This window comes from Balaenoptera borealis, assembly GCF_965194805.1.
Source record: "Balaenoptera borealis genome assembly, chromosome: 6".
NCBI classification, from domain to species: Eukaryota; Metazoa; Chordata; class Mammalia; order Artiodactyla; family Balaenopteridae; genus Balaenoptera; species Balaenoptera borealis.
The window spans coordinates 61,911,878-61,983,713 of record NC_138863.1 but is presented as its reverse complement, the minus strand read 5'-3'; the positions used below and the strand labels follow the sequence as shown (position 1 = coordinate 61,983,713).

Sequence of the window (71,836 nt, the reverse complement as noted above, 5' to 3'; positions counted from 1 at the left end):
GAGAAAAATATTCCTAAATAATTTGTTTTGAGTGTGCCAATCTGATTTGGGGTTAGGCAGTTTGAATTTTTATTCTTATATCAGCACAGTATCATGTCATATCCAAAATGCTTAAAGCGTAATTCATTCTTTGGGCATTTTGTAGCGTGCTAACATTCAGAGGGAGGAATTCGGCCACACCATTTTATAGGAGTATCTGAAAGAAGTGAAGACAGGTATGTATAATCTAGTTACATAAATAGTCAGATAGCACTGAAGGGCTGGCTGATGGAGACCACAAGAACCACTTGTTCTTTTCATTTGTGAGGTGTTTGTTATTCCTTCCTACCATAGGAAAACCATCGTATGTCAATCTGATGTCACTTACCTGATTTTGGAGCTCTCCCCATAAGAAGGTCGTTAAATACCCTAAAACTGATATTGCAGACTAAATTAGTCACACTAGTGAACCTTTAGTTTTCTTTTAAAGGAACAAGCAAGTTCTGAGGAAAAAACTCTGAATAAAAAACCATGATATCACAGATCATATTATAGCTACATCTAAGTATTAGCGAGGTTTGATCATGCAGGATAATCCATATTTATGGATATATACCCTTTATCCATATTCTTCATCCTACTTGCACTCCTTTTTTTTGTTTGTTTTTGTTTTTTTTTTTAAGTTTTTTTAATTTTGATGTGGACTATTTTTAAAGTCTTTATTGAATTTGTTACAATATTGCTTCTGCTTTATGTTTTGTTTTTTTGGCTGTGAGGCATGTGGGATCTTAGCTCCCCGACCAGGGATCAAACCCACACCCCCTGCATTGGGAGGCGAGGTTTTAACCACTGGACTGCCAGGGAAGTTCCCTACTTGCACTCCTTAATCAGTGTAATTTAGGGTGTTGGCATAACCTGACATAGGCATGCGTGTCTGTATGTGGTAGCTAAATATAAAATCTAGTAGCTAAACATAATCTGCAAAGTATTTTTATATTGTTTTATGTAAGTATTTTATATTATTTAACTCACTGGCTTCTCAGTCCTATGAGCAAGCTACTATATTGTCCCCATCAGTTACACAAATTGAATTTGGGATGCTGGGCTTATCCAAGGGTAAATGTTGACTGGGGTAGTGGAATTCAGATGAGGAAATTAAGACTACGAGATGCTAGGTTATGTTTCAGTATGAGAGATCTAGTGAATCTTGAACCCGTGTTCTGTGCTGCTTCACACATAGCTAAACTGTAGAAACTGTTTAATGAATCAGCAAACAAGTATCTATATAGACAGTTCAGTTCCAGACCTTTGCCTTCTTCAGAACGTTACAGTGGTGGGAAAGAATCCAAATATTCAACAATTTGCAAATGTACGAAATGTCCACTCAATGGACTTAAGATGGGAACCCACCAAAATAGTTTCATTTATTCAATCAATATTTACTGAAGGCCTACTATGTATACCTGCTCTTAAAGAACACTGGCACAGTTGAAATGCAGGGTGGTAGGAAGTCCAGGGTGCTAAGGGAGCATGCAGGAGGGGTACCTAACCTGGGCCAGGTGTCCAGGGAAAGCATTCAGAGGGAAGTGGAGTCTAAGCTGAGAAGGTAGAATGAGGGGGAATTAGCTACAAGAAGAGGATGTGGGGAAGAGCATTCTATCAGTAGATACATTCTGAGTCCAGAAAGTAAATAGGTATGGTTGGATTGCAAAATGAAAATGAACCAGTTAGAGCCGAGACAGATGAAGCTATGTTCATAAGGGGGCTGGGAAATGGTGGATCTTACAAGCTGTGTTAAAGTTTGAACTTTATCCTTAAAGTAGTGGGAGGCCATTGAGAGATTTTAAGGAAAATATTGATTGTATATTAGAAAGAGCATTCTAGTAGCCAGGTAGAAAAATATGTTCTCAAACTACAGGTCATGATCCATTGGTCAGATATGAAATCACTGTGGTGAGTCACAAATAGCTGGGTTTTTTTTTTTAATTAAATACATAGAATAGAAAATAGCACACATTGCAAAAGAGTATATGGGAATTATGGTTTTGTGAAACTTTTCGTTCAGAGTGTGTGTGTGTGTGTGTGTGTGTGTGTGTGTGTGTGTGTGTGTCCTAGATCTTGATGTGAAATGTATTTCTTCCTATGGATCTCCATTTTTAAATATATGAAAGTATAGAGAACAGACTGGAGTGGAATACAAAACTCCACTGTTACATAATCCTAGCAGTTCAGTACTGTAGCCTGAAAGAGGTAGTAGCAGAGATGCAGTGGAATAAAGGTGTTATTTTAGAGGTAGAAAGAACAGACAGAAATCGGTGATGAATTAAATGTGGGGAGAGGTAGAGGTCAAGGATGACTCCCAACTGGATAACTGGATGCATGATAGTGGTGATATCCCCTGAAAAAGGAGCACAGAAAGAAAAGCAGATTTGCTGGAGAATATGGTCGTTCACTTATACAGGTTGAATATAGGAAGTATATTGTTTTTTATGTTGTAACAAATAAAAGCAACTTAGTGGCTTAAAGCAGTACAAATTGATTATCTTACAGTTCTGGAGGTCAGAAATCCAAAATGGATCTCACTTGGCGAAAACCAAGGTATCAGCAAGACTCCATTCTTTCTGGAGGCACTAGGAGGGAATCTGTTTCCTTGCCTTTTCCAGCTTCTAGAGCTCTCCTGCATTCCTTGGCTCAGGGCCCCATTCTTCCATGTTCAAAACCAGCACTGTCTGACTGACGTCTTTTCACATTGCCATCTCTCTAGCCCTCTCTCCCCTGTTGTGATTTTTGTGAAATTAGCATTTGTTAAGTAGACCACAAGGGAAAGTGAAATAGAGAAATTTATTACTCACGGGTCCTAGAGAAGGTACATGGCACACCTCAGAGGGGCCACGGGATGGGGGGTGGGGGGTGTCAAGGTGCAGGAGAGAGTGGGCAGCAGGACCCTGGGCGCATGTCTTATTTAGGGTCTACAGTCGAGTGCTTTTGGGGTTCCTAGGCTAAGTCCAAATTGGTGGATTCAAACTAAAAAGAGCAGAGTTTTGGTAACTTCTGTGGAGGTCTTATCTAAGGGGGGTGCACCGGGGAAGGAGCTGGGAAGCAGGAGAGACTGTTTATCACCAGGGGCACTGGGAAAGTCATATCTGGAATTTACACTTGTGACCTGCAGGCTATTGTCTAGTACATGGGCTGTTATCTGGGCATGCACTTGAGGGAGAGGCTAGTGTCATTTCAAGGCCCCTGTAGGCCACTTAGCCACACAAAATGAATGCCAAGGCAGCAATATTATGAAATATTTTAGCTAAATTCTCAACACCCTTCCTCCCTCTTCTACCTTAAAGGCTTGTAATTACTTTGGGTCCATCTGGAGAGTCCAGGGTAATCTTCCCTATCTTAATGTCAGCTGATTAGCAACCTTAATTACATCTGTAGCCCTAATTGTGCCTTGCCATGTAACCTAACATATTTATGGGTGCTGGGGATTAGGACATAGACATCTTTGGGAGGTGGGGGATTATTCTGCTGGCCATAGGAAGTATTGTGTGTTTTTTTGGAATTTATGGTATGGAGCTTGGAAGAGACACTTTGGCTGATGATATACACCTTATTTAGGAGTCATTAGGAGCTTAGACTCAGTGAGATAACACATAACAGAGATATCTCTTTAATTAAAGATAGTAATCAAAGACAAGGCATTGGTAGCTCACAGAGAAAGTATAGTCTGAATAGAAGAGGACTGAAAGTAGAATTATCTTAAATGATAAACAACATTTAAGTGGTAGTCCAGGAAAGAAAAATGCACAAAAGAGAAACTGAGAAGAATAGCCAAGAGGAAAATCGGGAAAGTGAATATAGTAGATACCATTGGTCGCCTGCTTAGCATCATCTCACCCTGCTTCTTTGCTAAGAGACCCCTGATTCTGTTCAGATATTCACTCCCCACACACATAGCCATGGGACTCAGAAAAGATACCCTCAGCCAATCAGTGCATGGCATTTCTCTGGTGACTATTACTGTTCCAAAAGTGGACATGTGACCTCCATTGGCCCAGTCAGATCAAGGACTTTATTTCATGATTGGGAGGAGAGTTTCCTCCATTCCTCTGGTTGGGAACCGGGAAGCATGCTGCACTCCTTACTGCTGGCAGCCATTTTGTGATCATGAGAGGAACTAATCTTAGGATGTTGTGGACAGTAAAGCAAAAAGAACCTAGATTCCTGGTGATGTTCAATCATGGTATCCATTGCTCTGGAGCCAGCCCTCTATTTGAGCTTACTGTTAAGTGAGATAAACTTTCTTATTGTTTAAACCAGTTTGGATTGAGGTTTCTTTTACCTGCTGCCAAAAGCATCCTAACTGACATCTGAGTACAGAAATCCAGAAAAGAGTTTCAAGATCTGGGAAGATCTACTTGGCCAGAAGTTATAGAGAGGACAATTAAGGTAAGAACTAAAAAGTATGATTGGATGGAAACAAAGAGGTGGTTGGTGACATTAGGGAGAGCAGTGTCAGTTGACTGGGGGAGGAAGGAGAGCCATATTTCAGTGAGTTTGAGTGAATTGGAGTTAGGAAAACAAAAATAAGGAGTTTGACATTGAAGGTAAGAAGAAAGATTAAGTGTTGTGGAGGACATAAGGCAAAAGGAGTATTACTTTTTAAATATTTAAGATGAGCATGTTTAGTAGGAAGGATTATAATCATATGTACTGATAGCCTATTGTGTGTTAGACACTGTACCATATGTTAATTCCATATGGTAATGTTATATGTTAATTCCACATGTTAATATTTTTAGTCTTCATAACATCTGCATGGGGGTAGATGTTATTATCCCCACTTACGTGTGAAGAAATTGAGACCTAGGAAAGATTGAGAGTAACTTTCTAAAGATCATAAACCTGAGAATTGGCAAATTCAAATCCAGGTCATTTGTTTTTGATGGTTTTATAACTTCGTCAATCAGTGGTCAGTTCTCATCCACACTGACTGAATGTAGATTTTTGGAAATGGTGACAGATACATAGGTGACAAATGTATAGAGCTTGTTTGGTGAATCTTCATCCTCATTACATTTTCTGGACAGTCACACATGGATACAGTATGGGACATTCCTTATTCCTTCAGCTCAGACAGCTTTGCTGAGCCTGGCGTCAATGAGCATATCTGGAATTCCCATCTCCTTCGTGGCAAATTTCCGAATCGCTATGAGTGCCCAAGGGGTGTGCTTCTCGAAACCCACTCCATGGATGTGCTTGTGAATGGAGATGGTGTATTCTCTGGTCACTACCTTATTGTTGGCAGAACGGCCCTTGTCCTTCTCACCACGCTTCTTTCACAGCCATTCGCAGGGCCTGGGTTAGAAAAGAAGAGCATAAGGTATTCCAAATCCAGATCATTTTACTCTAATGCCCTACCCTTCACTGTACTTTCCTCCCTAAGGTTCCAGTAGAGAGGAGCAGATTGAAGAAAAGGGAATGATTTATTAAGTAAAGACCATCTAATACCTTAGAGAATGTATATAGCATAACCTTAGTGAGTGGCAGTTGGTTCCATCTGGACCACGCTCCAGCAGTCCAAACGTGGAATCAGAATTGCCTCTCTTTTGTGCTCCTCATATAGCCTTCAGTTACCCTTCATTTCTTTATGTAGTTGACCCTTGAACAACACGGATTTGAACTGTGCGGGTCCACTATATGTGAACTTTTCTCAGTAGTAAATACTACAGTACTATACGGTCCGCAGTTGGTTGAATTCACGGATGCCAAACCACAGATGCCGAACGGCGGTTACTGAGAGCCAACTATAAGCTATACTCAGATTGTCGACTGCACGGAGGATCAGCACCGCTAACCCCCATGATGTTCAAGGGTCAGCTGTGTATTAAGCAAGGTGATAACCTACATTCCCTTTAATTGAAGTGTGTTTTTTCCCTTTAACTATACCCTTGGTTAATTACATGTAAGGTATATGTAATTTGGGTATTTTGCCTGGAATATTGATGTTGGACAAGCAGGAGAGGGGGGTGGGGAGCACTTGACCAGAGCTCATGGTGCCAGATGTGGAGGAAAGCCTGGATCCACTGGAAATGTTTTGGAGTTCTGGGCAAGTGTCCTATATTGTGAGGTACTGAGAATTCACAAGAGGCAAGTAAGATGTAGCCTCCAAGGCCACACTAAGGAGGACAAAGGTCGCTCTGATTGGCTTTCCTAATAAACTACCCAGCTGACATGGGATATGTTATAATGCGGGGTGGGGCTGTGTGTGTGCAGAAGTTGGAGAGGCTTGTTAAGTAAAGCACTGGGAGATGAGATGGGCTTGCATAGCCTTGTTCATAATGCACCCTTTTGAACCAGGAGACAGCCTATAGCAGACACTGGTTGATTCCCCCTCCACCCTTTTCAACCTAGGTGATAAATCTAAGCTAATCATGGTACTCCCATCCCACTTGCTACTAGTTTGTTTGTTTGTAACAGCTTTGAAATGTCATTGACATAAAAATTATATTTTTATATATATTTAGGGTGAACAACTTGATACACATATACATTGTGAAATGACCACCACAATCAAGTGAATTAACATATCCATCACCTCTACATAGTGACGTGTGTGTGTGTGTGTGTGTGTGTGTTGAGAAGATTTAATTTAAGATCTATCCTCTTAGCAAATTTCAAGTACAGGCATACCTCAGAGATATTTCGGGTTCAGTTCCAGACCACCACAATAAAGCTAGTATCACATTAAAGCGAGGCACATGAAGTTTTTGGTTTCCCAGTGCATATGAAAGTTATGTTTACACTATATTGTAATCTATTAAATGTGCAAAAACATTATGTCTAAAAAAATAATATGCATACCTTAATTTAAAATACGTTTTTGCTAAAAAATGCTAACCATCGTCTGAGCCTTCAGCAAGTCATAATCTTTTTGCTGGTGGAGTTTGAAATATTGCAGAAATTATCAAAATGTGACACAGAGACACAAAGTGAGCAAATGCTATTGGAAAAATGGCCCCAATAGACTTGACACAGGGTTGCCACAAACCTCCAATTTGTAAAAGAACGCAGTATCTGTGAAATGCAGTAAAAATGAGGTAGGCCTGTGTATAATAATAAGTATGTTAACTATCGTTACCATGCTGTACCTTAGATCTCCAGAACTTATTCATCTTACATAATTGAAACTCTGTACCCTTAGAGCAATATCCCTTTACTACTAGTTATTACTAGACATGGACAGAACTCAGTCAGTCTCAGCTAATAAAACATGAGACAAGAAAGCATAGAGCCCTCATGCGTACCTGCAGCATCTTAGAACTATGGGAAGCTTTATGCTGAAGCCAATGCTAAGGACAGCGGAGGAGAGAAAAGAAGAACCTGGTCCTTGATGACATTTTTATTGACAGTCATCTCTGGTTTAGTGCCTGCCCTACCTCTGAATATCATATGTAAGACAATAAATTTTCTTACTGTTTAAGCCAGTTTGTTTCTGATTTTCTATTACTTTGCAGCTGAGCGCATCCTACTGTATGTATCTGCCACAGCATAGCAAGCATAATGACACCAATAACATCCTCTAAGACTGTAAGCCTAACTGGACTCCTTAGGGTACCGTCAGGTCCCCAAGGGTCATGGCCACTCAAAGTCAAGGAAGAGGAACTGGCGGATCCTTGTGCCAGTTACAGGTGCAGGTATGTGAAAAGTAGAAATATGAAACTGTCTAGAATGGTTATCTCTGGGTTGTGCAAGTGAGGAGGGGAGGTAGGTAAGAAAAGCTTTACTTTTCAATGTATGCATTTTAATTTTTTTATCATAGGCATGTGTCACTTTTATAACTAAAAGCTTTTTATTGTGCTAAAATATACAATTTACCATTTAACCATTTTTAAGCACACAGTTCAGTAACACTTAGCACATTCATATTGTGAAATCATCACCACCGTCCACCTCAAGAACTTTTTCCATTTTCTCAAACCAAAACTTTTTCCATTTTCTCAAACCAAAGCATTAAACTATTGTTTAATGTACCCATTAAACAATAACTCCCCATTTCCCTCTACCCTCAGTCCTTGGCAACCACTGTTCTACTTTCTGTCTATGAATTTGACTACTCTAGGTACCACAAGTAAGTGGAATCCTCCAGTATTTATCCTTTTGTGACTGGATTATTTTACTCAGCATAATGTCTTCAATGTTCATCTATGCCCTAGCATGTTTCAATACCTCATCCCTTCTTGTGGCTAAATAATATTCCATTGTGTATATATATCTCACTTTGTTTATCCATTCATCCATCGATGGACAGTTAGATTGCTTCCACCTTTTGGCTATTGAGAATAATGTTGCTGTGAACATGTGTGTACAGATAACTGTTCAATACTAAAAACTTTTAAATTAAGCCTCTAATGGGGCGGGATGAAATCTGGGGGAAAAATTAATGAAAATGTTAACTATGGTTGTGTATGGGTGATGAGGTTATTTCATTTTTGTTCATTATAAAGTCATAGACTTTCTTTAACAATCATATATTAATTTAAAGGAAGAAATGTACTTTTTTTAAAAAGAAACTTAAAAAGAAAGTCAGGATAAACAACAAGGTGCTACTGTATAGCACAGTGAACTATATCTAATCTCCTGGGATAAACCATAATGGAAAAGAATATTAAAAAAAGAATGTATACATGTGTACAACGGAGTCACTTTGCTATACAGCAGAGACTGGCACAACATTATAAATCAACTATACTTCAATTTTTAAAAAGACTAAAAAAAAAAGTTAAAGTAAAACTGACCTTAGGAACAGAAAAGTTTACACAAGGAAGGGAGGAAATAAAGCAATATTCACGAATTGCCTATTGTACGTGAGGCATTTTAGCAGGCCTTAGTACACTTTTTGGTGTGCTGGAAGCTTCTGATGAGGATCAATACTAATAAGTAAATAAATAGGTCATTAAGTTCAGAAAAGAAATATTGTCTGAGACAGAAATGCTGATCTTCATAGAACCTTAACCAGTTAGTACACTCACAAACTTGCTTACTCTTATGCCCAGTTGGATAAATTAAGTAGAAACAATTGCAAATCATCACCTATAGCCTCCAAAAGACCTTGCTTTTTTAGCATTGATTATGTGTTGGGTTGGGCAAAAAGTTCGTTCAGGTTTTTCCATAACATCTTCCGAACGAACTTTTTGGCCAACCCAATAGTTCCTATTGTTGCATAACTGTATCCAAAAAAAAGTATAATAGTTGGTTAACTTTCCTGAGCTCCTTCCCCCGCCTTTTGAATACTTTAGCTTGCCCCCTCTTCTACTCTGTAACAAGACTTTTGGCGTTTCATGCCCCCAGGTCTCTAAATGTATCTTCGCCTCAAAGAAAAATTATTCTGAATGTCTTTCCATGAAAAGGATTACTTGAAAACAATCATCCTGTTAAGATGATACATTTCACAGTTCCTTGTCTACCACTGGATAGTGTGTTAGGATGAAAATCTCTTTCCCATCATAATAGGCACCAAATTCAGTTTCGTCCTGTTGGCATCTGAAGAACTGAGCCAAAGGTGGGGCAGAATACTTAAATCAGCAGACAACATCGTTATCCTACAGCCACCTTCCCTTAGCTCACATCCCACCGATGAAAGAAAATAAGAGGAAAAATATTAAAAATCCTATGTACGAAATGGATTTAAAAGAATACTTTTGAGAAACTGGTCTCAAAACAAACTTGCAAAACTGAGATCTTTTGCCACCTGTTAAGGCAGGGGTTTGAATACTAATGTAACCGGCTGCTCCTTCATAGGCTAGTTGAGGTCTCCTAGGTGGTTCTGACTATGGGGGACTTATTTCTTCCTTGTCTACTTTTTCTTCTCACCTCCTCATCTGAATCCAGATGAAGAAAAGAAAGTGATGCAAAACGACTTTCCATACTCATTCTGCAGGCACTAGGTGCCTTCCAGATGGCCACCTGAAGATCTTAAGAATATATTGTCTATTCAGATGCACAAAATAAAAACCAGCCAAATATGCATTGGGTGGTTATAGTGTTCCAGGAACCATTCTGTGCTGGGGATACATTGGTTTAAAAAGAAATCCCCGCCCTCATGGAGCTTACATTTTAGTGAGAAGAAAGAAGCAATAAATAAGTAAAACATACAATATGTCAAGTGGTAAAGAAAAAAGAAAGTGTTAGAGGAAAAAAACAGGGTGGAATAGGGAGTTCTATGACTGGGGGAGATTTGCAATTTTAAATAGAGGGATAAAGGAAGGTCATAGAGAAAATAACATTTGAACATTTGAGCAAAGACCAGAATGAGAAGGAACAAATCCTATGGATACGTGAGGGAAGAGCTTTCCAAGCAGAGGAATATTTATTGCAAAGTCCCTGAGATGGGAACATGCCAAGAATGTTTAAGAAACAACAAGAAGGTCAGTGTCATTGGGGCAGAGTGAAGACATTGACACAAACCTGGCTCCCTTTCACCCCTTCTCAGCTGAGTCTGAATGTTCCATCAGAAAATTTTCTCCTTTAGGAATCAAAACTCTCTGTAGATTAAAAAGCCTCTAAATCGCTGAAGAGGAAGCCTTCAAGTCCATGTCAAGGGATGACGAAGCTCTACTGAAATAACAAAATAAAACACATATTAGGCTTAGTTTATACATCCAAGGAGAAAACATTTAAATGGATCAAAATCACTGTTGAACTAAGGGGAAAGAACAGGAGTAGGAGTTGACATACACTGAAATCCACAAACCAGGCACCACTGAACTTGTGAACATGGGTTTTAAGGACATCAAATAAGACAGCCTGCAAAGCTAATGTTAGCTCCCATTTTATTGATGAGAAAATTTAGACTGAGAGCATTTAAATAATAGCTGATAAGTAGAATTGAGATTTGAACTCAAGTCTGACTAAAGTTATTGATTTTCCTCCTGTAACAAGCTGCCTTGAAGACCTCAAGAGGTCCTTGAGTCCATAGCATTCACAACAGGAGAACATTGCCCTGTGAGAAGAGTCATGAAACACTACTAATTAATTATTTCAGATGAATGAAGCCTTATCTGGTCTCATCTGATACCCTAACCCTGCCATTATGGGAGTCCAGAGAGATTAAGTGATTTTCCAAGGCCAAATGATTATTATGTGGCAGAGCTGGGAGGCCTCACTGAGCAGTGCACAGGGCACTGAGACTGAAGGGAGAAGAGTTTCCAGCCTGATTCTCACTAAGTGTGTGCTCTGGGAAGTCCGGAAACTTCTCTGGACTTCAGTTTCTTTGTCTGCAAAGCAGATGATCTCAGGTGATGCTTAAATGAGAATTCAGATGATAAACACACCACATAATTTCCAGGAGATTCATTTTTCACCTCTATAATATAACTATTTCTGTAGTCATGATTCTAAAGCAAGAGACAGACAGACACAGAGAGGGAGAGAGAGAGACAGAGGTCAGAGGTCGCTAACGTGCCCCACCCCCTCCACCACCGCTATTAGGCCAGACTGGGCCCACCCACAGTAAGCAATCCTGGGCAGCCAATGCCAAGACGTTTCTCTGAGTTCCACCTTGGTTCTCCCTGGCAGCCTTGGTGTGAGAGGCTGTATTCGTCAGCTACTGCCACAGAAATGATGCATCACACATTACCTCAAAACTCATGGATTTGCAGTTCAGCTCTATTCCTGTGTCCAAAGCAAATCACATGGCCAAGTCCGATATCAAGGTTGGTGTGTGTGTGTGGCGAGGGGGGGGCGGGGGGGGGGTGATGGGGAGGGGAGAGTATACGGTTCTGATTCAGGGAAGAAAACAAAAGTTTTACCAGTTCAAGTCTTCCCGTGCTTCAACGCATGTCTGTGGTTTATCCCTAGCTATGTAGTTGAGACAATGTGACTATAGCCCCAGTGAAAAGATATTGACTATCATTTAATCTGCATATTTAGGGACTTCCTGAGATTTCAAGTTGTTGCAGTTCTAAAGGATCCCTGACTCATCCAAAGGCAGAGAAAACAAGACCTCAGCCTTGCACCTGAAAGTAAGAAAGAACGAGCTCCAGGTAACTAATTGCTCTGGGAAAACCCAAGGCACTGATTTGCAGCTGACACAGGTGAGAACCTTGGGTGTGAATAAATTCCAGTGAGCTCTTACTTGTTAGTTCTTGACAAGAAAGAAACTGAGCTAAAACAGCAATGATGAATCCCACCTGTTAAGCTTCTGTTTTCTCCCCTGAGTAACTGGCCAAGGATTAGGCCAGATAGGGAAGGAATCTTATCGGGAATAGAAATTTATCAGATTCTCCACAACTAAGTCAGAACCTTCCAGAACCTCTCATGCACAGCAGTCCTAGGCACCTACATCTGAAAACAAGGGCTAAATACCTGTTATTCTAAATAGTTCAAGAGCTTTTACACTGAAAAAAAAATAGATAAAATACAGTGGACCCTCGTACAACAAAGATTTGAACTGTGAGGGTCCACTTAGATGCGGATTTTTTTCCATAGTAAGTACTACAGTACTACATGATTTCAGGTTGGTTGAAAGTGTGGATGCAGCATCTAGGATACCAAGGAACCGTGGATGTTGAGGAACTCTGTACATGGAGGGCCACCTCTAAGTTATACGTGGATTTTCTACTGTGTGAGGGCTGGCTCCCCTAACCCCCGGAGGTTGTTCAAGGCTCAATTGTATCGCTATTCCATACTCTGTTTCACTAAAAAGCATCTCATTTGGGAAATCATCTTTCTTCATCCCACTCTTTTGGGAAAGGACTGATTTTGCCTTAGTTTTTGTTGAGAGAACTGAAAACATAGATACATCTTAGAAGCTGTCAGAATTGCAATCCAGATCTGTTATTTCCCTGGTGTCCAGTTTCGCAGTGAGACACCTTGCCTAATACCAGAGTTCCCGTCCTGAGGCTACCTTTAAGGAGCAGCCCTGTTGGATACTCGTTGGATACTCTGCATCCCCTCCTCTTTCACCAAAGGGACAGAGGTTCTGAGTGTTTCCAGCCACTTCCGGCATCATCTCTCGGCATTTAAAAAAAAAAGGCCCTGCTTTGTGAAATATGGCAGAGTATGAGTGTGAACTGGAAAGGGCCTGCCAGCAGTTTTCCTTCAAGAACTGCTCCCTTGTGGAACCCGTTGTTCCCTCAGAAATTGTAATCTATCGCCACCTGGCGGTCCCTCCGTCGTCGTGTTTGAAATAGCGAGAATTGGGCGTCTTAAGATGTGCCCAAATACAAATTACTCTGTCCTCTTTGATTAATTTCTTTAATATTAGAATATTTTCATCTTCTGAATAGCAAGAGGGAAGGGACCATATGACGATTATCTGAGGAACTCAGCGCTGTTCTTTAGAAGAAAAGGTTGCAATTTCCGGAGTCCTCTTTGGCGGCGTTCTGGCTGGAATTCTCCCTCTCTCGCCACACTTTTAACCCTTTCCCGGAGTGAGTGTGACGTGGTCTGTGGCGGGTAGGGGTGTCGATTTAGCTATGGTTCCCAAAGAAAGTCCAGAATGATTTGGGGAACTATCTTTAAAGTACACAAACACACCGAATAGACCTTCGCTCCCACTTACGAAAAGCCGAGTGTACGGTTAACGCTGCCCACAGCCCTCGTCTCGGGAGACAGACGTTTAAAAGGTGAGCACTGCCATTTTTTTCCCCTCTTTTTTGGTCGTAAACTAGATGCTTAAAATAGACCTTAACGAGCAGGCTGAAATGAATCAACACTGTGGCTCTAAATTACCTTTCCTGAAGGCTAAAAATGCTAAATGCGTAAAAAAAAAAAGATTGACGTTTCATATTTACTCACCTTGACGCGGACCATATTTTACGCATAAAAAATCTCCCCCGCAGCCCATTTGGGTGCCCCTTCCACTCCTTACTCCACCCACTCGCTTTTTTTCCTTTGACGAAAGGCTCAGCTCCAAATCCAAATCCACTTGGAATATCTTTAAACCTCCCGGGGAAAGGGCATTGTGGGCGGAGGGTCGTATTCCCAAGTCCCAGCCATCCTTGACCTAAAGGAAGGTTGTCCTCGGAAGACATAATCGAGTAGCCCGGGCTGCAGGCTGGCAAAACCTCCACGCCCGGCAGAGAGAGACCAGAGGGGTCGCCCTCGCCCCCCCCCCGCCCCCACTTCTTCTGCCTCTGGGCGTCTTGTTCCCATTTCTTCAAAGCGCTAAACCTTAGATCAAATGAAAACGAAACAGCTGAGCGGATACCACTCCCTTCCGGGCCACCCCTCACCACCGGCAGGAGTCCCTAGAGAGGATATCTTTTTTCCACCCCCATTATCCAAAGCATCTTCCCCCGGGAGTCATAAAAGATAAAAAGAAGAGTGAAAAAATACAGACAAAAATATAGATCCCCAAATATTCTGAAGAGCCAAAAGACAACCACAACGACCCTCCTTGCAAATTCTTACCGGAGAGGCAAGAATGGGGCGACCTACTCCACCACCACCGCGCCCCAACAAGGGAAACAAAACCCAGCAGTTACTGCGGGGAGGCGGATGGGGAGAGCGGGGCGGGTTTCCTAAATGCTGGAGACCTAAGCCGGCTAACCGGAGGCTTAAGCGGCCAAACCGTGGGCTCTGTCCTTGGTGCTGAAAGAGCCGTGCCCTACGTCCGAACTCGCTGTGCTGAAACTGTGGAATTCCAGGCCCTCGGTTCCTTACCATCTCCGCTGAGCCCAAGAGTCTGGGTTGGAATGAGAGATAATTGGAAACTAAATCAAAGCCATGAAGTCCCCAACTCTGTTACTCTTCCCGCCTAACTGGAATGTTCATGAGTGCAGGGATAATATAAGTTGCTGGACAGTGTAAGCTCCATGAGAACAGCGCCTGGCACAAAGTAGGTGATTAATAAACATCCGTTTAATTAATTACTCATATTTAATTAAACATTTTAAAATTCAGGACGAGCAAGAGCCTTCATTCCTCCCTTCCCCCTACATAAAGGAGAAAGGGAGGGATGTCCTCGCAGCTGGACGGACTCAGCTTTAATTTGAGACACAATCTTGTAGGAGATTTCTTTCTCCGGCGAGATTATTTTATTGGCTAAAACATTAGGGGTGAGCGTTTTGGACACCGGGGTCAGAAGAGGGAGTGGGTGGAAATTTCTCAGTCTGATGCCACAGGTGAAGGTAAACGAATCTTCCTTTCTGGGGAATCTGGGATCTTAGGTGAAGGCGGAGGAGACTGAAGGTGAGCGGGCGTCTTCCTGGTACGGCACACCCTGAGAGGAGCCGGGATTTGTTGCCTCCTCCCGCCAGCCTCCTTGCCCCAGGGCGTCTTGAATGATCGAGCACTAGCACCGGGCTCCCTGATTGGTGCAACCATTTCTTTTAGGGAGGCTCGAGGAAGGGGCGTGGGTGGAATTCCGAGCCTAGTCTCGTAGTAAACCGCGCATTCCAAGCGTGGCAGAGAAGCTGCGCGGTGCGCGGTTTGAAGGGTTGTTTCCTGCGCGGAGTGGGCACGCCCACCCTGCCCAGTCCTGAGCTCTGGCACCCGCAGCTGCGGTTATCCACGCCCGCCGTTCGGGATGCTTTCCCGTCCTTAAAAAGTGCCCGAGTTCTTACTGTAAGATGGAAGAGAGGGCAACAGTATTTCCTTTAGTATCAAGGGCAACGCGGTTATTTCAAACCTCACAACGAGATCCCTCTTACTAATCGAACTCCATCTTCTCAGGGTGGAATCTTCGATCTCCCTTACGGAATATTCAGTGCGTTGTAAGACTTTCGGCATTCCCACTGTGTCATGGTGAAAGGCACTAAGGCATTCAGAGAGAAGGGACGGGACCCCGGTGGGCCAGCAAGGCCGCAGACGTGTCCATATATAACCCCTGCCTGCTGCACCGCAACAGGGAAAGGAAAAAAAAAAAAAAAATCACTGTGAAAACGAGTAAAGGAATCACTGGTTACACGGTGTCACCCAGACCCAAAGATCAACTTTGTTTTGCCCTCAAGAAAAAGAAACTGAGGTAGAGGAAAGAGGAGAACATAAATTAGAGACGAGGGTGCCTGAGGGATGGCTTGAAAAGGCCAGAGAATAAACAGCCCCGCCAGCCCCTCTAGTTGTTGGCTCTGGCGCACGAGGAAAGACCCGGCCAGCATAGGGCCTCTCGGTCTCTGGCCGCCTAGCGCCATCTGGTGGAAATTTTTCCGTGAACGTCTTTTTACCGTGAGGGGCTTTCCGAACGAGGCAGTTCGTTAAATACGTTTAAATATTGCAAAAGGAGAATCCTTAAAAAGCATGAAATCGAAGGGGGAGTGGAGGGGAGTAGGCCTAGGCAGAGAGGGCCGGTCCGCTCCCCCCACCCCACCCCCAGGACACCTCTATGCTCGGGTTCCCCTTGTGTGTGGAGCGGCACTCGTGCGTGTTATTAACCTTCAGATATGATCAATCAGGAGGACTCCTTTCCCCATCACCAAGGGAACCAAAGCTAGGAGGGAGCGCACAGTGGATTGGAAATCGGACCCTTTTCTCTGCGGAGGCAGTGGGTAGCTGTGCTCAGATGAAGTACTTGGGGAGGCTCTGAGCTGGACGAGGAAACTGAAGTGAAAAGGAGATGGAGTCCTCTAGGGTTTGAGTGTTCCCCCCTTGTCTCTGCCTCCTTTGCTTTCACGACAATCCTGGCTCAGTAGAGAGCCAGCAAGGACACGACCCATAACGCGGTTTCGCTCAAGGAGGCATCTTGGGGTCGTAGAGCTGGAGGAACCGCGGCGAAAGCAATTGAGGCAAAGCCACTGCTCTTGTCTTCTCGAAGATATGGTAGTGGGGGAGAAGAAAGGGAGGGAGAAGCGCTCAGCGAGGCAGAATTCTTCATAGAAATTCTCTCTTGCCTCGCCTTACCCGACACTCTGCCTATTTCAAAAAATAGAGCGTGTTGAGTACGGTCTGGATTACTCATAGGGCTCTTTCTTTTTCTTTCTTTCTTGCTTGCTTTCTTTCTCTTCCTTTTTTTTTTTTTTTTTTCCGGGCGCAAACCCGTGATCTGGATTTGTAATCGCCCTATAAAGCTCCAGAGGCGGTCAGGCACCTGCAAGGAGCCCCACCGCTCTGCCGAGCTGCCCCCGCAAGCAGCGGCCTCGTGATTCCCCTGCTGAGCCGGTCCCCGCCTCCCCACTCCGCCTCCGCCTCCCCCGAAGCCAAGAAGCCGCCTCTTCGGATTGCTCTCTTCTCTTCCTGGAGCTCCCGTGCGGGACGGTGCTAGCGAAAGAGAGGCGGCAGCTGGAGGTGACGCCGGGCAGATTACGCCTGTGGCAGAGCCGGGCCGAGCGGGGCGGATTGCTGGGCGCTACGCAGAAGAGCGCCCGGAGCGCCCGGCTTGCTGTCTCCCAACCTAGGTGGGTAAGCGCGCGGCCGCCCGTACCTTCCCAGTGCCCAGCCGCGACTGTTAGCTGGGTCCTCTTCACCCGCGGTTTCTTGACCAATCCCCACCCCAGTGTCTGCCATCTACCTTCCCGAGCCGAGTGCGTCCCGCCCGCCCCAGTCCTGGCTCTCCGTTCCTGCGCGGCGCAGAGACCTCAGCCTTCGCAATCATCCTATCGCCATCAGCGAGATTCATGCCCCGGGGACGCACAGAGGCTGAGGCTCGCGCAGAAGTGGAACGAGAGCGATTTCCCCCTCCGCTCCCCGGCTGCGTGCGCTGGTCTTGGGCTCCTGGTCAGCAGCAGCCGAAGGCGCGACGCAGAGCGGTAACCTGTTACTTCCCCAGAAGACCCGGCCTCCCCACTGCCTGCTCTGCTGTGCGAGAGCGCGCGCGGAGCTAGATGCGGAGTCCTATGCAGGGTGTGGAGGACGTGGCCGGCGGGCGCTACTCTGCAGGCTCTTAGATGTACCCAGATTCGCCCGCACTCTCTGTCCCCTGGCCTTCGGAAACCATCGCACCAGCGCCGAGCGCGGAGCAGGGGCGCCGCGCACCTATCCTTGTCTGCCGCCTCCCGCGCGCTGGGCGCAAGTTCGTTTCCCCGGTGACATTCCCCTTTCTTGCCTCTCTCACCCTCTCCGGGTCTGTACAGCGAGAAATCCGGGTACCTCAGAGAGTTGTATGGAGAGGAAATACAGAAACAAGAATGGAACCCCGTTCTTGCCTTCGAGATGACTCAAAGCGGGTGGGGCAAGAGGGAGACAAGCGAGGTTCCGACTCGCTGCTTTCTGGCTGTCTGGAGTACAAGGTGACTGTATTTCTTCCCCAGCCAAGTCCGAGGGAGAACGTAAAGACACGGACCCTTTTTTCCCTCTCACCTTGTCTCACCAAAGTCCCCGGTCCCCGGAGCAGTTGGCCTCCTTCTTTCCAGGGAATCAGCCAGACACAACAAGGGGAACCAGACACCGAACCAGACGTGCCCGCCCCGTGCGCCCTCCTCCCCCCCACACCCGCCTGCCCGCCCGCCCGCCGGCTGCTGAGAGCCCAATAGTGCTTGTCGCGGCTAGGCTGGAAAACCGCGCACTGAGCCTCCGTAGCCCTCCTAGCCCAGTACCCCGCACCCGCGCGACCTGCCCTGGCCTTGTGCTCCTCTAGTCTCAGCGCTGGGCTCCAGGTCGCCCCGCCGCGCCGCCAGACTGGAGAGCCGCCCCGGGCTACGTTGCGGGCGCCCGACTCCCCAGCTCGCGCGCACGTCTCTTCCTCCCCCCGTCCCCAGCCCGGCGCACCCCGACCCAGCCCGCTGGCTGCCGTTCCTCTAGCCTCTCTCTCCCGAGCCCGGACTTCAACGGGAGCGTCCGCGCCCCCGACCGCTCAATCGCCTCCCGCGCGCTGGACCCCTGAATCCCTCCCCGTACAGCTCTCGCTTCTCTTTGCAGCCTGTTCCTAAGCCCGGCCGGCCGAGGACCCCGGACAGCAGAGGACCGGGGACAACCGAGCAGATGGCGTCTTCGACCCCTTCTTCGTCCGCAACCTCCTCGAACGCGGGAGCGGACCCCAATACTACCAACCTGCGCCCCACAAGTAGGTCCTGCTCCAGTTTCCTATCAAATGGACTGCGGGGAAGATGGGGGCGCTGGGACGTGAGGAGGCTGCGCTGGCGGAAAGGGAAGGGGGAGCGCGGAGATGATGGAGGCTAGAAAGAAATGGGGCCCTGACCCAGGTCCCGACCAAAGGTCGTTCGACTGCCAGGGGATGCTAGGCGATTCCAGGGCGCTAAGGGAGTGGGAACCACGCAGGGTCGGAGCGGCGGCGATCCTTGGAGGCTTCGCTGCGGGGGAAGGACGCGCGGCGAGAGTGTTGTTTTTGTTGTGTTGTGTGTGGTTTCTTTGCTAGGTGGGACGACGGGGGTCAGCGCAAGGGGCGGTGTGAGGAGCTGGGAGCCTCAGCGGGAGTAGAGAGTTTTCTGTCTTCGGCTTTCGTTGAGCCGAGATCCGACCCTCCCCCCCCCCTTTACTCCTGCGTTGTGCTCGAAGTCTATAATCAGCGGAAATTTCGACGTTAATTGCAGCTTTTAGAAAACTCGGGGTCCCTAATTGCTCCAAATTTGCGTCGAGCTATTGACGAGTGAGGAAGAAGCCGGGGGCGAGAAGGGAGCATAAAATGGTTTGAGATTAAGCCTCGACATTTTAGACAATTAATTACATTTCAGAGACAAAAAAAAAAAAAAAGCGGGCAGCATCCTGAGTGGCAAGAAGTGGGGAACCAGGAGGAGTCCAGAGGGTTTGCCAGGGCGGGAGGAGAGAGCAGCTCTCTCTTTTCTCCCGGGCAGGAGACCTGTCAGCAATGAAGACCTCTCTAAGAGAGAGGAAGAAAAGGGGAACCAGATAAAAGCGGGTGGGGAGATGTATGCTTCCCCACCCCTAGCTCCGTGCGACTCCTCAACCCATTTCCAGAATCTGTCTTTAATTCGGATTGATTTCCAACATCTTTGTAGAGGCGTGGAGATGAGGGAATTGTTTTCCTTTTTCCACTTTGGATTGAAATGCGCTCCCTCCAAATCCATGAGCTCCAGATAGTAACGGCCCCAGAATTTCTATATAAAAGGGCTTAGGGATGGCATTGTGGTTAGAAGGAGGGTTCATTGCTTCGCTTTTATAGCACTTTCTATAAGCTTGAGAAAACATCAACTGTTCCCATCAACGAAGGTTGGCGCGGGGCGGGGGGGTATCGGGTAAGCCCTCTATCCAACCCCTAGGTGCTGCCCTTGGCTTCCCGGCTGGAGGCCTTCTCTTAAATTCTTAGGCGACGTTCCAGTTCCCTTTGCAGCTCCCTCTCCCCGCCCCCGAGGCAAGCTACAATTACCCACACAACAAAGAGGGGCTCAGGAGAGCCGCCAGCCTTGGTGGCGCGAGAGCCGGGCACTGGCTACCAGAGCTGGTCGGAACAGGCCAAGAGAAACGGGAGGCCTGCGCGCCTTTGTCTGTTGCTCTGGCCCTGATGGATTTCTTTTCCAGTTCTCTCCACATTTCCTGCCCCTTTCTTTGCTGTCTGGCAGGGGTGGGCGGCCGTTGTGTTCACCCACCCTCGAGTCCTGCACCCCTACTGCGCCCCTACTTCCCAGAGGCAACCAGCAGCGGAGCCCATGTGCCCAACCGCGGGTCCCAGACCGAGCAGAGGAGCTGACCCGAGTTCGCTCATGGCCGGGCGCGCCCGGAATTCGCCAGGGCGGAGGGAAGATAGCCGAGAACTGGGCCCAGGAAGAGCCTGCAGCACCTGTCCTGAGAACGCCGCCGCCGGCCCCGACAGCCCAGCCGCCGTGAGCATTCTAGGCTGTGTGCGCACGCCTGGCTCTACCCATCCTTGCCCTCCCTTGCAGACACATCCTCGCCCGCCCAGCTGGCTCTGCTTCTCTGCCCCTCCAGGGTCTCCTGGGAGGTGGCGTTGCTCAATTCGCACAACCTTACTCGACCTCTTGCTCCAGCGACGCCTCCTCCTTGTTCTCAGCCACTCGGTCTTCCTTACTCTGGCTACGGCAAAGGATCTCTCTCACTTCCTCTTCCCATCTCTCTTTCCCTTTCTTTCACTGCAATCCCCAACTCTAAAAGGCAGTGCAATGGGTCTGAACTCCAACGCCACAGCTGAGTGACCTTGGAAAACTCTCCTAGCCTCTCTGAGCTTCAGTGTTTTTATTTGTAAAAGTGAGTCTTAGATTAACACTCCTCTTGCTTCACAGGGTTATGAGGATTAGGTGAGATGGCGTTTAAAATGAAAGCACTCTATCGGATGAAAATAGCTCTTTACCTGCCAGGCATTTTTGTTAGGGTTTAGCTTTCGCACCGATTTACTACTGTCTGTTGCAGGAACTCCATCTGTGACACGCTCTCTCATTGACGTCGGGCTAGTTCTTCTCCCCGCTGGGGCTCTGTTGTGCCTCGGGTTTAATGGATGTCAGTCTCCTTATCGCAGCAAACACTCGCGCCCGGCTGAAGGCACCGGCCCGGATGGGGTGGGGGATGGGAGTGATTGGAGGCGCCTTGCTATGAGGAATCCGAGGGGAATTTCAGGCTAGGCCCACTACACCGGCTCGCATGCAGACTCTGCAGGCACCCCCGTGCTTCTGGCTGGAAGTTGAACCCCGAGGGCAGGATAGACACTGAGGAGTCTGAGAACACGGCAGCGCCTGAATCCGCGATTCAGACCTAGAGAAAAAGTGTCTGATTCCCTTCGCCTTCGCCTGCTCCAGATCCGAGACGTCCGAGGGAAGGGTTAATGAGGAGCAGGTTGGGAAGAGGGGGCAGGGGATGAGGACCCGAGGCGCACTATTGTCTTGCCGACTCCCCGGTCCCACTGAAGAGCAGCCATGCGAGCCCGATCATCTAGTCAAATACTATTTTTCACCCAATTAATTCCTGAACTCTTCCGCGACCCCATTTCATGCCAGTTTATTTTAAGCTGCCACTCGGCTGGAGACCCGCCAAGAAACTATGAGACGTGTTGGTCCCAGATGTCTCTGTGTTCCCTTTCCCAGCCGCTGTGGTTGCCCTTCGAGTCTGCGGGGCGGAGACCAAGGGACTGGGCCTGCGGGTGGGTGTTGGGCAACTCGAGGAGCCGGGCCTGGCCCTTTGCACCTGCGGTCAGCCCTGTCCCACTCCGACCCCGCCTTGGCGGCTACCCCATCGTAGTCGCTGGGAGGCCGGGCGGGGCGCTGGGTGCGTGGCCTCTCAGAGACACTGTTCTGTACCTGAGGTCGGAGCAGGAAGGGAGTGTGGTGGGGTCTCGGGGGGCACGAGTCTCCCCGTCGGCCCAAAGATCTGGCTCTTAGCTCCTTTCGGGAAAGAGCTTTTTAATGAGGCGCACTGGCGAAGACCTGCCCCTACCCTCCCCAGAAAACCTTTGCCCTCGACCGGGTGCCGGACTGTCCGAGCCTCACTGATCGCACGTCTCTTGGTTTCTAGCGTATGACACCTGGTGCGGCGTGGCCCATGGATGCACCAGAAAACTGGGGCTGAAGATCTGTGGTAAGTGAAAGGGCCGGCTGGGGCCCCAAAGGGCTGCGAGGCGAGCGGGCTTTGCGGGTTTGGGAGAGTGGGACGTACGCGGAAGGGAATCCTGGCTCTTGGGTCTGTTTTCTAGTGTCTACAGCCCCTACGCCCGGCAGAGACGCTCCTCTACTGGCCTTGACCTTCCTCTGCCCTCTCCTGACGTGCCCCCGAGGGACCTTTTCCGATGGGGGGGTCCTGGGCTACTTGAGACCTCGGGGCTCCCCATAGCTGGGCGCGAGCACAGCGCCCCCGCGCGACAGCCCCGCTCATCTTGCCCGGCGCTTTGGCTGTTCTGACCCCTGCGCTCGGCCTACGCGACGCGAAGGCGGCATAAAAAGGTCCGGGTTTACTGGAGAGCAGGCCCAAGGCAAGACATCCGCCTTAGACGGTAGCTGGCGCGTCGTATTCCTTCCCTCTCCACCATCGCGCGTTGAAAGTGGCTTCCTCGGCTGTATATTTTTGCCCGAGATGTCAAAACGGATTCAGGTTTCGTTCTTTGAGGCCTTGGAGGCCAAGAGAAAGGATTGCCTGCAGCCCTCGGTGGCCTGCCTGGAGGAGGTGCGGGCGGTGCAAGCTAGAGGGTTTGCGGAGCTTGCCCTTGAAGGAGAGGAGGGAAGGGAAAGGGGGCAGAGGGGGCGTGGGGCCGCAAGACGGAAAGGGGGTATCGGGCACGATTTGCTAGAGAGGAAGGAAAATAGATCTGGGAGCTGGACGGGAGAAAGAACTGCTCTCCGGAGACGTAAGGATCTAAAATGAAAACGCCCAAGGGGTGTAATTTTTTTTTTTTTTTAAGGAAAAAGGGAGATTTGTTCGAAGGGACACAGCTGAGTGGCTCCGGCTGAACAATGAGAACTTGCTTTCCTTGCTACATTTCACCGTCTAAAATTTCTAGCCTTATCGGGCCAGAAAATACGGACGTCCCGGGTCAGGGGGTGGAGAGGCGGGGTAAGATTAACGTGGGGCTTATTAAAAGGCCATCCGTCAGCTGCTGCGCGCTGGAGATAGTGGCGGCGCAGGCGTAGGCACGCCCGCCCAGCCCCCGGAGCGCCCGAGAGTGGGCCGGCGAGCCGGTGGTCGCCGGGCCTTATCTTCCCAGCTGTCTGGCATCCCGGGGCCCCAGGGAGGCGAGAGTTTGTGGCCGGAGCGAGAGGAGTTACTTAGCAGCTTTTCGGAGTCACCCTCCCTTCCCCGCCTTGCGGCGCGGCGCCCTCCCTGCGTTTCTGGGGCTCTGTCCCCTTGATCCCAGAAGCAGCTTTACGGTGAGCAAGGGTTGCTCGACTCCAGGACCTAGCCGTTTTGCAGGGAAAGCCCAGCCCTGCGGCGGGGAGGCCCCGGGGTTTGGCCCTCTCCCCAGCACGCGAGGCCCGCGGCGCGAGGCCTGGGCAGCGTCCCCGCGCGGGGGCAGCTGGCGGCAGCCGAGCTTTGTTCTATAAATAGCCCCATTCCCCCCGCCGCCATTCCCGGCTTAATGGCCCGTTTCGCGCCAGGTCCCTTCGGCGGCCGCGGCGCTCGGCTTCAGCAGCCGTCATTGTCATGCAGCCGGGCAAGCAGAACTGAGCGAGCCCTGGGCGCCCACACGGTCTTGGACAGGGTGGGGGAGGCTTGGGGTGAGTGCTGCTTTCCTCGCGGTCCTAGGCCTGCCTAGCCAGCGGCCTTCATCCATCCCCATCCCCGCTTCCCGGCCTCGGCCCTGGGCGGTGCCCCCTGCCGCCCCGACTGCAGACCCTCAGGGTCTGGGGAGAAGAGAAGGTCTAAACGCCGCTTTGGGGACACACCCGAAGTGACCCGAAAAGGTAAAGGGGCAGGAGCATCCCTGGGTCCCGGAATAGATGTCCAGGCACAGGGGTACAGGAATTGGGGAATAGAGGTTTGCATCAGCTTCCCCTGAGGGAGAGCTCTGGGCGTTTGGGGGCTACCATCCTCAGGGAGTTTCTTCTCTGTTTTTACTCACCTCCCCAACATTAATTTCAGGAAAGTTGAAACCCCTGTGACAGGAGAGGGCTGGTAGTGTGTTGAGGGGCAATTGCCTTCTGCTAATACGCATGCTTTGGGGGCCACAGGTTAGGAGGATTTACAATAGGTTTGATTCTGAAAGGAAGCAAAACAACGGGAGGATTTGTTTTCCATACTTTGCGCCAACTCTGGCTTTCCATTTTAGTCTAGTTACCGGAGGCAAAGTGCAGTCTTTGGTTTTGACTTGAATCCACAGACCCCTCCCCTCCTCCACACACAGATTCCCCCACTCCCTTCATCCCAGACCTTCACGGGCTTGAAAGGTTCCCTCTTGACCTGACACTCTCCAGGTTGGTTTGACCTTTCACCTTAAGAGAGTTGAGGGACTAATGGTGATCTTCTCACTTCCAGATCCATTGCCCTGGGGGACCCCTCCATTGCCCTTGCCAAGATTCCACCCCACCCCCTCTCCTACCCCCTCTCCTGGATCCCCGCCCCCCCACCCCCCAGGAAGACAAAGCTGCAAGGAAGGCCCCTGGTCTCACCAGTGGAACCCTTAGCTCCGGAGGCAGAATCCCGTGGGAAGGCAGTCAGCCAGAAGAAACCCAGGGTCTTGCCAAGAGGTAGAGAGCCGGGTGGCTACAGGCATGATAGCATGACCTAAATAGAAGGAGATGCAGGGAGCCCTAAGTTCTGGCTCTGGGCTCTGCTCACTTCCTAGTGTGTCCTTGGGCCTCCATCACTTCTGTATTCAGAGGTCCCAGACTGGCTGCCAGTTACAGTCCCTGAGCTGTTTTATTTAGCCCATGCAGTGCGTGTGTTTGTGTGTGTGTGTTTAATTTTGTGTCAGTCACCAACTTTTAAACATACATTTCAAATATTCTGTATTTATTATGGCTTCTCTTGAAATTAAAAAAAAAAAAAAGTTTGAGGTAGGGGAGAGATCTGGCAGGGTACTTATAGCCCAGAAAAATCAGGAAAAGAGTCCCTTCCTCTAGGGAGATACAACTCCATGCTACAGCTTGGTAAGAGACAGCAAGGGGGTTGGGCTTCAGGCCTCACTTGCCCCCTTGGCCAGGTGCCCTTATGCCAGGCTCAGTTTGAAACCCCACTTGGAAACAACCAGCTTGACCCAGGGTGCTCTAGTTCCTCACACCTCCCCCCTCTCACGGGGCTGATTAGGGCTTTGAGTTTGGGGGCAGCTGTGAGGACCAGCAGCAGGATCGCCCTCGGCTCATAGGTGGAAGCTAGCCAGGGTGCTACGACCGGGCCAAAGCTTACCGCAGCTTCGGCTCCCCTCCGCTTGCCTCTGTGCCTCTTAAGAATGTTCAGCTAAGTTACCTTAAACTAGGTCCTTATAGCTGAGGTATAGAGCAAAAGGGAGTACAGTCTGCTCTAGTCTCAGGGACCTCTGTTTCCAGGATGCCTTGCTAGCCAGGGAGGTCATCAAAGCACTGACCTCAATGTCATCCACCACCTCATTATCCTTGGAGAAGCATACGAACTTCCAGAGCCTCTCAGAGCCCAGAGAGGCCCGGGTCCTTGACCTTGTTTTTGAGGCTCCCAATATTTTAGAAAACAAATACCTTCCAAAAAAGTGATATTCCAAAAATAATATCCATTAAGTGTTTATATTAGCAAATTAATGGTTTTTAACACAAATTATAATGCAATATAAGTGTGCTTTGCATAGAATAATGATAAGATGTATAGAAAACACTAATTCCTTGTGCACGCCAGGAAGTGTGGTCCAGGAATGAGATGCAGGTTTAAAGTTGTGTCGTTAATTATCATCTTTCATTCCTATCAGGACACCTCTGGGAATGCCTGTGAGAAGAACTCCTTTGGAGATAATATCCAAAGCCCAAATGCAGGTCCTAGGTCCTTTCCCACCTAGGAAAGGAGTTGCTAAGGGGTTTCAAGGCAGAGACTTTCCCAGGGAGTGAGTCAGAACCAACCAGAGGTCAGAGACCCAAAGAGCGGGAGTTCAGCTAGGCAGGACCTCACCTCCATTAGGGCACTTGGTCTTCTCAGCCTTCTTGAAACAAATTCCACTGCTGCCTGTTCTGGGTGTAGGGGGCCAGTCTCACTCAGGAGCCAGGTGGTCCTGCATCCCTCTGGCAAATGAGTGCTAGCTTCTCATTTTGGACTCTGGGGATTTGGAGGAGGAGTTCAGAAAGTAGGAGCAGAGGTGAAGGGGAGGATACACCCCCCCCATCTTTATATCCAAGTGTGGAGCTCTATTATAGTGTATTTCCCCCCTTCTGATGTCCTTTAGAGCTTTAGTGATAAGTTTTAAAGGTGCTGGGAACAATGAAAGGCCTGGTGCCTCTGCCTTCCTATTATTCTTCCCTCCAAAAATAGACCCTGCTTCTGTGTGTGGGAGGATTCTAATCACTGCAGCCTTCCCCCTGCATCCCTCCTTCCTCCACCCCTCACCACTGAATTGCAGCCCTGGGGAAGTAAAGCTGAATTCCCCAGATTAACTTGCCTCTCGTGGAACCTCCCGGGACTTTCCTCCAAGCCTGCCTTGTGACGTATGTGACTCCCCAAGGATCTTGGTATCTACAAATACAGCTTTGGGGTCACCAAGAAGCTTAGAACTTTCTTCCTCTTTTCAGGGTGTTGCATTTCGGACTAAGATTGAGGCTGAATTGGAGGAGATGCTGAGGGAAGGAGCGGGTCTGCAGGTCCCGAGCCCCAGAAGGGACAGGTGGAGGTACTGAGAGAGGAAATGTGCTCCTGGTTGGCAGAGCCTCAGCCCTTTCAGCTCAGCCTGCTTCTGGGTTTGCCACTGGTAGTATTTGCACTGCTCACCTCAGGCGGGAGAGATTTCCACTCCTTCTGAGGGGCAGGGGGGAGGTGTTTTGACTCCCACCCTGGGCTCAGAGTTCATCTCTGTGGAGTTTTTGGATGGCTTTCTAGCTTTATTACATTGTTGGTCACCATCTGCCAATCTGCAAGCTCCTGGACAAGAGGGGATCTGTCTCATTTATCTTTATCTGTCCCTGGTCCTAAATGCTTAGTAAAGTCCTTTTCCACAAGAGGTGCTCAATAAGTATTTACGGAATTAAATGTCACCACACATAAAATTTTAGGCTTTCTTGTCTCTTTCTCCAATACCTTTATTTAAGGAGAGGGGGTGGTACAGGGAAAGCTGCGCTTCAGTTTTGGGTCAGAAAAATTAAACTTACATTCAACCCTGCTAGCATTTACCTGGTGTCCAAGGAAAGCATCTTCCCCAGTCCTCAGTGCTGGTCCTCACCCCCTCCTCCCTCTGGTCGCACAGCCCGTAAACCCAGAGCTGGCAGCATCCTCTCCGTTTGTGTCACTTCCCTTAAAACCCCATCCTGGGGCGGGTTACTGGAGTGGAAGCTGTCCAGTTGACTTAATTCTGCGTTCACTGTCATGTTCGCAGAGGAGAATGGGCTTCACTTACTGTTTTTCTCTCTTGCATGACTGGGTCTGTGCCACTGATGACACTTGGCACTGCCCCCTCCCCGCCTGGAGGCGAGCAGTGCCAGAGCCCTTATACATAAAACAGACACTCAGCTTCTATTCAAGAAAAGTGAGAACCCTGCTTGGAGAGTCGACCTGGGCCAGCAGCTGACCCTCCGAGGCTGGGAGTTTGGTGCCCTTCCTCTGACCCAGCTTCTTGTGCTACAGGCTTCTTGCAAAGGACCAACAGCCTGGAAGAGAAGAGCAGGCTTGTGAGCGCCTTCAAGGAGAGGCAGTCCTCCAAGAATCTGCTTTCCTGTGAAAACAGCGACAGGGATGGCCGCTTCCAGCGCACAGAGACCGACTTCTCCAACCTGTTTGCTCGAGGTAGTCCCCACCCCCCAGCCCTAGTGCTATCCAGTAGGTTGCTTATTGGAGTTTCTTTACTTTTTCCTGAAATCTTGCTTCTTTTACAAAAAAAGTCATTATTCTCTCTGAACCATCATGAAACTGCTTTCCCAACATTTGAATATAATATACTCCCTCCTTCCCTATTGCCCAGGTCTCCATCATTTGAAAGCTGGATGAGGACAATAAGTAAAACAGCCAACTCTAAAGATACTTTCAGGGACAAATACACAGTCATAGAATCTCAGAATCCAAAGAAATCTTTCATATAAGAAAATCCAGCTATTCCCTCCATAGCATTTATCCTCCAAGGGTGGTGCCCACAGCAACAAAATCACCCTGTGGGAAGCTGTGTAGCTGGGCCTCATGACCAAGTGCTGTCCTGAAGGTCATTTTCCTTTTGAAGATCTTTCACTCATTACCGCTGCCCCTACAACAAGGGTCTCAGGAGGTGCTTTCCCAGTCTTTCCCGACCAGCTCAAAGGTAAACCCACCCCCCTCCCCCTTCCGTGAACTCCCCACAAGCCATGGAGGCCAAACCAGAACAGTAAACAAGATTCACTAAACCTTGGAGAGATAATCCAAAGAATAGACACAGAGCATCATATACAGCCAGTCTGTTCTTGAGCTATGGCTGACAACTTCAGTTGGAGCCCCCTACAGCTATCCCCCCTGGCTATCCCCCAGCCTGACTCTGCCTAACAGAGGCCGGAACCCAGAGTCACCTTCTGGCATCCCGGAGGCCAAGCCCTAAAAGGTAAGGTCAAGAGAGAGGCAGGAGTTCCCTCTCCCACCTTCCAGTTCTAGTTTTCTGTCTAAGGACAACATAAAGAACCATCCTCTTCGGTGTGACCTCAGCCTCTACCCACAGAAGCTTCACCCGCCACCAGCAACAGATCAAGCACATCATAACACCAAACCGAAAGCCCAGTGTCTGAGCCAGATGTACAGAGACACACCTGGTACTAGGGGAGCAAGACAGATGCCCCGTCTGTCACACACCTGACAGGTGCCCAAATGGATAACTGCAGGGGCAGGCTGCTCGTGGCTTCTCAAAGCGTTTCATTTATGAGCAGCCTAACTATCAGAAACTCTGTGAACCCCCAGAGAATATATGCAGCGCTTCTGTGTATACACCGATGTACATTGTTCTGGGGAGATGGTACATCAGATTCTCAATGCATGCATATCCTGGAAGAAAATCAGTCCTATAAAGATACACATATTAGGGATTTCTAAGCTGACTGAGGAAATCCAGATACGAGTCAGGTGATAACCACTCATGGGCTTCCCCCCCACCAGATCTGCTTCCGGCTAAGAACGGGGAGGAGCAAACTGTGCAGTTCCTGCTGGAGGTGGTAGACATACTCCTCAACTACGTCCGCAAGACATTTGATCGCTCCACCAAGGTGCTGGACTTCCACCACCCCCACCAGCTGCTGGAAGGCATGGAGGGCTTCAACCTGGAACTCTCTGACCACCCTGAGTCCCTGGAGCAGATCCTGGTCGACTGCAGAGACACCCTGAAATATGGCGTCCGCACAGGTAAGGGTGAGAGCCAGGTTGACACGCAGTGGCAACCTTGCCCTGCGTCAGACCTTTGCCGATTGCCAGGATGTCAAAGTCATGTTGAAGGAGAAACACAAACCCGGGTGAAGGAAGGCAGCAAAGCGCTCCATGACCTCAGAACCACCAGACGCAGTGACAAAATCCCATCATTATTTATTGTTGTAAAAATAGATTTAAAAGATAGAGATACACGGTGCTATGTCAAGTTCTGTATAAAGACTTTTAATTCTTGGTTTGAGGCTATTCACAACCTAAAGAGAGCAGAATGATCCATTCTCTACTTCTTTTCTCGCTTCCATTTTCATGCCTACTTCATTCTGATAAATCCAACCCTTGCCTGTCCCTGAAACTGGGGAGAATTGGGCCCATTTCCTTTTCTTTCTGTACTAGTTTCCTAGGGCTGCCACAACAGATGACCACAAACTGGGTGACTTAAGACAACAGAAATTTATTATCTCACAGTTCTGGAGGCTAAAAGTTCAAAATCAAGGTGTCTGCAGGGCCATGCTCTCTCTGAAGACTCTTGGGAAGGAGCCATCCTTGCCTCTTCCAGCTTCTGATGGTTGTGGGAATTCCTTGGCATTCCTTGGCTTGTAGATGCATCCCTCCAATCTTTGCCTTCATCTTCACGTGACATTTTCCAAGAGTCTGTGTCCAGGTTTCTCTCTTCTTTGGACTATCCCAATCCAGTATGGCCTCATCTTAACTTGTTTACATCCACAAAGACCCTATTTCCAAATAAAGTCACAGGAATCAGGGGTTAACACTTGAACAATCTCTTACAGGACACAGTTCAACCCGCCACACCCTCTATTTGCTAGGCCTAAAAGCCACACACTTACACACCCTTTGCATTCTACTCCATCCTCTGGAGTTCAGGTATCCTGAGGCACCAAATCCTATCTCCAACAGGGAGCCCTGGAGGACACCCTCTTGCCTCCTTTCTATGTTGTAGGAACTCTCTCTACTCAGCAATCCTGGCCAGGTGGTTACTCTCCAGTTGCCTCAAGTTCAAGGACTTTTGGGATCTCTGTCTGGCTCTTTCTAAGCCTAGGAATCAAGCAGTGGTTTCTTCCCCCTACCGTCTTTCCCCACTGTAGCCTGGCTCTCCTGAGCTCTTGGACAGACTGATGTACAGGAATTGGCAGTCCATAGCATGGTTGTCCCCACAGAGGAGCCCCTGAGCCCATGACTGGTAGCCTCTTGTTCTTTTTTCTTTCTCTCTCTCTCCTTTATTATCCTGCTCACTCTTCCTAGTCATTTGAAGATATGACTGGGGAGGGTGTTGTAATAGGACTGAGTAAGACTATTGGATGTCAAAAACAAGGGTTATAATGAAATAATGAGGCTGGCCAAAGAGGCATTTTTAAGTAATGAATCCCAAACAGCTTTTGAAGTCTGCCAACACCACTGGTATAGGTGTAGCTTCCTTGAATAACTGCAAGATGGACAAGACTCAACTATATTACAAAGTCTGTGTTTGCTTTTTAAAGAAAAGCATGCTCATCCATTTAGTTACATCTCACCTTGGTCTGATGGCTAATCTGTTCCTGGTGGAGATCAAGTTGTTATTTGGCTAGGAAAAAAAACAGAGTCAGAATTCTCCATGTATGTTTTAGCTTGACTAGCTTTGGTCCACTATTTTTATTGTCAGTTCACGCCACAAACACTTTATCAGAGAGATGAGACCACGTACGTTTATCATGAAAGCTCAGAATAGTTTTGCCCCTCAAAGAAAAATACATGGATTTGTCATAATAGCAACTCATATCGCCTACAAAACTGAAGTAGCACGTGGTCAGAGAAGCATGGACTCCTACTAGAGTCGAGTGTGTGAATCCAATTAGATACTTAGCCTGGAGCCATTCATCCCTGTTCTTCAGAGCAGCTTCTAGAAGCAGATATTTGCATTTGTAGAGTTCATAGTCTTCAGGCAATGTGAAACCTGCATTACAGAGTGTTGACCCTGGCAAAGTGTACTGTTGCTTTCATGGGAAAACACATTTCCTAGTTGCTGGTCTGTAGTTTAGATGTAGTTACTGGAGCAATAGAGTAAACCCACAGGTATTCGGCAGTGGAAGTGGAAGATATTTTTTAAGAGTATTAATGCACAGCCAGAATAATGAATAGGGTTTTAGAATGAAAACATACTGATCTGGGAAGCGTCTGTGGAGGAATGATGATGGCCTTTGGAAATTTCCCTACAGATTAACAAAGACTTCTGAAAAAGGAACCGATGTATATACATTCTCCAAGAACTGAGAGAAATGCTAGTCAGCCCTCACTCACAGTAGACATGCTGACTTCCTTAGTTTTCCTTTTTTGAACTTTTTATCATGGAAATTTTAAACTTATACAAAAATAAAATAATGTAATGAACCCTGTATACCCAACACCCAGCTTCAGCTATTAGCAGCTCTTGCCAGTGTAGTTTCACCTGACACCCCACCCACTCCCCTCTCTTCTATACTATATGGAAGCAAATCTCCAGCATAGTATTATTTCATTCATAAATATTTTTTATCCTCAAGGACTCTTAAAAAAACCACATTATCATTGGTACATCCAAAAAAAATTTATAATTTTTTAATATCACATAGTCAGTGTTCAAATTTCCAATTGTCTCATGAATGTCATAAATGTTTTATTTTGTTACAGTTTGAGTCAAGATCCACATAAGTCCCTCACATTGCAATTGCTTAATATGTCTCTTAATCAACAGATTTCTTCCTCCATCTCTTTTTTTTTTTTTGAAGCTTACTTGTTCAAAAATTTTACTTTAAAAAATTACTCTTTCTTTCTCTCCAACCTGACTCTAAGCTGTGGGCTGCTCAGTACCACGTCTATCATCTGTTAGTATTTTTGTTGACTATAGACAGTTGAAATTGAAATTTAAACTAGGTCATTTTGTTGCTTGATAGAAATTCTGGTATGAGATTTTGGCTTCATTAAGCTATAGCCATAAGAGGAAAGTAAGGTTTGGGGGGACTTTGTGTCCTTTTGTATTTTAATAGACCGTGAGATACTGTTTCGCTTTTGTTTGAGGGCTATTTGTGTCAGTCTGTCTGTCTGTCCGTGTCCATCTTTTGTCTCTGCTATGCGATGTGATTTTGATACATTGTCAAATGGTGTGATTGCATTTATTTATAATTCAATCTTGTCTTAAAATTAAATGTTTGTTGTTAAAAGTTTTCAAATGGGTATTATGTGTGTGTGCGTATATGTATATATATATATGTATATACATATTTATATTTAAATGGACTTCAACAAAATTAGTTATGTTGTAGGAGATCTCATAGATTTTGTTGGCACTGAGCCGAGTAGAGCAAAATGGACCAGTTTAAGCTATTTAGAGTAATCTACATGAATGTCTGAAATCTGGCCTTGAATTTACACTAAGCTTACTGTTTATGCTTCTTTTATTCTTTCTAAAGATCAGTATTATTTTTCGAGGACTCTTGAGGTGCAGGGATCGGTATATTCTGCTATTAGAAGTCCTAGTCTAGATGTTCTGAATGAGTCCTTATCACAAGGAGGGAAGGATAGACTTCCTCAGAGAGGGGACTTAGACCAGGAACATTCCAACATTAGCTCTCTGACAGTTATTTCAGAGGCAAAAGCAATTTCCGCTGGAAACACAGCAGTCAGCACATCTTTCTAACACCAGTTCTCTGTCACACACCCCTAGATAATCTATTGCGTTGACTCCTTCGTGACAGCCAAGCCAAGCCTGCTCTATGGGGTTGAGTTTTTCTGTGAACGCCAAGTTGGCCAAAATTTGGCAGTAATCCTGAATTTGCTGAGAACAAAGCCTGATAAAGCATAGAGTGGGTTGAAAAGGACTTTTGAGTTACATAATAATAAAAATTATTCTATCAACAACTCAATGAGTGAATGAGGCTGTGTCTGCCCCTGTTTCACAGAGCAGATGCCAGCTCATCTCAGCAATACATCTAGTTTAACAGTCGCCTGACTATATGTGGGCAAAACACACCAATGCTTGACATCGTATTTGACTGACACAGAGGCCCAGAGAGTGATGTCATGCCTCGGCATCAGCCTCAGAGCTGGCACTTACCCTGGGCTTGGTTCGGTTCACAGAGCCACTGACCCCTTCTGAGGCCTGCAGCCTCTCCTCCTCCATCAGCATACCTTGATTTGGGGAATAAAAGCTTGAGGTGTTAAATTAAAAATTGAAATATTTATGGAGAAAAACAGGACCACCACATCCGGATTTGTATTTTAAAAAGTACAACAGAGGAGCTCATCTGGAAATCAACGATACTGGACAGGTTACTTGTTTTATGACCTTGGATTTTTTTTAATTTAAAAGCATAATGCTTTAGAAACATGTAAGTTTGGGAGACATCTTCAATGTTAAAGGTTGGTATAGGGTGGGTCAACGTGCCCTTCCTTCAGTATTCTTGGGCAACCCTATTAGACCATTGGGCTAGAGGTCCCATCACTGTGGCCTAGTGGAGTGGACCTTTTGATTTGAAGACAGCTTGAAAAACCTGGATTTGCCTTGATGCTTGTCTGTTACTTACCTCTTTAGGTCATCCTCGATTTTTCAACCAGCTCTCCACTGGATTGGATATCATTGGTTTAGCCGGCGAATGGCTGACATCAACTGCCAATACCAATATGTAAGTCCCACATATTATTTTCTTGTAAGCAAACATGATGTCTGAGTTTGGCTTGTTGTATTAAGAGTCCAATTCCAATGGTTCTATAATAATTTTATTACAGTTTGCCCTAGTCATCTTTTCTCTTAAAATCTTTTAGGTTTATCACAGCTGTGAGTTAATGATAGATACTTGATAAACTATTTTTTAATTGAATAATGCAGTTTAATAAGAGCATGGTCATAAGAAGTAATAACTCTAGCTTTCAAAGTTTAGTGTGAAACTTCATGTTAAAAGACTCCATATTTCTTAATGATCTATTTAAAGAGATCATGTTCTGGGGTATAATCTTGGTCCATTTTCCCACCCAAGCATATTGCTCCTTATCATTTAGGTCATATTTTCTTCATAACTTAAGGGGCCATAAAGCCACAAACCAATTTGATCAGCCTATTGTTCAACTAAAAATTCTAAAACAATTCATGTAGTGATATTCCTTTGAAAGGAATTATATATCCCTTTCAAAATAACTGATTGTTTTTCTGAATGTGAAATTTTTTTCATACTTGAGTAGGCAAAGCCTTTGTTTGTTTCTAAGTGCTTGTAAATTTATTTGAAACTGTCTCTAAGGTCCTGGCGGTAGGAGGGTTGTGTGTGCAAGTGATACCTGGGTAGTCTTCTGGTAATCACCCCACAGTTCCTTCTACACACACGTGCCATCTTTGGGGACAAGGACAGGTTACAAGTTGATGGAGGGGTATCATAACCTACTAAGTACTGTCTTTTCTTTCAACGCTAAAATAATGTTTTACCACTCTCTCTGTATCCAGACAGTGGTACCACATTCTATGAAGGTATCCAGAGGGAGATAATAAAACAAGGTTATCGCAGTAAGTTAAAAATAACTGCATAAGAATTATGTAGTTTAGTCACTGTGGAAAGATTTGGAAAATAACCGTACGCTTTTTAAGTTCGTGGTAGATTTGAAAAATGAATTTAGGTGAAAGGGTGGTATTATTTAAAATGAGAAATTCCATTTGATGTCAAGATAGAATGTAAGTTATTAAAGTTCAAGGTATTCTATTTTTCTTAAACTACTACCAGCCACAGAGCCTGAAAGGGCATTTTAAACTTATATATTGATTTGTGTGTGTTCCAAAGCTGTTTAATGCTGTGACTCAAAATACTTAACTACATTCAGAAAAGTTTCTATTAATTAAGGCCTCCTGCTTTGTTTGCTAATTTAAAACAACAACAGCATTTAAAAAGCAAATGTGACAAGTGAAACCATTAGTGCTAAAAGGCATAAAAGATTAAATTGATTGAAAAGTCAAATGGTTTTCCTGCTCCCTACTTGCAAGTCAAGGTTAACGTCACAGAATGTTCATGTTGGATCACTGAGGCTCTGAAGGGCTGGGAGGAATTCAGGTCAAAGAGACAATCACCTGTATGATCTCCTCAACAAAAAACTCCCCTTTGCAGTCTTTATGTTTATGGTTTGTGAGATAAAAATATATCAGCAAGCACAGACATCATAATATATTAATTATAACTTGAAAAAAGACAGTAATGTTTAACTGAAACATCTCACACTAAGGAATGATTTTAATTAGAAAGTACAGCTTTAAAAAAAAAACTTAACTATTTAGAAAATAAATGGGAAAAATAAAGGTACATACCCATTAAGGCCCAAGTACCCTTATTAATATAGGCACCAAATTCACCCAGTGTCTTTAAGTGTGTATTCGGTAGGCCTCTCAGCTGTGATTTCCTAATATATATAGCTCAGTCTCAAGGTAAATAAAAGGAATTCACCCCGTTGAACCATTTATGACCACATATTCTCCTGAAAGTCTTTTCTTTAACCAGGGAAATCTCGCAAATTCTTTTTTTTTTTTTTTGTATGTGTTCATAAAATGAAAGTCCCTTACTCTTCCCTTACCTCAGCTCAGCCATGAAACGCTAAAATATTGTCCAACCATCTGAGGTCAAGGCCAGTCCAACTGAATGGCACATAGTAATTGCAGCTGTACTGAACAGTGGATATTTATAAAATATGATCCAATTCCAACAGATCGATAGCAAAGGTTATTTAAAATACTGAAATAGTTTCTGTCAGTTCTAGAGACAAGGCGTTGTCTGAAGAAGTAATAACTATTATCTAGAAATTGTTCTAAGCCGGTTCCCCTGGAAGATCATGAAATGTGGCAGCGCTGTCAGGAGCTTGTGCAGAAACTTGCTCCCTTGTGACAATTCCTTCTCCAGCTGGGAACAGTGTTCAAAATAAGCCTGGGGAAGAATGGCAAAAGGATCTTTTTTGGCAGAGTAGGATTTAATTAGTGATACACTCATTTTTTTGACCTGTACTTCATTGCGTTTGGATGGCACTGGTAATCGAGAATAAGAACTACATTCTCTCTCTAAAAGAACTATCCAATATCTTAATCCAAGTGGCAAAGTGTAAGGTATCTGATGGTTAGAATAGAAGGAACGTTTATGCCCATGCTTTCACACCTGCCTGTGCATTCAGCTTTGAGATATATTCTTCCAAGCTAGGACTCAGTGAAGATCCAAAGAAAACGTCACCAGTGTGCAGCTGGCCATGGCATGTACAGCTCTTTTCTTCCAAAACACGGCCACCGAGCAGGTGTAAACAACAGCCTGCCCTCAAGCACCTGACGTTAATACATAATCCTAGTGGCAAGATCTATCACAGCCCTTTGTTATGAGGTTATGATTTCAAGTATCTAGCACTTTATTTTCATAGAAATTACACAGGAGAAATTTTCTATGGGGGTTATCAGTCATTTTATACTAGTAGGCAGGTTGTTACAGAGGAGCCTGCAGTAAGTAGTTCTCATTTGTCATAGAAAAGCAGCTGTGATGTAAAGGACATGGAATTCCAGCTTGGAAACATCCTACATGTGAGATCTTGAAACAACTCACTGAATTTCTCTGAACCCCAGTTTCTTCTTCAGAAAAATGAAGAATAATTGTATCCACCTTACATAGTGGTTCTGAAGACTAAAAAAGACACCAGTCTTAAGTGCCCAGTGTATACAAGGTACAATGCACACACCCAGGAAAGGCAGCCAACCCACAGGTCACTGTTGCCATTTGCAACCCCTCCCTTCAACTTCCCAGCTCTTTTGTTTCTGTCTCTCATCATTTCTGGACACCAAAGGGGCTCACTAAGCTCCCCCTCAGGTGTGTTATCTTTTAAGGTAAAGATGGGCCACCCACCACATCCATAAGGAGGATAAAATCTAAGAGGAGTGTCAAGTTAGAGAATCAACATAGAAAATTATTTCTTCCTCTCATTAAAGAAGTTCCTGGTTTGTCAGTCACAAAGTTTGTCAGGGATGCAGGATCCTTGTGCCTTAGTGGTTCATATTGAGGCATGTGGCTCTCATCTTCAAAGTTACTTCATGGTGCAATTTAGCTGCTGGAGTTCCAGCCATCATTTCTGTGTTCCAGATCTCAGGAAGGAGTGCAGGTGGAGGGAGGAAGGAGGAAGGAAGGAAAGAAAGAAAAGAGGGAAGGAGGAAGGGCAAAAGGGAAACACACTCTTTCCTTCTAAGAAACCTTCTCAGAAGCTCCACAAGACATTTCTCCTAGCATCTCTTTAGCTAGAACTTAATCCAATGGCCACACCTAGGGAGGCTAGAGAATACAGTCTTTGATCTGGATGAATTGCAACTCCAAATAAAACTGAATGAAGGAAGGGAAATTTTGATACTGGTTAGCAACCAGCAGATTCTGCCATAAGAGAAAATCAGCTTAACAATCAATTTGCCTCGGTTAATCCCACTGGGAAGGTGAGTTAAACTACTAAAATAGGGCTGACTCACTACCCTACTCAGAATATAAAAACTCTCCTTTAGTGTCACTCCCTGAATGTCACAATCATACTGTTTTTAAACGCTTACTTTCAATCCCATGTTCTTATGCTTCAACCTAGAGCTTTTAGCAGGTTTAGTTTCTTATCCTCCGATTCTGAAATGTCATCTTGTACTATGACTTTAGCATCAAACCACCTTCTTCTGAATCCATATTTGACCTTTGATCTCTTGACTTTGTCCACTTTCATCTGTCATTTACGGAAGGGGTACCAAACCTGGAGTCCCAGGTGCAAGAGGAGACTCTGCTACAAGGGTATACAAAATGATGTGCATATCCTCATTTTCTTCCTGGAGAGAGGGACCATAGCTTTCCTGGGAGTCCCAAAGGTGTCTGTGATCTCAATTAAGTTAAGAACCACTGCTCTAGGGTGAACTTCAAGGTCTTCTCTAAGGCTTTGGGTGCAGGCAGACTCCCAGTTGTAAACACGGCCCAGGATGAGAAGGCAAGTTCAGAGGAAGTGTCAGGAACAGGGGCACCACGTCAGCCCATGTGACAGGCCTGGCTGAGGATCAACAGCCGTGGGGCAATCTACCAGCTTCCAGGAGAGGATGTCAGGACTAAGGTAACGAATCGGAATAAGCTTGGTGTTAGCTGTGGGGTAACTGGTCCTTCAGACCCAGGCAACAACTGTCACATAGGATGCAGCTAAGGCCAAGATGCTGGATTCATCCTAGTAAGCTTCCTCCTCAAGGTTGGGAATTGTGTCTTATGACATCTTTGTCTCCTTAGTACGTAAAAAGCTACTTGGCAGAAAATAGTCATTCATTAAATGTTTGTTGAACAGAACTGAAAGAAAGGTTTCAGAATCAGGAACCTGGCATAAATAAGGAACCTGAGATAGATGAGATCAGATAATCTCACGATCAAACTCTCTAGACTCTTCCTTCTGATCCTGAGAGTAATAGCCATATTCCTGGTAAGAAGACTAATTCATGCAAACCTGGGGCCTAAATTGATTCAAATCCTGAAGTGGACCAACCCTCTGGCCTTCAACCCCATCCTTTCTCCCTTCCCCATGTGGTTCCTGCACTGACTTGACTCTGGTCCAGCTTTCATCCAATCCTTGATAAGGTTCTGATATTATGGTGTATGATTCCATTGGTTCCTTGCCTTACCCTAGAGAGCATTCTCATTTGGTACTGTGAGACTTAAACACACACACTGCCACTAGTACCTCTTCACCATGCAAACATTTTTGCCATTCCAACATTTCCAACAATCAGTGGCACTGTTGATAATGCATTTGTTCAAGAATGGTTAGAACCACATCATGAGTTTGCCCCTTGTACACTCAGCACAGGCTAAACCAGGAATCCTTCTCTTCTTCTTCCTTTATCAGGCCATCAGACATGAGGGAGTGTTGGTTGCTACGGTGATGGGGCTCAGAGCAGAACCAAAGCATGATTGTGACCTCCAGAGGTGATGGTAACTGAATACATGATTTCCAAGGGTCTTCCTCCTAAATTTCAAGGGTCCTCCTAAGGAAAATGGACATATTCTTTTTGCAAACAAAATTCTTCTACCAAGAGATATACCCTGAGGATCCTTCAGGATCTTTTTGTCCTCTTTTACCACCATGTGATTAATTTGATTGCTTTATTTTTCTCCATGATTAAAATTTAGTACCTTCACCTGGGTCTTTGTACAACAATTGTTATCTCATCCTTGCAAATAGCTTTTCTAAATCATGAAGCCAGCAAAAATTCCCATTAATTCTCAGCATTTGCATTCAGCCTAAACACCCTAACCAGGGATGAAGTCTCCCCATATCACTTGGCTGAGTCAATCTAGGAATCTCCCTTCGGTGAGCATTGTCTGAGCCGAGCCCACAAACTCTAATGCTTGAGAAGGCCAAGCAAAAAGAAGAAAGACAAAGAGTCTCACAGTTAGTAAATATCTTTTTGTTTTCTGGTTTAATTTTCTGTAGATGGACCTTCTTTGATTTCTCTTAAGCCCTATGCCTTGGCACCATGATTTTGTTTCAATGATTAGTCACCAGACTGTGCTTCTGTTTTGAACAGCTTTGAGAAGAGCATGGCTTGCTACTTTTAAGTCAGTTAGTTAGAAGACAAAGCTACCCTACCAGAATATCTTGATGCCCACAGTTAGCTGTGTATGCCAGTTGACATTCTTCTTGTTTTTTTGTAATTGGTAATTAGAAAATCATCACTTATAATTATTCTTGACAGATATTGACTTCAGAGAATTACAGAAGCATTGCTGTCCTTAGGGATTATCAGTAGAAAAACCATGTAGATGATTATATTGAGATCTTTAAAACCTAGGTCAATACTTCCAATTATCTTCATGGTTAGCTTTCAGATATTTACATTGTTTTTAAAAGATAGTCTTTTTGGGAATTCCCTGATGGTCCAGTGGTTAGGACCCCGCGCTTTCACTGCCGAGGGCGCGGGTTCAGTCCCTGGTTGGGGAACTAAGATCCTGCAAGCCACCTACCTCGGCCAAAAAAAATTTAAAAATAGACTTTGGCTCTGGGTTTTATAAATTCTACAGGTGTGAAGTTGGCAGTCAGTTTTTTTAAATGTTGCAAACCATTTATATAGAATTTAGAATACATTTTTTCAATTAGCATTTGCATCATCCTATATAATCTTAGAGGTGAAAGGGACCCAGAAAAGTCATTTTCTTTCCTTCTATTTCTCTGGGTGGACCACACCTAAGACATTCCATTGAGATGAAAGTCTATTTTGTTGGTGAAGAATCACAGAGCAGGTACTTCCACCACCTCTCTCGGTAACCCAGGCTGGTTTCTGACATTTTATGATTGATGACAGTGCATTTCCAGGAAATTAATTGTTTTAGTGGTTTTAAACATCTTTTATTCGAACCCAAGTACAAATACTAAACTGGTTATCTGTGTTCCCCAAATAAGTGGTTTGACTTCTTTATTTTCATTCTTTTTCTCACCACCTTTCCAGGTTTACGTATGAAATTGCACCAGTGTTTGTCCTCATGGAGCAAATAACACTTAAGAAGATGAGAGAGATAGTTGGATGGTCAAGTAAAGATGGTGATGGGATATTTTCTCCTGGTAGGTTTCTGTTCTCTTTCCCCGACTCTCCTCAAGGTTTGCAGTATGGATCCTTGGGATCCGTGAGAACACTAAACACAAAGTGAGTCTGTAGAAGAATATCAATTTTTTCAATAGTCCTGCCTTCTTACCTTTGTCAGAGTGAAGACTAGCAAGAATGCTACATTCTATGTGCACTAACCAACAAAGGCTGTGCCTAAACCTGTACAAACTGACAAAGGCTGTGTCTAAATCATGCTAAACAGCTCTGGTCTGTCAATAGCAGTTTGATTAAGCTGGGGATCAGAGAATCAAGATTATCAGTGGACAGATCAATTATGGCCAAAATAGTATATCTACTTTAAATCTCTAGTTCAATATAGATACAATAAGAATCTTTAAAACAAGGACAGATAATCTTGTAGAAAGGAGGGAGTTTGGAGTGGTGTCAGAGACAGTGTGATTGTGTACAAAGGGAAGAGAAAAAATAAAAATTGCAATTGTTCAGGCAATTGAATCAGTCCATGAATTTGCCTGTTTGTCAGGTAACTGATGCAAACATGACTCGTTTGTGTTGGCCAGACGTACCTGGTTACCTCAGTTCTCCTTTCATCTTGATTTAAGTAAACACGAGTTTGGTTTTATTTTAATACACTTGGAGTTCTTCTAAATGACTCAATAACTCAGTTGGGCTGTTCTTTGAGGAGAGTATCCAGGCAATGTCACTGTTTCCTTCCATAGGCTCTATTACTCTCTCTTTCTCTGTCTTTCTGACTCAGAGAAAAGATTCATCTTTGTTCAGTAAATAGATTGAGCAGAAAATGGAAGCAGGAGGGTTGTAACTCACCTGTCTCTTTGCAGCCGCTGCTTCTGCCACCCCTTATATTCCTGTCTAGGCTTCAAGGTGGGACAGGCACCAGAGTACGTGAATCACCTCCAGCCAAATTGCCTAAATGGCTTTGGTAATAAGTGTGATTATTTATATTTCCAGGGCAAAGGGGCCAGAGGGAAGCCCTGGCAATAAGGAAGCCAGCAAAACCTATCATGCATGATATTGTCCTTCCCCTTTCTGACCTCCCTAGTCTCTTGAGACACCACGTCAGCCTTTGTTGTTAGAAACAGTATTGAGGGAGTCCCAACAGCTCCCAATGTGTCTGCTTGCCGATAGGGGGAGCCATATCCAACATGTACAGCATCATGGCTGCTCGCTACAAGTACTTCCCGGAAGTTAAGACAAAGGGCATGGCGGCCGTACCCAAGCTGGTCCTCTTCACCTCAGAACACGTGAGTTGGGTGCTCTTGCTCATGCACTGTGGTGTTTTCCAAGGGACTGTCTAACATCTAACCTCCAGCCTCTGTTGCAGAGTCACTATTCCATAAAGAAAGCTGGGGCTGCACTTGGCTTTGGAACCGACAATGTGATTTTGATAAAGTGCAATGAAAGGTAGGCAGGGGAGAGTGAATATTAGGTTCTTGATGTATTAAATGTGCTCATCTGTTAAATTTGTTTTATTGTGCTTAAGGACTGACTCAGTACAGTGTGCCAAGCTGCTAATGGTCTGTTGAAAATATCTGATTAAATTACTTTCTGCTGCTGCTGAAGTTTTTTCCATGTGCAATCTCACTGATTGTTCATTTTCATTTCTCTCCTTTTACAATAATTACAGGGGGAAGATAATTCCAGCTGATTTAGAGGCAAAAATTCTTGAAGCCAAGCAAAAGGTATGTACTCTATGGTGCATTTAAACTCTGGTGAATATAGATTTTTTAAAATACCTTCTTTCTGCCCTAGACAATAAAAGTGTTTGATAATATAAGAGATAATTTTATTGTGTTTCTAAAATTCTTTTCTCAGATGTTTGCTTATTTTCAACTTGTGTGTTGACATGGCTTTAAAGCTGTGTCTACACAATATCAATTTTTTTTGAAAAGTGGAAAATTCAGTCATTAAACCACTTGTTCTGTCTTCACTGTGCCAAATGACTAGTTCGATGTACTTCAATAAATCCACTATCCGCATCTCATGAAGATGCAGCCTAACTGAGGTTTTCACTTGCTACTTGTTAGGTATAATCTCATTTTAACAAATATCGTTTAAGGTTAGGATTCTATTTAGCAAATTGCTTGCATGCCCTGGCAGTTGGCCCATAATACTTGGTGAATCCAGCCTCAATAAATTCTCTTAAACAGAAAAATCGCATAGAACAGATATATCCACGAGGCACTGCCAAGTACCTGTCAGGCCATTTACCAACTCATTGTTGTTTTGGTTACATTCTTGTACCTTCTTCTCTAACTATGGTTGTTTGCCGGGTCTCAGCAGAGACGGATAGAAATGTCGCTAGGACTGAGCAAGGGGCAGAGGGGGAGCTCCTAGAACTCATAGATTTCCCTAACCCTGTCTGAGCTCTGTTACTTCACTTTCTCATCTATTTCTTGTTCACACCAAAATTTTACTGTATCTACTCTTAGGGAAACGGTGTATAGACCTGTTTTCAATAACCAAACAATGCTTCAGTATTATTATTACATCAATACACTTAGAACAGCACAGCTTCTAAAATGTAGAATGTCCAGATGACACTCAGATACCTGCCCATCACTCCACTTATTACTCTTTCCTGCTTTATTGTTTGCCATAGAACTTATCACTACTAAACATGCTATTTATTTTGCTTATTTAATTTTGTTGACTGTCAGTCACTCCCCACAAGAATGCAAACTCCACGAGGACAGAAATATTCGTCTTTTGTGCTCACTGCTGTATTCCCAGCATCCACAACAGGGCCTGGCACATGAAAGTCATCAAAAATATTTGTTGAATAAATGAAGGAATGGTGAATGAGCTACAGAGAATAGTCCCAGATATAGTATCTGATAACACACCAGCTTAGCTGATCTCTGCTGGAAATAAATGCTATAGTAATTCTCCTTCATGTGGAAAGGAGGGAGGTTAGAAAGACTAATCAGCTTGTCCCTCTTACCTTATAGGGATACATTCCTCTGTATGTCAATGCAACTGCCGGCACGACTGTTTATGGCGCTTTTGATCCCATACAGGAGATTGCAGATATATGTGAGAAATACAACCTCTGGCTGCATGTCGATGTAAGTGCTGTAACTCAGAGTGGCCTGGTCCTGTCGTGGGGTGGAAGCAGCTCTGCTTTATAATTTGCCTCCAGCTTCTCCCGTTGCCTCTCTCCCCACTACATTTCTCTGGCCCCTAGCAGGCCATTCATGACAGGTGCACACCTCACGCCTGTCCGTCCTCTGGGGTTCACCCAGTCCTTACTGGCCAATTGCTGTCATCTGTGATTCACCCTAGAATTTCATCTCTATCACTTTCCTGGAAAGCTTTTGTCTGAACAAATGTCTAAGAGTGAAGGACAACTGATTTCAGAGGGAAAAGATGTAAGATACAACGTATAGAAAGTGACCATGAGTCTGAATCTGGGCACTCAGCTATCTGCCTTCAGTCCAGCCATCTATGACACTTTTCTTCCAAAAAAAAAAAAGGAAGGAAGGAGAAAGGAAGAAAAGAAGAAAGAAAGAAATGCATATCTGGTACATGTAGGAAAAATAAGGCAGTATATGGAAGGTGTTATCAATTAAGAGATTTCGTTCCAAATTTTCCTAGGAACATAAGACGTACATTTTCACACGTGTGACTGGGTGTGTTTTTTCCTTTTTCTCTCTCCATTCTTTTATGGGTTGAACTTCTCACAACTAGACAGTGGGATGATCTGCCCTGCTATTGGACAAATGATAACAAAGGCTGTTCTTGTGTCACATGGTGTCCCAAGATACTCGATCACCATGCATCAGGGGACACATAAAAATGTCTTGCTATTGCAGGAGTGGTTGTGGGACCTCCAAGCCCACCAGGGCTGCTGCCTTGTGAGTTTTTCAGGAGTCCTTAGAATTCTGCTCTGGGCAGAATCAGACGGCAGTCTCTAGTCCTTTGTGTCGCTCCCGGAGCTCCGCCCCTTGGCTCCTCAAGTGTCCCTGGCTTTCCAGAGCACTTTGGGCCTTGGGTCTCAGCACCGCAGGCTCAGCCCCTATTTACCTGTATCACTTGCACTGCGACTCTGACGTTAACCAGGAGGAACTTTTGAAGAAGTGATAAACGATGAATAAGCACAACGGCCCCTGGTGGAACAATCCGTGTGGGTTCCTTCTGTCAGAGAAGCTTATGTTTTTCGCCGTGTACATTCTCGCTCATGTTTCGCTAGAGATGTGAAGTGACCGGGCGTGGACTCCTCAGTGTCACTGCTCCCTCTCGCTCTCTTTTTCTCTGTCCTCACAGGCTGCCTGGGGTGGCGGGCTGCTCATGTCTCAGAAGCACCGCCATAAACTCAGCGGCATAGAAAGGTAAGGGCTGAGCACAGGGCCTCCCTCCGTTCAGGCCACACAACACGCTATGCCGCCGAGTCCCTAACGTCCCTGCCCCGATTCCCAACGTCTTATTCACTCTAAGCTCACTTTTGTTCGGCAGGCATTTATTGAGCACTTATTGTATGCCAGGCACTGGGAAATCAAAGATGATGGATTTCCCAGTCAAATGAGTTCTCGCCTCAATTCACGATTTAGAAAGAGAAAAAGACAAGTATGCAGATAGTTACCACACCATGTGATAAGCTCAACAATAGATGTGATTGCAAGGTGCCCGGGTAGGAGAGACGAGAGACTTACCAGTGTGGGGATTTGGAGGCTAAATGGGAGTTTGTCAAGGGCACAGAAAGGGGCGCTGATTTATTTCATTCTTTTTTCTCACTAAGCTTACATTTCCCTTTAAGCTGGGAAAAGGGTAAGACACTCAGCTTACCTAACTTGTCTCATAAACAAAGAGATATTTCATCTGCCAAGCCATGCTATTTTAGACAGGGTAGTTGGAGGCCTTTCTGAGGAGGAGGCGTTTCAGCAGGTACTGGGATGAAGGGAGAGAGGAAGCATGAATACAAGGAAGAGTGTTCCAGGCGGTGGGAAGGGCCAATGCAAAGACCCAGAGGTAGGACTGTTCTTGGCAAGTTGGAGGAAGGACTGTCACAGAGACCACTGTGGCTGGAGCAGAGTGACAGCAGTAAGAGCAGACTGAGGGTGGAGAAGGGGACGGGGAGCAGGCATCAGGGAGAGCGCTCCCGTGGCTTCAGTGTTTGTTACCTCTCCTGGGCCTCTTCCCTTGCATTTCAGTTTTGAAAGGCCAGTATCGAAGCGAGTGAGACTGACTCGTTGAAGCATAGTTATATGACCCTTAACCTGGAGGACAAGATCTTAAATGTAGATGAGCCAGTCCAGCTGTACTTTAGATTTCTTGGGCAATTTCCATTTTCCATCTTTGAGTCGAGGAAAACTTGAAACATTTTGCACTAGACTTTTTCTTTTCTAACATTTTAAAGTACATATGTCTTCTGAAGGAAATTGAATCCACGTCATGTCTTATTACTTTCCACCTGTAGCACCAAAGAATCATTTACTTCAGACCTTTAGGACATTCAAAAAACATTTAAGACATTTTGTGAGATCTATGTATAATTGGTTTTTTTAAACTTATTTATTATTTATTTAATTTTTTTTTGTCTGAGTTGGGTCTTCGTTGTGGTGCGCGGGCTTCTCATTGCAGTGGCTTCTCTTGTTGCGGAGCACGGGCTCTAAGTGCGCGGGCTTCAGTAGCTGTGGCATGCAGGCTCAGTAGTTGTGGCTCACAGGCTGTAGACCACAGACTCAGTAGTTGTGGCGCACGGGCTTAGCTGCTCCGCGGCATGTGGGATCTTCCCGGACCAGGGCTTGAACCTGTGTCCCCTGCATTGGCAGGCGGATTCTTAACCACTACTCCACCAGGGAAGTCCCTATGTGTAATTGTTTAATGACTCAGTGAATGATAGCAATGAGAAAATGGATTAAATTCACTACCTTCTAAATAAGGCTTGACACTGATTTTTTTTTTTTTTTAATAAATTTATTTATTTATTTATTTTTGGCTGTGCTGGGTCTTTGTTGCCATGCGCGGGCTTCTCATCGCAGTGGCTTCTCTTGCTGTGGAGCACAGGCTCTAGGCGTGCAGGCTTCAGTAGTTGTGGCTCGCGGGCTTTAGAGCACAAGCTCAGTAGTTGTGGCACACACGCTTAGTTGCTCTGCAGCATGTGGGATCTTCCTGGACCAGGAATTGAACTCGTGTCCCCTGCATTGGCAGGCGGATTCTTAATCACTGCGCCACCAGGGAAGTCCGACACTGATGTTTTTTAATGAGATAAACATTTAGTCAACTTTTCTTAGAACTTTTCACAGTCTCTTTCATAAAGGTTTTCTTTATTATGCACATGGGGGAAAGTACATCATGCCTTTCTTTCTTCTTCTTGAGATACAATGTACGCCTGTGGTCATGTATACACTAAATTATTTTCCCTCTTATGCACCTAAGCAAGATGAAGAGGTTAAAAATTCGCAGCAGGAATTTAGCTCCAGGGAGAGCAGAGGCAGTATAATTCCGAGCCAATTGCTATGTCTGGGGAAAACATCCTTCACAGGTATTAAAGCATAGAGCCCAGCTGTGGGCTAGGCCATTGGAAAGGAGCTACCTAAGCTTTAATCATCATACATTACACGTAGTTGTTTCCATAATGTCCTAGCTAGTGTGCTCCTTAACCATTTAATTGTGTCTGACGGGGTAGTGTGGTTGCTAGGAGACCATGCTTGTTAAGCTATCATTGCAGCCTAAACAGGCAAGATTATGTTTATTTAACATTTAAACAATGCTGCTAAGTAGCCAAAGTCTAGAATTGTCCAACTGATCCTTGCTTTTATGTGTCAGTCTTCATACTACCTTATAAGCAGGTAGGTCAGCATCACCAGTCCAATTTATTAGTAAGAATGGAAAGGCAGAAAGAAGCTGAGTCTGTAGCCTAGAGGGAGGCAGTCTAGTGGAGAGGATGTGAACACTGGCTCGACAGTTAGACTCCCTGAACTTGAATCTTGGCTCCAGCGCTTCCCAGCTGTGTGACTTTGGGTGATGTATTGAACCCTTTTGTGCCTCAGTCTCTCCATCTAAAATAGAGGTGATAATAGTCCCTATATGATAGGATTGTTGTGAGAATTAAGTATCCAAGCATGGTTATTAGCATTATATATTTACTAACTCATTTTATCCTTTATTCAATTCCTTGAGGCAGATACTGTTCTCCCCACTTTACGGACAGGAAAACTGAGGCTCAAAGGAGTTATGTAACTTGCCCAAACTAGCAAATGTCAGAGCCAGGTTCCAGACTTGGGTAATCTGGCTCCAAAGCTTGAGCTCTTAACCGTGACACCGCACTGATAAGATGCCTGTAACCCTCTTAGAACAATAGGATACGTAATAAATGCTGTTCGTAAATGTTAGCTAGTATTAATAGCAGTTATTTAGAAGAGGCAGTCTGCCACTTAGTACTCTGAGACTGCCTGCAAAATATTTGTTTACCACTTGATTAGTCAATTTAGGGGACGAGGTGTCGAAAACTTGAGTTGAGTTGAGTCTTGACTTGAGTTGCAGTGGGTGATGTTTTCCTCAAGAGGACGGTTGCCTCTTGCTGACTCCTGCACCTCCTTCTCAGAGCATCACGTGTTTCTTTCAGGGCCAACTCAGTCACCTGGAATCCTCACAAGATGATGGGCGTGCTGTTGCAGTGCTCCGCCATCCTGGTCAAGGAAAAGGTCTGCCCTCCCCCCAGAGATGAGCTGGTGGCCTGCACACCCTTGAGAAGGCACAAAAAGAGAAAAGCATGGGGTCTTTTTACAGTACTGGCTGAGACACTCACAAGATTGACAGCCCCACTGGGCCTGCCACGGCTGTTCTTTCCCACCTGCATATGTTAGCCTTTGGCTAACCCAGCATATCCTCTTGGCCCTTGCTCTGAACTGTCCTTCTTCCTCGTTCAGCCCCCAGGGCCCTGCCAGTGATAGAAACTACAAGGGCATTGTTTCATTTCACATTCCTTCGTGTTTGTTCAAACAAAAGTGAGAGTGATTGGGTGAGCTGCCAACTCTCACCTCAGTGAGGACAAAAAGTGGTCACTGGGACATACTTTTAGTTCTTAGCATGAGTTTGTGGTCCCAAGAGCTGAAGCAAGTTATTTGGAACCACAGCTACAAATGTCAACCTAGGGCAACAAGGAATGTTGACCAAAAAGCTTCTGTAAATGACGATAGTTGTGTAACTTGCCCAAATTAGCAAACGTCAGCCAGATTTCAGACTTGGGTACTCTGGCTCCAAAGCTTGAGTTCTTAACCATGTCAACGCACTGATAAAATGCCTGAAAGGCACTTAGAACAATAGGTAGTATATTCTCTTCCTAAGAATCTAATAGGACCCTGCCCCAGAGGGCCTTGTTCCTCCAGTAAAACTGTTGCACACTGAGGCGTCCCCAAAAGCCTGTCACCAACCTGTGGGGGCCAGTACCTGTACAAGCTTTTTACTCCACTCCTAAGTAGGATGCCTGTTAACTTCATAGGAGCTCCCAGAAAGGATTGGAACACTTTTTAGGGGGTGCTTTGGGGGAGGAAAATTCTTCCACGCATGAAACTGTCCCACCCCCTACAGGAAGTTTATGTCCCCAACCCCTGCTGACTGAATGCCATAGCACTTCCAGCCTGTGAAATGACCCAAAACGCCCATGCACATTTCCAGATGCTCCTTAGAGGGACACTAGGGTGGGCCCTTGTTGTTGGCATCTGAGGCAAAAGATCGGTTTCCAATCAGAGTGATAGAGGAGAAGGGGCAAAGGTTTTTCCAAGGGTGGTTTTGGAGAAGGACATCAGAACAAGTGCACAGCCTCATGAGACGTTAGAAGAAAGGTTGTATGTGGCCCTAAGTCCGGCCTGCCCTGTTTCAAAACCATCCTCACCTCTGCCCTGTGAATACAGATGCACACCTGTCTTGATTTCCATGACAGGGTATCCTCCAAGGATGCAACCAGATGTGTGCGGGGTACCTCTTCCAGCCAGACAAGCAGTATGACGTCTCCTACGACACTGGGGATAAAGCCATTCAGTGTGGCCGCCATGTGGACATCTTCAAGTTCTGGCTGATGTGGAAAGCAAAGGTACGAAGGAGGGCATTCAGGAAATAGAGCAGAAATGTAATTTGCACAGGCTAGCTGGCAAAAGAGAGGCAAAGATATATCCCAGATAATTCATTATGTGTGAAATCAATATCTAGATAATTGAGTTAACTGTATTTTCTTTGCAAATGAAATCACTTCATCCCTTATGTCAAATTCTCTCTCCTTCCATTCAGTCTCCTCAATTTGAATTAGCATGACTTTTCTTATAACTTTCTCTTATAAGCACTAAAAATTTTGCCAAGATAAGGACTTCCACAGCAGTCCTTAGGGATGCTGAAATTATTTAGTGCAGATGTAGAGAAAGAGATAAAGATAAAATTACTACATTATTCTGTGCAGAATCCTGAGTTCCTTTATGTGGCCTCAAATCATGGGAAATATATATGACAGTTTTAAGTTCTATTTAAATAATGGCTTTCCCATTATTTGTACTTCTATACTCTCTTCTAGAAAATGCATACTTTATTCTAAGAAATCCGAGACTGAGGCGTGCTATGTCTGCATTCATCAGTCTTTCAGGTTGCATTTCTGTGTCTAGAAAAAAAAGCAAACTACTGGAACTTCCCCCAGTGGGGGTGAGGGAGAGGAATACCATGGGACTATTTATTTCAAAAGTATTTGTATGCAGTCAAGTAAGGGCAATTTTTATTTCACAGCTTTATATTGCAACCATCATTTTATTTTCTACTGTAAAGTAATTTTAATAAATTTCCATATATAAGATCGGGTCACCTAATACCAAAACAAAAAAGGCTTTCCAGCCAAACATCTAGTCCAATGTTTTTTCTGTAAGAAGAATTTGATGGATCATTAGTTTTTTTCCTCATTAAGTTATTTTGTCTTAATATAGAAATAGTCTGAATTTGATTTCTACCACAAAGTAATCATAGGTATTTTAAGCATATAAATAGCCATAAATTGCAACAAGAGAAAGAGCCCTATCATTCAGAAATATGATAACCACATGGCCTGTCTCAGTAATTTGTGCCTTGGTTTTGCCTAACAATAACCACTTGAACCGTCTGCTGGAAGTTTAGCTCAAAGTGTATTGGTTACCGAGGTGGGACCTGGTGCGGGCTTCCTTCCCAAGAAGGAAGTGGACTGGCCCGAGCACATGCTCAGAGGCAACTGCTGCTTTGCCAGTGTTGGACTTGGCCCAGACACATTAGCAACCCACAGGCCTCATGCATCTGCTCTCCTTGTTAACACCGACCCACTCAGCAACCCCCATGCTGCTGTTACTAATCAGCCATGCTGGCTTTGGAAACTCATGCTCAGTTTGTCAATAGATGGAGCTACTGCCATCTCAGGGCACATCCTGAGACCAGTGCTTCCCCATCTGCCTGCCTGCCTCTCACCAAAAAGGGGTAATACCATGTTACGTGGAAGGTAACCTGCCTGGGAGGGAGGGGGACGTGTTTGGCCAGGACTTCCTGCTGCGGAAGGTGGGTTCTAAAGTAGTATTTCTCCAACTATCTGTGGTGAAGAACCAGCTGGGGTTTTTCTAACCTCTCATAGAGCAGTGCAATAAATTGGTCTTCATTAAATTCATTTATTGTGCACTACAATAAATGAATTGCTAGAAAGGTGAAATAAAAAGCCATACAAAGTATGAACACCGATTTTAAACATGCAATTCAGTAGGCATAAAATTACTCTGTCAAATGACCATAAAAGTTTCTTATTACTTAATCTCAGTTTTGGGGCTCATCTTATCATGGACTGGTTACATTTTGTAGACTGGCCTCAGTCCATAGACAGCAGTTTGGGTGGCATTATCCTAAAGCAAACCAGAAATGGGCTTCAGGCTGTGAATTACTAGCAAGAAACTAAAAGCCCTGTTGAGAATAACTGCCCAGAGACTAGAGTGCCTTCAAAAGAGATGAGGCACACTTTATCGCATGCAGAGCTATGAGAAAGCCACACACATTTAATGAGATGGTTCTTGTTAACCATCTCCAAGAATACTCTTATGTATATTTCCGATAGACGAAGACAGCATAGCCCTGTCAATGCCATCACAGGGAAATTCAGCCTGTCACCAACAAACATGACTTTTCCTTTTTTAAAACAGGGCACAGTGGGCTTTGAAAATCAGATCAACAAATGCTTGGAGCTGGCAGAATACCTCTATGCCAAGATTAAAAACAGAGAGGAATTTGAGATGGTTTTTGATGGTGAGGTAAGTTGTCATCCTGGACTAGATGTATAGCATTTCTGGAAAATCTTTTGAGGGAAGCTCCTGAAGCTGTAGTGTCCCACATTGCCAGAAGCTGCTTCTGAATTTTCATTCTAGCACTCTTCATTTACTTCCCTCTGTGTCCATGAGTGTTTCTTCCGGTAGCATTGGGATGACTTTTCCCCTTCACCTCTTCTAATAAAGAAATAGTTCTCAGCCAGCCCTTCGTAGGCAAGAGGTCTTTCCTTGGCAGGTCTGAATCCTGTATAATTCTGGGGTCTTATTATGGTTTTATACCTCCATGATAAAGTGTTCCTCAGTTCCAAGAAGCTTATAGGATGGGTATATCCTTGTCTTCCAAGACTGGTTCTAAAATGAAGTTCTACTTTACAATAGATTCATTATGAAGAGAGCAAGATACAATTGTCTCTGCCCTGAGTTCAGATCTGCATTGCACACAGTAAGGTACTTGTCATACCAGTGTTGGCTGAGTGCCTGCTGTGTGTCTTGCCCCAGGCCAGGAGCTGGATTATAGAGTAGTGACCAAAACAGGTACTGTCTCTGCCCTATTGGAGCTCGCAGTTGAATGAAGAAATTTGGAATAGGAACCAGTGCTGAACAAAAGGAAATCCACTCATAATTCAGTGTAATAAAACACCGCCTGCATTCAATTCAGTCTATTTATCAGGCACCTAAACTACTAGGAACACACTGGAGAGTCTCCAAATGAGCGAAAAGAGAGCCCTGAGCAGTTCAAATCAGTCATACAGTGCTCACACGTTTCACCTCTGGGACCTCACTCTCGTCATTTACACTAATTTAAACATTCTACTAGCAGGTTAAAACAAATGTAGTGTCTCTAGACCATGAGAGGCAGGCACAGTGATGGCAGACAGCAACTAGGAAGGAAACTGAAAAACTATAACAAGAATACAGAAGGACTTAAAAAGCATGAGAGTCTTTAGGGCAGGAACACTAAACAGTTCTAGGCATCTCAATAAGCCCTGTCTTATAAATTAGAACCAGTTTTAATGTTCATTATGATAATCCTGAGTCTTCAGAGAAAGTTCATTATCGATAGAGTAAACTCAAAGTATTCAGTACCAATAAAATTAACTATGTTTTGAGCATCTTCTATACATGAGGCACTACAAAATGGCAAGATGGATAATACCCCTTTTTAAAATGACCCAAATGTAATTTTTTTAACATTTCAGTGTTGAAAGGTGGGTAACTTTAGTCACCTAGAAAATGGGTTATGGGAAACAGCTCTCTTGTCAGAGATGATGGGATTAACCAGGCTTTGTTCTCCCAAGTGTAGAAGTAACATGAAGCCTTTTCTTATCCTTTTTTTTTGTCTGAGAGACTTCTGCCAAGGGTCCATAGGGGTTTTGGGACAGCTTTCTCTCAAGTTCTCATAATTTTTCTGTTTTGTTTGTATGCATGCTTGTCTGTGAAAATCTCCACAGCCTGAGCACACGAATGTCTGTTTCTGGTATATTCCACAAAGCCTAAGGGGCCTTCTGGATAGCCCTGAGCGACGGGAAAAACTACACAAGGTATGGAATCACTCCTTGTCTCATCTAACCCTCTGCAGTTTCTCTGGCTGGTCAGAACATACTCACTCTGATGTGTCTTTCTAACAGAGGAGAAATAAAAGCTAAAGGCTTGGGGTGGTAGGGAAACATCTTGTTATAGTCTTCTTGGGTCTGAATTGTCCCCTCACTGTGGTTCAGATCCGTGGGAACCTCTGGGGGACGCATCCCTGCCTTAGGTTGGTGTTCGTCATTAGAGGGGTCATATGCAGGGCAGTTGAATAATATACATATTCCTAGGAACTTTCGTATTACACTATGTCTGTTAAAATATCTTTTACTAAGTTCAAGTCTGCTCTAATGCTGATTCATTCTAGTTGTCGGTTTCTATATCTAGTTTATATATTACTTATAGTTGTTTGTATTGTATTTAATTTATATAATATTTCATTCATCTAACCATTCAGCAAATATTTGTTGAGCAGAGGCCACGCGCCAGACAGTATCCTAGGCACTGGATTATACAGAAGCCCTAATTTGTGTTGTTGGCCATGTGAATTTTTCATTTTTGTTTTTGATTTTGAATTTATTATCATTGTCCTATGTCCGACTTTCAAAATTCAGTTGCACAGTACTTTCTGTAGGAATGTGTGATTGGGTAGACTTAAACAGTCATTAGAGGCCATCATCAAAAAGCCTACAAATAATAAATGCTGGAGAGCGTGTGGAGAAAAGGGAACCTTCCTACACTGTTTGTGGGAATGTAAATTGGTGCAGCTACTATGGAGAACAGTATGGAGGTTGCTTAAAAAAACTAAATAAAGGGTTACCATATGATCCAGCAATCCCACTCCTGAGCATATATCCAGAGAAAATTCTAATTCGAAAAGATACGTGCACCCCATTGTTCATAGCAGCAGTATTTACAATAGCCAAGACATGGAGACAACCTAAATGTCCATAGACAGAGGAATGGATAAAGAAGATGTGGTACATATATACAATGGAATATTACTCAGCCATAAAAAAGAATGAAATAATGTCATTTGCAGCAACATGGATGGGCCTAGAGATTATCATACTAAGTGAAGTACGTCAGAAAAAGATAAATATCACATGGAATGCGAATGTGGAATCTAAAAAAATGATATAAATGAACTTACAAAACAGGAACAGACTTCACAGACATAGAAAATAAATTTATGGTTACCAAAGGGGAAAGGGGATGGGGGAGGGATAAATTAGGAGTTTGGGATTAGCAGATACAAACTACTTTATATAAAATAGATAAACAACAAGGTCTTACCATATAGCACAGGGAACTACATTCAATATCCTGTAATAACCTATAATGGAAAAGAATCTGAAAAAGAATATATATATGTGTGTATAACTGAATCACTTTGCTGTCCATCTGAAACTATCACAATGTTGTAAATCAACTACATGTCAATTTAAAAAATTAGTCATTAGATACTAGCCAAGGAAGAAACTTGTACAAGTAATAAAAAGAAAATTGCTCTTTTTTCCAACTAAGAAATGGGTTGCATTTTGAAAAAGAGCATGGTGTATCAGTCTTGAGTTTTGTTTTGTGTTTTCCCTCACAAGGTGGCCCCGAAAATCAAAGCCCTGATGATGGAGTCTGGCACAACCATGGTTGGCTACCAGCCTCAGGGGGACAAGGCCAACTTCTTCCGGATGGTCATCTCCAACCCAGCCGCTACCCAGTCTGATATCGACTTCCTTATTGAGGAAATAGAGAGGCTGGGCCAGGATCTGTAATTGCCGTCCATAGAACATGAGTTTCCGGGACTTCCCTTTCCCCTCTGGTATTCTAGAACAAACTCTATATGTTGCTGAAACACATAGGCCATTTCATTGAGGGAAAACATAATATCTTGAAGAATACTGTTAAAACCTTACTTAAGCTTGTTAGAGTTAGCAGGAAATGATGTTCTTTTTCAAAAGTTGCACATTAGGAGCACAGTATATATGTACAGCTATATATACCTCTCTCTATAAATATATGTCTGTATAGTGAGTGTGGCTTAGTAATAGATCGCAGTATGTCTCCCACTCCATGAGAATTCACTTTACCTTCAGCAGTTACTGAGGGGCCAGACATGCTGCAAACCAGCTTGCGCAACAACCCCTGGAAAGATGTTTTTCAATATGCCAGGTGTCGGGGACCAAGGGAAATGCTGTTGGCAGGAGTTGACTTCATTGTCGGTATTTCTCCTGCCTGAAGTGATGATGGATGAGAAAAAGCACCACTGGCTGACAAGAGTCCCGCCATTCCCATTAGTATTCTGTGAGGGGAAAACAGTAGCAGAGTCATTGTTTCAGGTGTACTATTGCTGTATTTTTAGAGATTAATTTGTATAGATTGTGGATATTTCTGTTGTCTGACCTTGGGGCGGAGTGGAAGAACACATGTAATGATTTCAATGACTGTTTAACAGTAGGTATATGAAATATTTGCTTATTTATATTCAGAGATTTACCATGTTAAAGAGGCGTCTTGTATTTTCTTCCCATTTGTAATGTATCTTATTTATATATTAACGCAGTAAGTTCTGAAAACTGATTATGGTATTTTCGTGCACTTGTGAGCCAAAGAGAAAAGATTAAAATTAGTGAGACTTGTATTTATATTAGAGTGCCCTTAAAATAATGATTTAAAAATAAGTTTACTGTCTGTAAGAGAACTCTGATACTGTACATAACGTATATATGGAAATCCTGTTACTTACATAGCATCTGCTCTTCTATTACCCTCTCTGTCTGGCTGTATGTCTGGTGTTCTCTATGCTTTTCTAGTAACTGTTGCGTAATAACTAGATGCCCTGTAATTTTGTAGTAGCTCATGACCAATCTCTGTGACTTGCTTAGCACAAACCTAAGGCAATGTTTCCGAAGACCTTCTGAAGTCAGATAAACTGACCAGGCTCACAACTGTTTTTGAAGAAAGGAAATTCACACTGTGCGTTTTAGAGTATGCAAGAAGAATATAAACAAATAAAAATATTCTCCGTGGAGAATTTGAACAAAATTTTCTTTTAGTATCTGTTTCATGCAGAAAGAGAGGTTTCCAGTTATAGTTACTGGGATCACCACAGCCCATTCACTCTCCACTAGCTGGCTTTAGGTGATGCTCGGTACCTTTATTAAGTTGGGACTCAACCCACAGTCTTAGGTTCCCAAGCCCCTTGTCTAAAAATCATTGGGATTCTAATTAAATAAAATTTGCAATTCACACCTGGAAAAAGAAAAGCCATTCCTGTTTTTCATTTTCCTATCTGAATCTTGGAGTTCCATTCATTCAGTTACTCAACAAATGTTTTCTTCCTCTGTGGCAGGCAGTGTTCTAGCACTAGGGTTGCAGAGGTGTGCATGGCAGACAAATTTTCCTTCTCGTGGGGATCTTCCATCACTTGGTGTCTGTGGTATCTGAATACGTCTGAGAGCACAGAATTGTGCCTTCCTGCTGTTTATGCTTGTACAGTGGGCCCAGTTCACTTCCTCAGGAAACATATTTTGGTGCTGGATCATTATGAAATAGGGTCCATTTTCTACAATATTCTATTAAGCTATGATAATACTATCTCACTCATTTGGAATACAAGGAGTTCCCTATTTGGCACTTGTAGGGATTAAATGAGTCATTTGTAATTAACATACTGATTGTACAAGTAACTATTGTATTAAACAAACTGGGCTCCATAAGGAGGTGATGATAAAGTCACTTTATTCTTTCTCTTACTGTTCCTTCAAATCCCCTCTGTGGGCTGATTGTTTCCACGCCTCCATTTGAATTCAGGCCGATCCCATGGCTTTCCTGGCCTCTCAGTCACAAGAACAGTCTCATTTTAGCAACTAAATGTCCAGGTCACTGTGATAAGCAAGACCTCAAATTTGTATACAATATAGAGCTCCTCCCCTTCCTCCCTCTGGTACCTTTCAGGCTGCAATCCCTGGCGCGAAGGTTGGGGGGGGATGGGTGTGAGGCTGGTGGTGGGGTAAAGTCAGCTGCTTTGTTTACTCTTTCAGCCTCATTTCTACTCCCTAGCTACTGTATTTTCCCATCTAGGGTCAGGTCTAGGAGGAGAAGGGGTCAAAGTAACAAAGACACAATTTGAGGTAACTGTTAAATTGGCATCTGGCATCCGGGCCCCTGGTCTGAGATTTTCTTCTCATGGGACAATATTTTGAGGGGAATGGTTTATTTTTTTTATTAAGATATAATTAAGGTACAGTAAGAGTCACTCTTTATAGTGTACTGTGTGTAGTGTTCTGTGAGTCTTGACAAACCCATTCAGTCATGTAACCACCACAATACCTGGAAGAGTTCCATCACACCAATAAATCCCCTATATCCTTTGTGTGTAGCACCTTCCCCAAGTCCCCGTTCTTGGCAACCTCTGATTTGTCTGTTTCTAGAGTTTTGCTTTTCCCATTTTGGTAATAGAATCATATAATATGTAACCTTTCGAGTCTATCTTCTTTCACTTAACACAAGGCATTTGGAATTCATCCATGTTGTTGTCTGTATCATTTGTTTGTTCCTTTTATTACTGTGTAGTATTCCATTTGTATGAATGTACCAGTTTGTTTATCCATTCCGTCATAGAAGGAAATTTGGGTTGTTTGCAGTTTAGGGCAATTAAAATAAAGCCACTATGGACATTAGTGAACAGATTTTTGTGTGAATATAGGTTATCATTTAACTTGGGTAATTAACTAGGTGTAAGATTGCTTGATCATATTGTAAGAGTATGTTTAACTTTATAAGAAACTAACTAGTTCTGAAGTGGCTGTACCATTTTGCATTCTCACTAGCAATGTACAAATCTTCTAGTTGGTCTATATTTTTGCTGACATTTGGTATTGTCAGTTTTTAAAAATTTTAGCCATTCTTTTTGTTGTTACAGCTTTATTGAAATATAATTCACTTGCCATGTAATTCATCCATTTAAAGTGTACAATTCCCTGGCTTGTAGACTATTCATATAGCTCTACAGCCATCACCACCATCAGTTTTAGAACATTTTAATCATCCCACAAAGAAACCTCATACCCATCAGCAAACACTTCTCATTCCCACACACACATCCTCTCCAGCCCTTGGAAGCCACTACTCTGCTTTCTGTCTATAGATTTGCCTATTCTAGACATGTCATATAAATGAAATCACACAATATGTGGTCTTTTGTGACCACATCTGACTTAGGATGTTTTCAAGGTTCATCCATGATATAGCATTTATCAGTACTTCATTCCTTTTATTGCTGAATAATATTCTATTGTATGGATATACATTTTATTTATCCATTCATCAGTTAATGGACATTGGGGTTGTTTCCACTTTTTGACTATAATAAATAACACTACCTACTATGAATATTTGTGTACAAGTTTTTGTATTGACACTTTGTATTGTTTTTACTCTTAATAGTGGTATCTTGCTGTGGTTTTAATTTGCTTTTTCATGGAGCACTTTTGAAGGATCCCATTGGAGTCCTCCACCTCATCGCACATGAGACATCAAAGTCTCTCCTCCTGTGACCACTTAGGACTCAGACTCTCAGCTCTGGGCCCCTAGCAATATACCCTGTCCAGCCCTTATGTTGATACCCCTTCTCCAGGCAGTACTCCTGGGTGGAATCTCTTTTATTTAAAATCAATCATGTGGATTACATAAGGAGGGCTTTTAAAATATACATGTACAGGGTAAAGAATGACGATAACAGAATACTTGACTACCCACTGTTCAGCCAAAGAAATAGAGCATCTTCAGTACCTTAAGAGCTCTCCACCCCCATCAGGAACTCTTCCATAATTGGTTGCTCTCCTTTCCCCAAGAAATGATCACTATTCTGAATTCTGTGTTAAACACTCTCTTGTTTTTCTATATAGTTTTAACACACGTATATGAATCATTATGGTTTAGTTTTATTTGGTTTTGCACTCTGTATAAATGGAATATTACAGAATATATACACTTCTGACTTGTCTTTCAACATTATGATTTTGTAGGGCCAGAGCTAACCCATAAAGAGCCTTTGGACAGTTAAAAAATTTTTAAAGGCACCCCTTCCTTCAGAGATAGGCATCCCTGTGCCAGTGTGTTCAGCTTGGCATGTGGAGCATGTAGTAGATTCTAGCACCTACTGAGCCCACTCCCATAACTTGCAAGCACAGCCTTGTGTGGCAGCCTCATGTTTTTGAGATTCATCTTTGATTATGCTGTAATCCATTCATTTTTATGGCTTTGATGCTATTCATTGGTATGAATATACTTAAGTTGGTTTATTCCTTCTGTGAAGGTGGATATATGATTTTTTCCCCCAGTTTTTGCCTTTAGGGACAATGTTGCTATGAGCATTCTTTCTTTTTTTAGTTTTTAAAAAAAAATTTATTGAAGTATAGTTGATTTACAATGTTGTGTTAATTTCTACTGTATAGCAAAGTGATTCAGTTATACATATATATACATTCTTTTTCATATTCTTTTCCATTATGGTTTATCACAGAATATTGAATATAGTTCCCTGTGCTATACAGAAGGACCTTGTTGTTTATCCATCCTATATATAATAGTTTGCATCTGCTAATCCCAACCTTCCACTCCATCCCTCCCTCAACCCCCTCCCCCTTGGCAACCACAAGTCTGTTCTCTACGTCTGTGAGTCTGTTTCTGTTTCGGAGATAAGTTCATTTGTGTCATTCATATTTGAAGTTCATATTTGAAGTTCATTCATATTTTAGATTCCACATATAAGTGATATCATATGGTATTTGTCTTTCTCTGTCTGACTTTCTTTGCTTACTATGATAATCTCTAGGTCCATCCATGTTGCTGCCAATGGCATTATTTCATTCTTTTTTGTGGCTGAGTAGCATTCCATTGTATATATTTACCACATCTTTATCCATTCATCTATCAATGGACATCTAGGTTGTTTCTATGTCTTGGCTATTGTGAATAGTGCTGCTATGAACATTGTGGTGCATGTATCTTTTTGAATTATAGTTTCCTCCATATATATGCCCAGGAGTGGGATTGCAAGATCATATGGCAATTCTATTTTTAGTTTTTTGAGGACCCTCCATACTGTTTTCCGCTATGAGCATTCTTTGCACTTGTTTCCTGGTGCTCATGTGCAAAATTTTTTCTAAGGTTTAATACTTAGAAGTGAAATTGCTGGGTCGTAGAGTACTTGTTGAACTTGACTGAGTAAAGCAGAGTGGTCAAACCAAGTTGCACATCAACCAGCAATGCACGTTTTCCATAACCTCACCATCACTTGGCCCAAAATTTTTGCCAGTCTGGTGGGTACAAAAGAGTATCTCCTTGTGGTTTTAATTTGTCTTTCCCTGATTACAAATGAGATTGAGTATCTTTTCACATTTTATGAACCATTTGTGTTCTCTCTTCTTTGAAACGCCTAATTCATACCCTTTGTCCAATTTTAAACTTAGTTGTTTGCCTTTTTCTTATAGTTTTTAGAAGTTCTCTATATATTCCAAGTACTAATTCCTTCTGAGTGTATGTTTGATAAATATCTTCTCCTAATTTGGGGCTTGACTTTTCATTTAACTAATGGTCTTTTTCTGAAAATATAATTTCTTAAATTTAATGTAATAGAATTTATCAACATATTTCTTTACAGTTTTTGTTTTTTTGTGTGCCTTCTTTAAGAAATTCTTCCCTATCCCAAAGTCATAAAGATATTCTCATATTCATATTGGCTTCTAAGTTTTATGGTTTTATACCTTTCACATGTAAGTCCTTAATCTACCTGGAATTGATGTTTGTGATTGGTCCTTCTTCAAGAATGAAAGGGCTATTATTAGCCCTTTAGTCTTCTTTATAAATTTTAGAATTAATTCATCAAGTTCCACCAAAAGATCCTGTTGGAATTTTTATTGGAGTTTCATTGAATCTGTGAATCAATTTGAAGAATATTAACATATTTTCAATATTGAATATCATAACCTTAAACAAAGTTTATGTCTCCATTTAACTGGGTTATCTTTAATGTCTTTCAATAAAGTTTCATAATGGACATGCACAGCTTTTGATAGATTTATTCCTATGTGCTTTATATTGTTGTTATTTTAAATGGCATCTTTTTAAAATTACATTTTCTAACTGATTGTTGCTGATAAATAGAAATGTAACTGCCTTTTTCAGTAATGATTTTGTATCCTGAAAACTTTCTAAAACTCAATTTCAGTTCTTCAGTGTTTTCCAAATAGAGAAATATACCATCTATGGATAATGACAGCTTTGTTTATTCCTTTCTGATCCTTATACCTTTGTGTGTGTGTTGTGTTTTGTTTTCTGTTTTACCCTTTATTTTTATTATTTTTTTAAAATTTATTTTATTTATTTATTTTTTTATTTTTGGCTGTGTTGGGTCTTCTTTGCTGCACGCGGGCGTTCTCTAGTTGAGGCGAGCAGGGGCTACTCTTCGTTGCAGTGCGGGCTTCTCATTGTGGTGGCTTCTCTTGTTGCGGAGCATGGGCTGTAGGCCCACAGGCTTCAGTAGTTGTGGCACGTGGGCTCAGTAGTTGCGGTGCACAGGCTTAGTTGCTCCGTGCTCCTTATACCTTTTTTTCCCCTTTTCCTTGATATACTGCACTGGCCAGGATAACCAGTATGATGAGGAAATGAAGTGTTGGTAACAGGCATCTTGCCTTATTTCTGATGTTAGAGGGAATGTTTTCACCAGATACCGTGAAGTTTTATGTTTCCTTTAGGGTTTTTTGGGTTTTTTTTGTAGATACACTTTATTGGGTTAAAGAAGTTTCCTTTTATTCCTAGTTTGCTAAGAGTTTCTCTAATATATGAATGTTTAATTAATGTTGTATTATACATAAACAATTTAAGTTTTGCATGTCTTCTTGAGTCTGTTTTTGCAAGTTGCATTTTTCCAGGAATTTATACATATTTTGAAGTTTTCAGGTTATTATGAAGTTGTCCACAATATCTTCTTTTTTTTTAATCTGTTGCATCTGTACTTATATTCTCCATTTTTCCCCTAATAGAGGTAATTTGTGTCTTCTTTCTTTTTTTATTCATTAACCTTAGCAGAAGTTTGTCAGTTTCATTAAGCTGTTCAGAAAATATTTGTCTTGGTCAATAGTCTCAATCATATGATTGCTTTTTACCTCATTAATTTCTGCTTCTATGTTTATTATTTCCTTTCTTCTACTTTTTTGAGGCTTATCTGCTATTCCTTTTTCTAACTTCTCAAGTTCTGTGCTTAGGTCATTAATTTTGAACGTTATCTTCTTTTCTAATGGAAGCATCTAAGGATATATATTTCCCTACAAGCATTCCTTTAGCTGTATATTACAAGTTTTGACACACAATAATTTATTATCATTCAGTTCTAAATATGATGTTTGTCTATTTTTCCTTATAGTTTAATTTTTGCTGTTTATTGGGTATAAACAAGTTTATAATTGTCATATTTTTCTGGTGATCTAAAACTTTTATCATTATGTGCTGACACACTTTTTTTTGCCTTCTTGTCTTTTTTGTCTGACAGGCAGATATAATTTGCCTAATATATATTTTCTCTTCCTTGAACTATAATGTTTCTGTATCCTTATGCTTTAGGTGTGTCTCATATAAAAATAACTGGATTTTATCATCTTTTCCATCTGACCATCTTTGTCTTTTAACTGAAGAATTTCGTTTATTGTGATTACTGATATATTTGGATTTAATTCTACCATCTTATTTTGTGCTATCCATTTGTTCCACCTTTTCTGTTCTTTTTTTCTTCTTTCTTGTAAAAGATTTGGATTAATTGAGGTTTGTTTTTTGTTTCTCTTGCTTTTCAGTTTTAACTTATGAGGGTATAATTGCTGATAAATTATACTCTTTATGTCTACCCTAAAGATATTAGCATGAATACTTTACTGTTTCAAAAGTTAATAATTTTACTCTCCTCATGAATCACAAAAGAACCTTAGAATTCTTTTGTTTGATCATCCTCCTCCCAATATATACACCATTGTTATCCAGTATTTTGGGTATCTCTTTTTTAACCCTATAATTTATACATTATTAATAGTTTTATTCAATTGATTTTTGCTTAGATATACCCACATATTTACCACTCCCTTGTGCATGATTCCTTTTTACATCTCAGACCTTCCATTTGGGTCATTTTCTTTTTCCTTGATCTGCACGTGTTTGAACTTTCCTTTATTGAAGCTTATTAATAACCCCTCTCTGAGAATGGGCTCTCTAACATTGCTTCCTGGGCATCATTTGTGAGGCTGGTTTGAAAGCATAGTGATTCAGGCGATTTGCTGCCTTGAAGCTGGAAAAGGTAACTCTTAGATAAGGCAGACTTTGTTAAACAGAAAATGTTCCAGTCACATCAAGGGGCCCTGCTTCTAAGCTTTATGAGGATTCTGTTATCTCTTACAGATAAAAGAAACTAGATACATGCATCAAATTTACCTGCAAGAATCTTAAAATCCTTTAATCTGACCAAATGATGTAAAGCAGTTTAATAAAGGGAATCTCACTTTATTTTGGGTTGAAGAATGGAATTTTTCATAATACAAGGTTGCTTTAATATTCCAGTAAAACCACTGCAAAACTCCATCTCCTGATTCCCTCAGTCTGCATAGTGGACATCTGTGTTTTATGCCTGCCCTACATCTATTCTCTTTTCTTCTGATCATAACACTCTAATTTTCCTTTGAGAGGATATCCTTTCTTCATTCTTGCCCTGTGTAATTGGAGGAATGAGCCCACTCTCTGATTCCAGAGCTGGTCATCTGACTCAAGTGTGGCCAATCAGGGTATTCCATCCCCTGGGCTACAGGGATGGACTCTTGACCCTGGACAGGCTGTCAGGTGAGGTGATGAAGCCCTAGTCAATAAGGACTCCATGAGCAAAGCAACATGTGAGAAGCCTTAGCAATCTTGGCCTTGACACAACAGATGGAACGGAGGCCCCATCTTGGAAGCCCAGACTAGGTTTTTCCAAGATTCTTTAATAATGGCTGAACTTGTCTGGAGGGCTGTATTAGTTTCCTATTGGTACTGTAACTAATTAACACAAATTTAGTGACTTAAAAAACAACATAAATTAATTTTTTTACAGTTCTGAAGGTAGAGCTGCATTCTTTCTGGTGGCCCTAGGGGAAAATCTGTTTCCTTGCCTTTTCTAGTTTCTAGAGGCTGTCTGAGTTCCTTGGCTCATGGCTCTACTTCACATCTCCATCTTTGACTCACCTGCCTCGCTCCTTCCATGATAAGGACCCTTGTGAATATATTGGGACCACTTAAAAAATCCAAGGTAATCTCCCCATTGCAAGATCCATAACTTAATCACACCTGTAAACTCCCTTTTACCATGTAACACATTCATAGATTCCAGGGATAAGGATGTGAAGCTTTTGGGGGGCCTATGGGTAAAATCCACCATGAGTTAAATGTGCACTGAGGCCAAGGTACTTCCTGACAAAATCCTCATCTGAGGGAAAGAGACAGCTAATGGTCCAAGGACAATGAGTTGGTGTGATGAGGAATCTGTGAAGTTCATCAGGGAATGTCTTACTGAGATTAGTTTTTTGGAAAAGGAGACCTTGGGTTATTCCTGAGAACTAATACCAGAAATCTGTGAAGAGGAGGTGGTAAGAAAAGAATTCATTTCACTACAAACTGAGAAATTTAGAACACAAGCTGGCATAGCTTTGGAGCCACATAGCAGAGTGGAACCCCCATGGGGGTGTTTGGGGACTAGAGTCCAATGGCTCTGTGGGAAGGGCTCTGCCTTCTGCCTGGACCTCAAGTTACTGGGTTAAGTTTGGCTAGAACAAAGACTCCAATGACATGGCTTCAGAGTGGTTAACTTTTGAGGGTACTTTCCCCACTCATAAGTACATTTCAAGGCCTCCAAGAAAAGGGTGAAAAAGGACAAAGGTATCCTGCCGCCAGGGCTCCAGATGCTTCTGCTCCGACACCAGGACAACCTGGCCATCATTGCGCTACTCAGGCCACTCCAGCAGGCGTGAACAAATGGCAGGAGGGTGTGGCTTGGTGAGCTGTTTCGGAGTCTGCCTGTGCTCCTGGTCCTCATAGCATGTGGAAGGGGGAGGGAAGAGGGTGTGAGGGATGGTTAGGTGCTTTGTGGCAGGTTAACAGGTGGGGTTTTTCTCTTTGCCCCAAAAGCGGTACTTAGGATCCAACTGGAGAGATAAAAAGCCGTAAGTACTTCACATGCTACACCACCGCCAGGGCGCCCACCTTGCCCAGAGCTTACTGGGAGGTGGTAGAACCGGCCCTTCTAACAGCAGCCATAGCCTCAGACCAGCCCTCCAGGCCCACCACCTTTCCAGAGAGGAGAGAAGGGATTTGTCAGGGTTGTGAGCTGAGACCCACCACCCCGGAGCAGCTGGAGCCTGGAGGTTGAAGGGGAGGCGGCCTCCCAGAGGAGATACAAGCCCTTCCCTGATGAGGCGAGGGCAGAAGGAAGAAGAACCAGCAGTTCGCGGCCCTTCCCCTCCCACTCAGGTCGGTGAGCCGCCAGCCTGTACGGACGGGGCAGTGGACAGCTTTGAAAAGCTGGACTGTCTTTTAATAATCAAGAGTGAAAAGTAAGTTACGGAATCTAAGCTATTGCCAAGGGACCCCCTACATAGTGAGAAAGAAAGTTTCAACATTTGGGGCTACAGACTGGAAGACAAATAGAACAGGTTCATGTTTTATGCCCCCCCCCCAAGAGTTAGGGTTATTAGAAATCTTTACAACGAATTTACAATAATGGCAGAATAAGCACCAAGAATCTTATTTTCTCCTGATAGTAGGCAAGCTGCCCTACCCTTTCCTAGAAGGAAAAAAAGAAAAAACAAAACAACACCTGGAGAGAAGGGATGAGTAGGAAGAGGAGTGGAAGGGGAGGCGGGGAGGGGAGAGGAGGAGAGAGAAGAGAGAGAAAAAAAATAACACCTGTGGCTAAACTTAATTGTGGGTCTTGGAGAAAATCAGGTGAAAGGAAGGAATGGAATGGGCTGAGGGTTACAGGTTCTCAGCGGGCTCCAATTACAACCTAACAACAAATGAAACTCACTGGGCCGTCGTTTCGGACTTGATAAAAGAACAGCCTTCTTGCCTTAAATTTAGTCCGGGCAGTCAGAGAAGCTGGAATCCTCCCGGGAGGGAGAAGTAGAAAGGTGCCTTGTTTTAATGTTATTTTTAGGGTTGGAGGTGGTGGCGGTGGCGATGGTGGTGGGTGGAAAAAAATAGAAAAGAAAAAGCAAGCAGCAGAACACTTCCTTTGTGCTGTTTTAACAGAAAAGCTCTTCTTCTCTCCTCAGGCTCAAGAGACGCCACCTAGTGGGCAAACGGTGGACTCACACCCAGCCGGCAGCCGTGGCCAGCCCAGGTTTGATTTCCTATTTAGCTTGCTTCAACTACCAGACGCAGGGGTGTAAACGGTGTTTCAGCCTCTCAAAAGCTGCCCCTCACATTGGGGTAGAGGCAGCAGATGATTCGGGCTGGCAGAGAGTGGCCCAAGAGAGCCAGAGAGCCCCGAGAGCTGGGGTAAACAAAGGGGACGCAGTGGCTGCTAGACTCAGGGCAGGAGCTGGGAACCAGAGAAGCTACGGACTGGCGGGGGCTTACAGCTAGCTGTGGTCAGCAACAAGCCGAGGGTCTGGAACCTGAGGTGCCTGATGAGGCAGGTTGGAGCTCATTGGTCCTCAAGACGGAGATCTGACCTTTAGAAGGTCATTATTATTCAAGGCAGTGGCACCGGCCAGCAGAAATACAGTATATTCATTCTAGCCAGGGACCATCAGTCCTCTGACCCATTCTGTATTTTATACCACTGCATGCACATTCTGGGCCTGGCCAAAACTTCTGGGGCCCATAAGAGTGTGGGTATAAGGAATGTTTCAGCTGGTGTGAATTGAGGTGTTTTTTTCCTGAGGTATAGTTGACATATTAGTTTCAGGTGTACAACATAATGATGCCGGATTTGGATATATTGTGAAATGATCACCACAATAAGTTTAGTTAACGTGCATCACCATATATAGTTACAAAAAAATGTTTTTTTCTTGTGATGAGGACTTTTAAGATCTACTCTCTTAGCAACTTGCAAATAAGCAATACAGTAGTATTAACTATAGTTGCCATGTTGTACATTACATCCACATGACTTATTTATTTTAGAACTAGAAGTTTGTACATTTGACCCCATTTTTCCCACTCCCCAACCCCCAACTCTGGCAACCACCGATCTGTCCTCTGCATCTATGAGCTTAGGGATTTTTTTGTTTTTGTGTTTTAGACTCCACATATAAGTGAGATAATGTGGCATTTGTCTTTCTCTGACTTATCTCTGGCTGATTTCACTTAGCATAATGCCCTCATGTTGCATAATGTCCATCCTTGTTGTTGCAAATGGCAAGATTTCCTTCTTTTTTATTGCTAAATAATAGTCATATATATATCTCATTTTCTTTATCCATTTATCCATCAATGGACGTGTAAGTTGCTTCCATGTCTTGGCTATTGTAATGCTGCAGTGAACATGGGGGAGCATTTATCTTTTTGAGTTAGTTTTCTTTTCTTCAGATAAGTACCCAGAAGTGGAATTGCTGGATCATATGGTAGTTGTATTTTTAAATTTTTGAGGAACCTCCATACTGCTCTCCACAGTGGCTGCACCTATTTACATTCCCACCAGCAGTGCACAAAGGTTCCCTTTTTGCCATATCCTCACCAACACTTGTTACTTCTTATCTTTTTGATGAAAGCTGTTCTCACAGGTATGAGGTGATATCTCATTGTGGTTTTGATTTGCATTTCCCTGACGAAGAGTGTTGTTGAGCATCTTTTCATGTGTCTGTTGGTCATCTGTGTATCTTCTTTGGAAAAATGTCTATTCAGATCTTCTGTCCATTTTTTAATCAAATTGCTTGCTTTTCTGCTGTTGAGTTGTATGCCTTCTTTATACTTTTTTGGATATTAATTCCCTATCAGATACACGATTTGCAAATATTTTCTCCCACTCAGTAGGGTGCTTTTTCATTTTGTTGATGGTTTCCTTTGCTGTGCAGAAGATTTTTAGTTTGATATAATCCCACTTGTTTATTTTTGCTTTTGTTGCCTTTGCTTGTGGTGTCAGATACGAAAAATCCTCATCAAGACCAATGTCAAAGAGCTTACCACCCATATTTTCATCCAGGAGTTTTATGGTTTCTTACATTATTTAATGTATTAGGATTTAATCCATTTTGAGTTAATTTTTGTGTATGGTGTAAGATAGTGGTCCAGTTTCATTTGAATTGAGTTTATGACACTCACAATCAAAAAAATCCTAACTAATACATCTGCTCAGTCCTATTGCAGAAGACTTTGGAGAGTGCCAGTGGTCAGAAATAAAGTGGCAGTAAGGCAGTAAACATGACCTATACCTACCTGCCCACATCCCCTTCTCTGGGACTGTCCTGCCTAGACAATCTTGATGAAGGTATGGGCCTAAGCATGTTATTCCAACCCAGCACTTGGCCAGGAGCAGGTGCTTGACGCCAGGACAGTCTAGATAGTTTAGGTTATGCTACCTTAAGAAACAACACCCACATTATTAGTGGCTTCAAAGAACATGGGACGGGGGAAGAATACAGGCTTATTTCCTGATCATACTCCCTGTCCATAACATGTCAGGTGGGGGTTCCTCTCCAGATTGTCCTCAATCCAGGAGAGGTTGAAGGGACAACCACATACTGGAGCATTGCTGGTCACTACAAAACAAAAACCAAAAAAACAAAAACAAGAAAATGGCTGAGATAATACAAGGAGTTGAATTGTCAGACCAAACATGCAGGGATCATAGATCCTACCTGATACTAAAATGTATTAATAATTCAAAAGATATAGGCAATTCCAAGATGGGTTCAAGATGGCGGAGTAGAAGGATGTGTGCTCACTCCCTCTTGCGAGAGCACCAGAATCACAACTAACTGCTGAACAATCATCGACAGGAAGACACTAGAACTCAACAAAAAAGATACCCCACGTCCAAAGACAAAGGAGAAGCCACAATGAGACGGTAGGAGGGGCGCAGTCACAAGAAAATCAAATCCCGTAACTGCTGGGTGGGTGATTCACAATCTGGAGAACACTTATACCACAGAAGTCCACCCACTGGAGTGAAGGTTCTGAGCCCCACGTCAGGCTTCCCAACCTGGGGATCCGGCAATGGGAGGAGGAATTCCTAGAGAATCAGACTTTGAAGGCTAGCGGGATTTGACTGTAGGACTTCAACAGGACTGGGGGAAACAGAGACTCCACTCTTGGAGGGCACACACAAAGTAGTGTGTGCATTGGGACCCAAGGGAAGGAGCAGTGACCCCATAGGAGACTGAACCAGGCCTACCTGCTAGTGTTGGAGGGTCTCCTGCAGAGGCAGTGGGTGGCTGTGGCTCACCGTGAGGACAAGGACACTGGCAGCAGAAATTCTGGGAAGTACTCCTTGGCGTGAGCCCTCCCAGAGTCCGCCCGTTAGCCCCACCAAAGAGCCGGGTAGGCTCCAGTGCTGCATCACCTCAGGCCAAACAACCAACAGGGAAGGAACCCAGCCCCACCATCAGCAGACAAGCGGATTAAAGTCTTACTGAGCTCTGCCCACCACAGCAACACCCAGCTCTAGTCACCACCAGTCCCTCCCATCAGGAAGCCTCTTAGATAGCCTTATCCACCAGAGAGTAGACAGCAGAAGCAAAAAGAAGTACAATCCTGCAGCCTGTGGAACAAAACCCACATTCACAGAAAGACAAGATGAAAAGGCAGAGGGCTATGTACCAGATGAAGGAACAAGATAAAACCCCAGAAAAACAACTAAATGAAGTGGAGATACGCAACCTTCCAGAAAAAGAATTCAGAATAATGATAGTGAAGATGATCCAGGACCTCGGAAAAAGAATGGAGGCAAAGATCGAGAAGATGCAAGAAATGTTTAACAAAGACCTAGAAGAATTAAAGAATGAACAACTAGAAGAATTAAAGAACAAACGAACAGATGAACAATACAATAAGTGAAATGAAAAATACACTAGAAGGAATCAATAGCAGAATAACTGAGGCAGAAGAACGGATAAGTGACCTGGAAGACAGAATGGTGGAATTCACCACCGCGGAACAGAATAAAGAAAAAAGAATGAAAAGAAATGAAGACAGCCTAAGAGACCTCTGGGACAACATTAAATGCAACAACATTTGTATTATAAGACTCGCAGAAGGACAAAGAGAGAGAAAGGACCCAAGAAAATATTTGAAGAGATTATAGTCGAAAACTTCCCTAACATGGGAAAGGAAATAGCCACCCAAGTCCAGGAAGCGCAGAGAGTCCCAGGTAGGATAAACCCAAGGAGAAACACACTGAGACACATAGTAATCAAATTGACAAAAATTAAAGACAAAGAAAAATTACTGAAAGCAACAAGGGAAAAATAACAAATAACATACAAGGGAACTCCCATAAAGTTAACAGCTGATTTCTCAGCAGAAACTCTACAAGCCAGAAGGGAGTGGCATGATATATTTAAAGTGATGAAAGGGAAGAACCTACAACAAATATTACTCTACCCAGCAAGGATCTCATTCAGATTCGACAGAGAGATCAAAAGCTTTACAGACAGGCAAAAGCTAAGAGAATTCAGCACCACCAAACCAGCTCTAC

General features: G+C 43.8%; 1 protein-coding gene across 3 annotated transcripts; it reads left to right on the top strand.

Annotated features, from left to right (window-relative positions):
• The first annotated feature begins 14,185 nt into the window (after positions 1-14,185).
• On the top strand, positions 14,186-57,165 carry GAD1 (glutamate decarboxylase 1). Of its 3 annotated transcripts, XM_082395401.1 has the most exons (18): positions 14,186-17,309; positions 17,985-18,140; positions 18,769-18,913; positions 22,288-22,350; positions 27,994-28,152; positions 29,476-29,718; positions 34,301-34,391; positions 41,213-41,325; positions 42,473-42,588; positions 42,669-42,748; positions 42,972-43,026; positions 44,296-44,412; positions 45,611-45,675; positions 48,912-48,990; positions 50,229-50,378; positions 52,474-52,581; positions 54,048-54,137; positions 55,722-57,165. In XM_082395401.1, the coding sequence occupies exons 2-18, from the start codon at positions 18,039-18,041 to the stop codon at positions 55,893-55,895; spliced, it is 1,950 nt and encodes a 649-aa protein (XP_082251527.1). In that variant the 5' UTR covers positions 14,186-17,309; positions 17,985-18,038; the 3' UTR covers positions 55,896-57,165. The 3 variants fall into 3 exon arrangements, with proteins under 3 accessions (XP_082251527.1, XP_082251528.1, XP_082251529.1); XM_082395402.1 differs by lacking the exon at positions 17,985-18,140 and having other exon boundaries at positions 14,187-17,309; XM_082395403.1 differs by lacking the exons at positions 14,186-17,309; positions 17,985-18,140 and adding an exon at positions 18,171-18,506.
• Positions 57,166-71,836: the final 14,671 nt, after the last annotated feature.

Bases quoted from the DNA above. Each gene is read 5' to 3' on its own strand.
- GAD1 (XM_082395401.1), top strand. From the start codon at position 18,039: ATGGAACCCCGTTCTTGCCTTCGAGATGACTCAAAGCGGGTGGGGCAA. The intron at 41,326-42,472 runs GTAGGTTTCTGT...GCTTGCCGATAG, and splicing joins TGATGGGATATTTTCTCCTG to GGGGAGCCATATCCAACATG. The intron at 44,413-45,610 runs GTAAGTGCTGTA...CTGTCCTCACAG, and splicing joins ACCTCTGGCTGCATGTCGAT to GCTGCCTGGGGTGGCGGGCT.